General features: G+C 34.5%; 6 protein-coding genes, 1 long non-coding RNA gene and 2 pseudogenes across 7 annotated transcripts; 5 read left to right on the forward strand and 4 right to left on the reverse strand.

Annotated features, from left to right (window-relative positions):
- Positions 1-12,477: 12,477 nt before the first annotated feature.
- Positions 12,478-14,962, forward strand: SIGA (sigma factor A). The gene is made up of 8 exons (XM_048092397.2): positions 12,478-12,635; positions 12,770-13,315; positions 13,401-13,821; positions 13,895-13,948; positions 14,034-14,111; positions 14,182-14,244; positions 14,535-14,647; positions 14,733-14,962. The coding sequence occupies exons 2-8, from the start codon at positions 12,798-12,800 to the stop codon at positions 14,839-14,841; spliced, it is 1,356 nt and encodes a 451-aa protein (XP_047948354.1). The 5' UTR covers positions 12,478-12,635; positions 12,770-12,797; the 3' UTR covers positions 14,842-14,962.
- Positions 14,963-15,068: 106 nt separating this feature from the next.
- POLD4 (polymerase delta 4) lies at positions 15,069-16,765 on the reverse strand. Its single transcript, XM_048092401.2, has 2 exons — positions 16,543-16,765; positions 15,069-15,426 (listed from the first exon to the last, which is right to left on the reverse strand). Exons 1-2 carry the CDS (start codon positions 16,688-16,690, stop codon positions 15,233-15,235), a joined length of 342 nt encoding a protein of 113 aa, XP_047948358.1. The 5' UTR covers positions 16,691-16,765; the 3' UTR covers positions 15,069-15,232.
- A 124-nt stretch (positions 16,766-16,889) lies between these two features.
- LOC125194269 (mediator of RNA polymerase II transcription subunit-like protein) lies at positions 16,890-18,882 on the forward strand. Its single transcript, XM_048092399.2, has 2 exons — positions 16,890-17,388; positions 18,047-18,882. Exons 1-2 carry the CDS (start codon positions 16,973-16,975, stop codon positions 18,681-18,683), a joined length of 1,053 nt encoding a protein of 350 aa, XP_047948356.2. The 5' UTR covers positions 16,890-16,972; the 3' UTR covers positions 18,684-18,882.
- An 873-nt stretch (positions 18,883-19,755) lies between these two features.
- CYSB (cystatin B) lies at positions 19,756-21,542 on the reverse strand. The gene is made up of 4 exons (XM_048092400.2): positions 21,327-21,542; positions 21,026-21,245; positions 20,514-20,659; positions 19,756-20,141 (listed from the first exon to the last, which is right to left on the reverse strand). Exons 1-4 carry the CDS (start codon positions 21,525-21,527, stop codon positions 20,007-20,009), a joined length of 702 nt encoding a protein of 233 aa, XP_047948357.2. The 5' UTR covers positions 21,528-21,542; the 3' UTR covers positions 19,756-20,006.
- Positions 21,543-21,645: 103 nt separating this feature from the next.
- On the reverse strand, positions 21,646-22,382 carry LOC148927476 (uncharacterized; annotated as a pseudogene).
- Positions 22,383-26,589: 4,207 nt separating this feature from the next.
- Positions 26,590-52,846, forward strand: LOC125194272 (uncharacterized). The gene is made up of 2 exons (XR_007171740.2): positions 26,590-26,727; positions 52,616-52,846. It is a non-coding gene; the product is annotated as an uncharacterized LOC125194272 (long non-coding RNA).
- Positions 46,032-46,623, reverse strand: LOC148927477 (uncharacterized). The gene is made up of 2 exons (XM_089070087.1): positions 46,531-46,623; positions 46,032-46,415 (listed from the first exon to the last, which is right to left on the reverse strand). The coding sequence occupies exons 1-2, from the start codon at positions 46,621-46,623 to the stop codon at positions 46,032-46,034; spliced, it is 477 nt and encodes a 158-aa protein (XP_088926213.1).
- Positions 52,847-54,292: 1,446 nt separating the features above from the next.
- On the forward strand, positions 54,293-55,918 carry LOC125194848 (epi-neemfruitin B 7-O-acetyltransferse L7AT-like; annotated as a pseudogene).
- A 10,166-nt stretch (positions 55,919-66,084) lies between these two features.
- On the forward strand, positions 66,085-68,051 carry LOC148927478 (uncharacterized). Its single transcript, XM_089056610.1, has 2 exons — positions 66,085-66,482; positions 66,596-68,051. The coding sequence occupies exons 1-2, from the start codon at positions 66,085-66,087 to the stop codon at positions 68,049-68,051; spliced, it is 1,854 nt and encodes a 617-aa protein (XP_088912736.1).
- Positions 68,052-72,089: the final 4,038 nt, after the last annotated feature.

Raw genomic sequence — 72,089 nt, forward strand, 5'->3', positions numbered from 1 at the left:
ATCTTACGTGAAGAAAAAAGGATATATGGGGTATAATAAATAGAAAGGTTCAAATGTATATTTTTATTATAAAATTTTAAAACTATGTTTATCCATCAGAACTTTTACATCAACTTTGTTAAACTTAGACATCGATCATTTCTATTTGTTGGTCACTTTTTCAATGCAGCAATAGGGCGTGGAAAGACTTATTCAAAGCTTAATTAATAATCTTAAAATTACTACAATTAAATATATAATGTAAACAATTGAAATTGAAAAAAATAGTATTTTTCGTTCCATATTCATAAGCAACTCACATTTTTTTTTTTTAAACTATCCATCACAGATGAGTAGTTTCTTTTAGCAAAATATAATAGAGTACATTTTTTCCTTTTTACTTATTCTTCCACTTATTTTATTTTTCTCTCTATTTAATTATTTAAATATTAATGTTTAAAGATGATGTTCATATACTCCTGAAGAGTGGTCAAAGAGTAAGCGAGATGTTTTTAAAATAAAATCCTCCGATCCAGAGAATCCACTAGACACTAGGTCTAGGAACTCAGAGAATCTTTGGGTAACCTGTCGTTGGGCACACAATCACTTCCTTCGCCCTTCAAAACCCTCAACCCGCTATAACTAAAAAGATTAGTACAGGGAAGCAGGAATCGAATCCACAGAGACGGATGTGTAAGAAAACATGTTCAAAGACATGGGAGCTATTTTTGGCTGCCGCCACGCAATTTTTGGGGTTGAGCTCTAATTCCTAAACTGGGTAAATGAAATAGTTTACTCTAACAGCTAGATCTAGGTAGGGACATGCATAATGACTTAAAGTATCTGAAATGACTACTTGACTGGGTAAACAACTTCCTAAGCTATCCTAGACAGACGAAAAGCGAAACGTGGGGACCATTTCCCAAAACTGCATAGTACCACTGGAAAAGCTGCAAATTAACTAACTAAAGGACTAATTAACAACGACATCATCTTCTCCAACTTTTATCATGAAACAATCAGTGAAAAACAGGGCAAAACAAAGATCAAAACAGGGCAAACCAAAATCAAACCGATAGACCCAATAAACGGACAAAATTAAAGCAGATCTACAACTAATAGACGAGGCAAAAGAGAATGCAGAATTTAAACATCTCAATCATGCAAAGGTAAATAGATCCAGCCACGGGACGCTTAATCCACTCCGGATCCAAGCCATCCACAACAATCAAACATCATTTTTATCTCCGATCTTCACAGATTCGAACAGATTTAACCGATCAACTTCAAAACTCCATACAATTCAAACTCCAAATTTAAATCAACCAACAATATCCAACAAATCAAACCAACAACACTGCAATAAGGTAAACGAAACCAAAGTAGCAACATCCATAGCAAAATACGAAGTATTCAACGAGAATAACAAAACAGAACCGAGCTTCGAACAGCGAAGACTCGGGAAGTACGAAGTGTAAACTGGAAAGCAAATAACAATTGTTTATTCGCCTTTGTAGAGACGGTGTTACGCCACAATCAAACTAGAAACGTGAACCCCCGCGACAATTCCCCGTGATAGTGTGTGTAGAGAAGTGGAAAAACTAAGCTAAAAGCCGAAAAAGTGATGGAACGAGATATCTTCATGTTGATCGCATGCTCTTATTTATAGTGGATAGAGCTTCTAGACTGTTCCTGTGTTTCCTATTTTGCCCTCCAATTTGATGCTCCTCAGTCTAGTAACTCTTCCTTCTTCCGCTTATTTTTCATGCCAGCTTCTTTTTTCAGGCAATCTTCATCTTCTTCCTGAGGCTGACGATTTCTCTACACACCTGGCTTATAAAATCTTATTAGACCCAGAAAATCACAGAATTTTCCACATAACCAATGCATGAATTTAGCCTTATCAACTCCTATCTCACCTAAGATGGGATGGAAAAAATTAAATTATTTATGGCGTCGATGATTTCAAAAAGAACTTGAAAGAAAGATGTGGTTTTGATTTTGGGCCAACTTGCACTTTGGTGGTAGACTTATTAAATGTTCTTGGGCATTTAGAATTTGGAATGGACGGAGAGGAATTAGTTTGGTGAGCCCAAGTTTATTCATATTCTCTGCAGGATTGGTGCATCAGAAAATGTAATCAATTCATCCTATCATAAGCAAGAGCAAGATATTTCTTTTTTGCAATAGTTTTAAAAATTAATAATAAATAATTAAAATAAAGAGAGTAAAACAAGAGAGTATAGAAGAGTATACATAAAAGGTGGTACTAAAAAAACTAAATCTCAAATTATAACTAAAAATTCAATAATATTTATTTGATTTATTAATTAATTGTATTAAAACATGTCTTGTAATATATAAAAAATAGAAGACAGTCCACTAAAATTAAGATGGATATGGTAGATATTAAAATTAACCATTATTACAAAATCAACCATAATCTTAGTATAAAATTATAAACATAAAAACATTATAATATGATAATCATTTATTCAAAATCTTGCAAATTGAACTTGTCAAAGGGCCGGAAATCTTTAAAACAAAACCTTCCAGTCATAAATTAAAAGTTTAAAATTATATTTCAAAAGACTTTATCCGTCCAATAAAAAATAGATTACTTTTGTCAATTTGGTTTATACCATAAGAGCACTCCCAATGGTTAGGCGTTAGGGTCGGCGAAAAATCGCCGAATATCGCCGGATTATAGCCGGGCGTTGGGGTGAATTCGGCGATAATTCGGCGTTAAATCTACCGATTCATCGCCAACTCCCGATTCATCGCCGGATTATCGCCGAATTATCGCCGACCACTGTGGGCGATAATTCGACGATAAAAATATTTTTTGTTTTTTTTTTTAATTTCCCCCCTATAAATACACACCTCTTCATTCTCTCCCCATCCTCATCCCTTTTCTCTCTTGAATTTTTTAACTTTGAATTTTTTTTTTCCATTCCTGTACTATTTTTTTTATTAATTTTCGTCGTTGTAATGTTTACTCGTGTTTAATACAACGAACTTTATTACTATTATTTGTTTTGTCTTAAAAATTAAATTAGCTAGCTTTATTATATACAAAAATAAAACAATTAAATTAGTAATGATGTAAAAATGAAATGTTGAGTTAGGGAGAAATAAGGGAGAAATAAGGGAGAAACCATTGGAGCAGTTGGCTAAAAGTTGGCTAAAAACTGGGGATAAATTATGGTGCTGATGTGACGCTGATGTGGCAGGAGTTAGGGAGAAATAAGAGAGTTTTTAGCCGGACCATTGGGAGTGCCCTAAGAATAAACAGTTACGTTTTTGGTATATTTTCCCCTTCTAATGAGATTGATCTCATTTTCCACTAACAATATTTTGGACACTTTTTTTTATTACCAATTATGAATTAAAACTCGTGTCTTAGTATTTTTATAGCACGAATGGAGTATACCTTTAGTGCGTATTTATTTTAAATAAATAAATTTTAGTAACTAGTTTTTTACAAGTCATACTAATCAGTTATGAAATAAAACACTATGATTCCATAATCAAATGTGTATACTCATGAAATTAATGTGAAAAATACAATTTAAATTAAAAAAGTCACGTAAAATTCAAAGTTTATAAGATACTAGTTACTAATTTAGGAGAGGCAAAGTGGTTAAGTAATTGCTCAAATAAATTTGGTTTCAATTATCATCCCTATATGTCCATTTCTAGACAAACACCAGAGAAATTATTGAGAACGGAAACAATTAGGTGATGGATGATGGGTATCAAGTATCAAGTAATAGTATAATTTTAAGTTGACCAATTCTTTTTCAAACTATTGAGGTATGTTGCGAGTAGAATATCAATCTCTATTTTCAGGAATTGGGTCATATTTAATTAAATGCGTGCTTTGTTCTACCAAAACCAACAAATAATGACAGTTGCTAGTAAACGATTTTAGTAGTTGAAAATAAAATTGGATAAAAGAATGTAAAAGAATCCTTGGTCATAGTTATAGAGGTCGCAAATCAAGTCTTCAACGTTTTGAAAAACAAACGGTTACAAATTGCCGAGAAAGATGACCCGGCTGTCAATGCAAAATATCATCCCTCTTTCCCGACCAATAGAGAATGGTCGCAGAGGATTGAAAGCTCCATACTGGTTAAATTTCACAGGTAGATGAAAGCAAGTTTCGGCTCAAGCAGTCACGTGCGCGATGGAATCTGAACATGCCGACGACACCTGGTGTTCTGCCCCTGGCAACTGCAGACTGGAGTGGGATTCTGGTCTCTCTTCCCTTGGCTAAGCAGACATTTCAGCACCTCTCTCAATCTCGATGTCTCCTCTGGCAGAAGTGTTAGATATTTTAGTGTAATTGGATTAACTTGAATGATCGGTTATTGTTATAATGATACATCATTTAAGTATGGAGGTGCGGAGTGCACGCTTATTTGAATTCGTTATAATATTAGGAGCGAAGCTCCTAGATAGATGAACGGGGTCAGGGGGCAGCGCCCCCGGGTAGCGGGGTCCAAGGGGCAGAGCCCCTGGCTGGGGTCGAAGGACTAAATTGCAATTTGGGAAACCTTTGAAATTCGGTTAATTTTGGTTTCATCTCCCAACAGTTGCAATGTTTCATTGCACTGTTTCATCTTCTTCTTCTACTGATCATTTTTTCTGGTTCATAATCATCGAAAATACAAACATATGATCTTCTAATACTCTGAATTTTATCCGATCAAACATTTTTGGTTGAACCCCAAAATTGATTTGATCTGAAAGTGATAAACACGACTTTCAGATATCCGATTTTTGTTTCTCTGTTTTATATCTCCCTAACAAAGATCAAATCAATATGTCGAACAAAGAAACGATGAAGGAAGGAGCGAAAGGGTTCACAAAGTTAGATAAGTTTGCTGGCCAGGACTTTAGACGCTGGCAAAAGAAGATGCATTTCATGCTGACAAATCTCAAGGTGGTGTACGTTCTGAGTACTCCCATGCCCGAGGCTGTTGATAATGAAACTCTGGAACAGACGAGGAGGCGGATGAAGTGGGAGAACGATGACTACATATGCCGTGGTCACATCTTAAACGGAATGTCTGATTCCCTCTTTGATGTGTATCAAAATGTAGAGTCTGCTAAGGAATTGTGGGATTCTCTCGAAGCCAAGTATATGGCAGAAGATGCCTCTAGCAAGAAATTTCTTGTTGGTAACTTTATCAACTATAAAATGGTTGATTCGAGGCCTGTCATGGAACAATACAATGAATTGTTGAGGATATTGGGACAGTTTTCCCAATATGATATGAAAATGGATGAATCTATTTCTGTTTCTAGTATTATCGATAAATTGCCACCTTCTTGGAAGGATTTTAAAAATAATCTGAAACACAAGAAGGAGGAACTGAACTTGGTCGAACTTGGAAGTGATTTCCAAATTGAACAGTCCATACGTGATATGGAAAAGAGTTCTGGTGGTAATACTAAAAATGTGGTCGGTTCTTCTGTGAACATGGTGGAAGAGGGTGAATCCTCAAAGGCTGGTAAAGAGAAACGTAAGTTTCAAGGGAAACGGAAGTTTCAAGGTTATAACAGTAAGGATGGGAATAAGAAGCCCAAACTGACTTGCTGGAAGTGTGGCAAATCCGGACACTTCAAGAAGGATTGTAAGTCTGGAAAGGGTGGAGGAAAAGGGAAAAACGAGGCTGGTCAAAATGGATCCAAGGATCCGAAAAAGCAATCAGGTTCGTCTTGTACCTAATGATCATTCGGTTGAGAATTATTATGCATCAATAATCTCTGAAGCATTTTATGTGCAGGATGATGATATCTCATGGTGGATTGATTCGGGTGCAACATGTCATGTATGCAAGGATCGTCAATGGTTCAAGGACTTTAAACCAATTGAAGATGGATCTTCCTTGAAGATGGGCAATGTTGCAACTGAACCAATCAAAGGAATAGGATCTGTTAGCCTAGTATTTACCTCTGGAAATTCGTTATTGTTAGAAAATGTTATGTATGTACCTGGAATTCGTAAAAACTTAGTTTCCGGTATTGTATTGAATAGTTGTGGCTATAAACAAGTATTAGAAAGTGATAAATACATTCTGTCAAGGCATGGTAATTTTATTGGCTTTGGTTATCTTTGTGGCATGTTTAGGTTGAATCTAGATGTCTCTTTTGTGAATAATTCTGTTTGCATGACCTCTTCAAGTATTGGTAATCATGTTAGTAAATCAGAATTGTGGCATGCTAGACTTGGACATGTTCATTATAAGAGATTAAAAGATATGTCGAAAATGAGTTTGATACCTGCTTTCGAGTTGAGTAATGAAAGGTGTAAAACTTGCATGTTAACTAAAATAACTAGACAACCTTTCAATAAGAATGTAAATAAAGAAACTAAGGTATTAGAACTTATACATAGTGACTTGTGTGATTTTCATTCGACTCCATCACTTGGTAATAAAAAGTATGTAGTTACTTTTATTGATGATGCTACTAGATTTTGCCATGTCTATCTATGTCATTCAAAAGATGAAGCTCTTGATAAATTTAAAATCTTTAAGGAAAGTGTAGAGCTTTATCATGGTGTGAAGATTAAAACTCTTCGCACTGATAGGGGAGGTGAGTATTATGATCCAGCGTATTTTGAATCGACTGGTATAGTACATCAAACGACTGCTCCATATACACCACAACAAAATGGTGTAGCTTAAAGAAAGAATAGAACGTTGAAAGAAATGATTAATTCAATGTTATGTTATTCTGGCCTAAGTGAATGATTTTGGGGTGAGGCTATGTTAACAGCCTGTTATTTGTTGAATAGAGTTCCTAACAAAAGGAACAAGATTACCCCTTATGAACTTTGGCATAAGAAACCTCCAAAATTGAGTTATCTTAGAGTTTGGGGTTGTCGAGCAGTGGTAAGACTAACTGACCCTAAAATGAAAACCATAGGTCAAAGAGGCATAGATTGTGTGTTTCTGGGGTATTCAGAAAATTCTGTTTGTTATAGGTTCTATGTCTTAGAACCTAATGACTATGTATCTGTGCACTCTATTATTGAGTCAAGGGATGCTGATTTTGGCAATGAGGATAGATTCACGTCTATACCCTAAACCTGGAGGCATGATTGCAAGGTATGTAACTCTGATGATGTTACTGGAAAGGTGATAGATACACCTCCTGAGGCTAGGAGAAGTAGTAGAGCAAGAAAAGCTAAGTCCTTTGGAAATGATTTCCAATTGTACTTACTTGAAGGATCAAGAAATGAAATTAATTTTCAATATCAGTATTGCTTGTGATGATCCAAGGACTTACAAAGAAGCTATGACTTCAAGAGATTCCGCTTTTTGGAAAGAGGCAATCCAAGAGGAGATGGATTCTATAATCTAAAATGGTACTTGGATACTGACTGATTTACCACCTGGTTGTGAAGCTTTAAATAGCAAATGGATCTTCAAAACAAAGATGAAGGTGGATGGAAGCATAGACAAATATAAAGCCAGATTGGTTATCCAAGGCTTTAGGCAAAGGGAAGGAATTGATTATTTTGACACCTATGCTCCTGTTGCTAGGATTTCCACAATTAGATTATTGTTAGCACTTGCTGCTATACATAATCTTGTAATTCACCAAATGGATGTCAAAACTGCCTTCTTGAATGGTGAATTAAATGAAGAGATTTATATCAAACAACCAGAAGGCTTTGTCATGCCTGGTAATGAACATAAGGTTTGTAAATTGGTAAAATCTCTTTATGGACTAAAGCAAGCCCCCAAACAATGGCATCAGAAGTTTGACGACGTAGTATTGTCTAATGGTTTTGTATTAAACCAAGCAGACAAGTGTGTATATAGCAAATTTGATGCTACCGGTAAAGGGGTTATCATTTGCCTATATGTGGATGACATGTTGATCTTCGGCACTGACCAAGATCAAGTTGATAAAACAAAGGCATTTTTGTCATCTAAGTTTGAGATGAAAGACATGGGGAAGGCTGATGTGATTCTTGGAATTAAGATCACACATGGAGAACAAGGAATTTCCATTTCTCAATCACATTATATTGAGAAGATTTTGGAAAAATTTTAACTTCAAAGATTGTTCTCCAGTTAAGACTCCTTTTGATCCTAGTGCAAAGCTCGTACCTAATAAAGGAGTTGCTGTGAATCAACTTGAATATTCAAAGGCTGTTGGATCACTAATGTATGCTATGATTAGTACCAGACCCGATATAGCCTTTGCAGTTGGAAAGTTGAGTCGATATACTCATAATCCAAGTTTAATCCATTGGCAAGCCATGAATCGAGTATTTAAGTACTTAAAAGGAACAATGGATTATAGGTTGTCTTATTCTGGATTTCCTTATGTTCTTGAAGGTTATTCGGATGCAAGTTGGATCACCAATATGGAAGATCATTCTTCCACAAGTGGTTGGGTATTCCGTCTTGGAGGTGGTGCTATATGTTGGGCATCAAAGAAACAAACTTGTATAACAAATTCAACAATGGAATCGGAGTTTGTGGCATTAGCAGCAGCTGGTAAAGAGGCTGAATGGCTAAGAAATTTGATTTATGAGATTCCATTGTGGCCTAAACCGATATCACCTATATCTATCATATGTGATAGTGCTGCTACCTTGGCTAAGGCATATAGTCAAGTGTATAATGGAAAGTCAAGACACTTAGGTGTTAGACATAGCATGATTCGTGAACTTATTTTGGATGGTGTGATATCTGTGGAGTTTGTAAGAACTCATGACAACTTAGCCGATCATTTAACCAAAGGGTTAAGTAGAGATCTTGTGTACAAATCGGCTATAGGGATGGGATTAAAGTCCACTACAAATCTCTGATATTAAGATACCCAATTCCCATTTAGTATGACACTAGATGCAGAATTCAATGTGGAAAACTTAATGTTGGAGATTGGAACACATTTGAAAATCGTCCCAAGGTATGTGTTCGGACCTACAAGTTAAGGAGGTTGAATATATAGATTCTTAATAGTTCTTTTGAAAAATTGCAAATGTAGGTGCAAGAATAAAGGAGCTACCTATATAAGCATGAAGTTTAGCCGCTTCAAGAAGCTGGGACTTGGTTTCGATATGTTTATGATGGATAAGGACATAGGCTAGTAAAATATAGTGTCAAGATAGAACTATTCATATGTAAACTTTTGTGTACATTATCTTCGTGTATTCAATGTGAGTTCCCAGGGTTCAATCCTTAGAGACACCCGGGGTATTCGAATATTTGGAATGTGTAATGTACTAATATGGAATTCAATCGTTACGATATTTCATTTATGCAAAAGTTTGAATGTTTGAGATGACTTGTTTTAGTTAATCAAGGATTGCACTAAAATAGGGAGGATTGTTAGATATTTTAGTGTAATTGGATTAACTTGAATGATCGGTTATTGTTATAATGATACATCATTTAAGTATGGAGGTGCGGAGTGCACGCTTATTTGAATTCGTTATAATATTAGGAGCGAAGCTCCTACATAGATGAACGGGGGTTCGGGGGCAGCGCCCCCGGGTAGCGGGGTCCAAGGGGCGGCAGCCCCTGGCGGGGTCCAAGGGGCAGAGCCCCTGGCTGGGGTCGAAGGACTAATTTGCAATTTAGGAAACCTTTGAAATTCGGTTAATTTCGGTTTCATCTCCCAACAGTTGCAATGTTTCATTGCACTGTTTCATCTTCTTCTTCTACTGATTATTTTTTCTGGTTCATAATCATCGAAAATACAAACATATGATCTTCTAATACTCTGAATTTTATCCGATCAAACATTTTTGGTTGAACCCCGAAATTGATTTGATCTGAAAGTGATAAACACGACTTTCAGATATCCGATTTTTATTTCTCTGTTTTATATCTCCCTAACAAGAAGCAATGCGAAGAGGGCTCAAGCCATCTTGATTGAGCTCAGGGGCGAGAAGCAGCAACTCCCTCACGAAGTCAAGATGGCCGCCGATGCAAGATGTATCCGTCTCTTAACCCTGTGGAAAAGAGCAGGAAGGGATCGTCTTTCATGAGGTTATGCAGCTCATCGACGTCTCCCTTCACGGCCGCATCAGTTAACTTCTTCTCCATTTGATCAAGATGGAATTGATTCATAATTGCAGGGAATTAATAATCTATTGGTGTTGTTTTTTTTATACAATGTCAAATGTATAGTTTCAGTTTAAACAAGAGCATTTCAAGCATTTAAATATTTAGATGACTTTTACCAGTTCCCATTTTTATATCATGCGATCATATTTTGGTGTACATTCTTGATGGAATTAGAAACTATCATATGAAGCATGAGATTTAAGCTGTAGTATTATAGTAATAGGAAAGAAAGTGATAAGAATTACCCAACTTCAGTTTCTGTTATTTATTGTAAATATACATAACATTACTAACGATCTACTCTCAATTTGCGAACAAGTTAATTTGTTTGTTCTGCCATGGAATGGACTATCCATTTGAAGTTATTTAATGTAGTATGTATTGTTCTTCCATTTACGAAAATACTCCACACTTTGACGTGAAACGGATTTTAACATAGATTGGATGATATGTTTTGTAAGTGGAGAAAGAACTCTTAACAGGCTATGCAATAGAGCAAGTCAAGCACACGACCTAGCCTATTTTAAATCTGTAACATCTGCACAGACCGTGTAATACCGTCCTTGTCGTATGCACCAGAAGCAATGATGGGTGCGCCCAAATGCTCTGTTCTTAGTCTATTCTTTGTTAACTTGCCTAAGCATAATCATCAAACACCCTCAAGCTAAGTTCTTTGTTATCTTACTTTTATGAAATAACAACATTCTTGACAGAGCCTCCTGCTCAATTATATATCCAATTATCCATGATATTGTAAGTTTAATAGGAAAAACAAGGTGGGATAATATTTAAACAATTGTGATTAGTCGGATCATTTATAAATGATGTTTAGATTTATTTTTACCCTACTAAATACTCCCTCCATCCCACAATAATTGTCACTTTTTTTTCCATTTTGATCCATCCAACAATAATTATCACACTTTATTTTTACCACAAATAGTAAGTAGGTCCCACATTCCACTAATTCACTTCACTCATATTTTATTATAAAATCAATATAAAAACGTGGGTCCCATATTTCACTAAATTTTCTAATCAACTTTTCTTTACATTTCTAAAAACTCGTGCCCACAACTCGGGCGTTATTCACATATTCGGGGAGAGGTATCTTCGAAAGACTACCAGGCTCTGATGCAGATGCACGGGAATGTGCACGGGTTTCCCAGAGTGTTGGGCAGCATAGATTGTATGCATTGGGAATGAAAGAACTGCCCTACCGCCTGGAAAGGGATGTGCACGGCCGGTTTCAAAGCCAAGAATCCCACGATCATCCTCGAAGCCGTAGCTGATTACCGGTTATGGATTTAGCATGCATATTTTGGGGTAGTCGGGTTGGACAACGACATCAACGTCCTCCAGTCGTCGCCTCTTTTCAACGAGCAGTGCATGTGCGTTGGTCCGGCCATCAGTTTCGTCGCCAACGGCAACCAGCACGATATGAGCTGCTATTTGGCGGATGGGATATACCCTAGGTGGCCCGTCTTTGTGAAAACGATCCAATGCCCAACAGATCCAAAGAAGATCTACTTTGCGCAACGACAGGAGGCGGCGAGCAGTGGAACAGGTATTTGGTATGCTCCAGACTCGATGGGCGGCGGTGAAAGGTCCAACACGTTTGTGGTATGAGAACTGCATTGCTGATGTTATGTATGCATATATTATCATGCACAATATGATTGTCGAAAACGAAGGCCCAGAACTGACTGATTAGGCTAATGAAGATATTGTCGGTCCAAGCCACGGGCGTGGCCACCGCCAAGTACGAATGGGGATACCTCATGGGGACGCTGAATGGGTCCGTGCATTTGCCGATCTTCGACAACAAGAAGTCCATATTCGCCTCCAGCAAGATATAATTGAAGAGTTATGGGCGTGGAGGAGTGCACATCGATATTTATAATGTAATTTGTTTAAATCGTTGAACTTTGTTTTGTTGAATTGTACTATTTTAATATTTTTAGTTAATGAAATTATTATTGCACTTTCTCCGTCCATATTCGTGTCGAATTTTTAATACTGCATTTGTGAATTTGTGAATGTTTTTTGATTATTATTGTGCTAGGCAATTGGGATATCCTAGTGCTAGACTTATTATTATGCAGTGAGATGACTTAGTGATATAGCAATGTAGTGGAATGTCATAGTGACATAACAGGAGGTGATTTTAGGATGTCCTAGTGTTTAGCTATTGGGATGGGTACTCTTAGGCGATAGAGCATAATATGAAATGGTTATTTATCTATTTGTTGAATACAATGGCAATATAGTAAATATCAAATCCATGGGAATAGATACGAATTTGTGTTTGCACAGGCACCACTCGATTCACCTCCAAAAATCTAAACCAGCCAATAGCTGTTGGCCTCTCCCTTTTTCCATATATTATCCCCGCCACATTTATTTTAAATAAGCAATAATAATACTCTATTTCCTTTGCTTTTGTAACAAATCAAAAACAAATAATTTCAATAACAAGAAGAGGAAGAAGAAACAACAGTCACACAATTACGCACCTGAGCCTCCTGAGCTTCCCCCAATTCCCCCAAACAGGTAACCTAATTAACTGTATTTCTTTCTCCATTGGTTTTCATTTTTTTTATTTGCGAATTCATCGATCTTATCGAAATAGCAATAGCATGCATATATATTTGTTTCTTAGCTGAAAACCAAAAAAATTTGATTAGTTTGTAGCGAGTAAATTATGGTGTGGTGATGATCATGGCCACTGCCGTCGTCGGACTGCACACCGCCACCGGAAAAAGCCTCCTCCGCCTCGGCGCTACCTCCTACTACTCCGATCTCTCCGCCGAAAGGCTCAATTGCTCCGCAGATCCCTCCACCACCACCTCCTCCTCCTCCTCGATCAATTTCATCTCCGCCTCCGGCGATAAATCACGGTCACGACGCCGCCCGCACTCCATCAAAGCCCTAAGAGATCCTCACCCCTGCCTCTCCGATCCAGATCATCTCGTCGATGCGGTGCTTCTGCTGCAGAAATCTATGCTCGAGAAGCAATGGAATCTCGCCCCTAAATCTGAGGTCACTTGTTCCGGAACATCCGCCCGCCGCCGCAGGCTGGAATCCAGGAAGAGAGTTGAAAAGCCGATTATGAATCCCGAGCTTCTTCGCAGAGGCTATGTCAAGAGCGACCAGCTCCTCACTCATTCCCAAGTCGTTCAGCTTTCGCACAAAATTAAAGCAGGCCTTGCCTTGGAAGAGCGAAGGGCAAGGTTTAAAAAATAGTGATTTAAATAGTATATTGTGTTTTTCCATTATTGTGTTGTTGTTTGTTGATGTGAACAATCAATCCATCAGGCTGAAGCAAAGATTAGGGTGCGAGCCCTCGGATGAGCAGCTTGCGGCCTCCCTGAGGATGAGCCGTGCTAATCTGCAGTCGAAGATGATTGAGTGCTCGCTGGCCAGAGAGAAGCTGGCGATGAGCAATATCCGGCTCGTCATGTCTATTGCTCAACGATACGACAACATGGGTGCTGAAATGCCTGATCTTATTCAGGCCGGTCTAATTGGATTGCTACGGGGGATTGAGAAGTTTGATTCTTCAAAGGGATTCAAGATCTCTACCTATGTGTATTGGTGGATAAGACAGGGTGTTTCAAGAGCTTTAGTCGAGAGCTCTAGAACCCTAAGGCTGCCAACGCATTTACACGAAAGGCTAACTTTGATCAGAAATGCAAAGGCTAGGCTTGAAGAAAGAGGAGTAACTCCATCTATTGATGTGAGTAAGCCTAGATATTGGTTTCCATGTTTTAACATCTGAGATCTAACATGTCATTTGATGCCTGTTGCAGAGAATTGCTGAGAGTCTCAACATGACTGAGAGGAAAGTGAGGAATGCTACTGAGGTACTAATGTTTTTTGTATTTATGGATCATTATTCAATTTCAAATGGATTCTGCATTTCCATCCTAATAAGACTCATCTTTACAGGCAGTCAGCAAGGTTTTCTCTCTTGACAGAGAAGCATACCCCTCTTTAAATGGTCTTCCCGGAGAAACTCTTCATAGTGTAAGTACACGACTCATATCTTCTTCATATTATGGTTTTCTCATTGATTCTAATTTAAGTGATTATGCAGTACATTGCAGATACTCACATCGAGAATAACCCATGGACTGGAGTTGATGAATGGGCGCTTAAGGTACTACAACCCCAGAAAAGCTCTTTTTGAATATGATATTACATTAGAGATCCCTCTTTGTCCCTCCTAATTTTAGAGAGAAGCATAATTAAGTGTCAAAATATTCATCTTAAGTTAGGATCACATGCACCGTTATGAGTACGCTTTCTCTAAGCTTATGTATTTACAACATTCAAGTTTCATTCTTTTATCCTGCTCCTTTCCTTTCGGTTGCGAATATGTTCTTATGTTAAATGAGACCAAAATGAACCAAAACATAGGGGAAGTAAACATGGTTTGTGTGTTTGCAGGATGAAGTAGATAAACTTATTAGTGTGACGTTGCGAGAAAGGGAACAGGATATTATCCGTCTATACTATGGCCTAGATAATGAATGCCTCACTTGGGAAGACATTAGCAGACGGTATGGACTCTACCTAAGTTGTGTTCCTTGGCTTGGATTAAATTGATGATGAATTCACTGAACCATTTTGTTGGTAAATTTTCAGGATAGGGTTGTCGAGAGAGAGAGTAAGGCAGGTGGGGCTCGTGGCGCTAGAGAAATTAAAACATGCTGCCAGGAAAAGCGGATTGGAGGCAATGTTGGTGCAACACTGATAGCTATAAATACTGTGAGCTTAATGTATATATAGAGCAGAAAAGGACGTTATACATGAGGATCATATGCCATTTTTACACAATATTCATAAGGATGTACTTACAATTTTTAGACATGTTAGATCTCTGTCTGATGTCTATGATTTCATACAACTACTAACCATATTCACTTCACATTGCCAACACAAAATGGCTAACAATTGTTAGGAGAAGCTAATGCTGCCATATGCGAAATAATTGAAGGCTGGACATACGTAGAAATAGTTGAGTTATGATAGTAGATGTTGATACATCAAACTACTAGACAGTTTTAGCTAGGAAAAAGCCAAATTCCTAGCTCCCAACACATAAAACAAAACAAGCACTAGGCACACAAACATCATGTGGAGGGCTAAGCACGACCATCCCACAAGCATAGGCCGTTAGCTTTTTCCATCCTCAGCAGCTTTTCAACTTGTGCTGGCGGGTTTAGACCAAATTTATTAGCTCGCTCCCAGCGATCCAGACGATTCATACCTATGCAGGGCCCATAAGCCATGTTCATGTCAAATTGCCTCAGAACCTCCTCTTTCTCATCATACTCTTCTGCATTATATCAAAATGCATTGCATCAGAAATTATCTTTAACCAACCTCTCTTTCAGAGTAAGCATTGGCACTGCCTTGTGTCATCTTTTGAATATAGAAAGCTTTGTTCATTTCACAAGTATTGTTCCCATGAAACACCCTATCTGCCATCTTAGTTTCTAAGTAAGTAGAAAAAAGAGAAAAGAAGGTAACAGTGCGATCTGGTTTTGAAACATACTACTGTAACAGAAATACTGCAAAAACACTATAAGAAACAATTGCAAACTCCATGAGCATCTTTACAATATGATTCTTCAAAAAGTTGAAAACATAGTTTCAATGCTAGGTTATAACTACTCAAAAATCACACTTAGATGGAGGCACTAACTTAATTTAGAATTTAACCTTATTAAATTAGTTTGGTTGTTGACCTAATTTAATTAGTGAATCCACTTATGAATTAGCTCAATTTAATCAGCCATATTTATGTAAATATAAATGTATTTGTATTTAAATTAATTAATTTAATTAGTTGATACAAAAATGGTTTAGTTAATTAAATGGATTCTGTCATGTAATGAAGTTGCCTTGTTTGCTTAATGTACTAAGCAAATTCTGTCATTTAATGAAGTCCTGTTGGTCATTTAATGAAGTAGGAGTACTTATAGGTTAATGGATAATATAGATTACATATATGTGTGTACAATTGAAAATTATAAAAGGTAAGTGAACAAAAATATTATTTTGAATTTGATTTGATGTAAATGATCGGAACAAAAATCACCTTTAGACCAGACATTTACATTCAAATGAGTTTGGTAAAAATAATTGAAAAACCTTATGATTTTCCTGAAACTTCAGTAGATAGTTGAATCTCCAATGAAATTGCCACAAGAATGTTGTACTTACAAAATTGAAATCTCAAAAAACATGGAGGAAATATTATATAAATTCAGAAATGAAAAAAGCAAAATAAAGTTCGAAACACAAAGAAAGCAATTGAACGATCATTAGCTCTTTGTCATAAGGGTGAAAAACTTAAGAAGGTAAAAAATTAGGGTTCACGCAATCGTTTGGTTGCAAACAAATGAACAATAGGATTGAGTAAAGGAGGCATAGTAGGAGAGGAGGTTACCTTGAAGATCGAGAGTAGCATGGGAGATTAGAGCCGGGGGCTGGACAACGTCGGAGCCGAAGGAGGCGGATTTGTTGCTCTTCTTCGCCGCTCCAGGCTTTCCTTTCTTTTTCTCTCGGAAAAATCCTTTGACCCCCGTCGACGCCATTGATTTGATACTGATCTCAACCGTGAAATTTGAAATTTGAATTGGGGGATTAGGGATTCGGATTTTGTTTAGAGAGGGGAAATTGCAGAAAAACCCTCGGATTTTAAATAAACTACAAGAAATCCCTTTAATACTGGCCCATATGAGTTAAGGCCTAAGCCCATTTATAAATGCTCCATGGTCCAATCCAATCCAATCCATTATTCCTGGGAAAGCTACGCAAAGGCAATTTAATTGCTTTCTTCTCCGGCGCCATGAATGAATGAGGCATAGCTCATTACAATGGAAGAAAACAAGGCGCAGCAACAGCAGCAGCAATTGTTGCAGCAACAGCTGCTGATGCAACAGATCCAAAGGCAGAAAGATGCCATGTCACGGTTCCCCTCCAACATCGACGCCCATCTCCGCCCTCAGGGCCAGGCTCAGGCTCAGCACCTCTCTCTTCTCCAATCCCGCCCTCTCACTAACCCTAACCCTAACCCTAATCCTAATTCTGCTCCCCAACAACCGAATCAGCTCCACCCCAATCCCAATTCCATCCCAAACCCTAACCCTAATTCCTCTTCTGCATCGACTACTGTAATTAACCAGCAGCAGCCGCACAAGGCTTCTCTCCAGCTTGCTTATCAAGACGCTTGGCGCGTCTGTCATCCCGACTTCAAGCGCCCTTTCTCTTCCCTCGAGGATGCCTGCGAGAGGTTTTTCTTGCAACTTAAATCTCTTTTCATTTCTCGCAAACTGTCTTCTTGCTCAGTCATTGCTGTTTTCACTCTTAAATACTTTTGTGGATTCATTTCTTCTTCTTCTTCTTCTTCTTCGTGGTTTTGCATTGTGAATCGTGGTCTGTATTACCCTGGGCATAAAATTGGGGAGTTGGATGATGTTTAATTTTAAATCAATCAAGGACAAGATACTTAAAGGCCTTACCTTTTTATTAGGTGTTCTGTTGTATCCTCATCTGCAATATTAGACCCATAAGATGCAGTGCATAAAAAGCTAATGTATTTATGGTTGTTCAGTGCCATGCTCTTTATTTGGCTGATAAATAAATCATTGAGCTTTAGATCGGGCATCCACGACAAAAGAAACGTTAGAGTTAAACAAAATTAAACCAAACTCACTTTCTTTTGAATTGGAATGTTATTTTGCCTGTCTTACATTTTACCCACCTTTTACTTCAACTATAAGGAAATGAAAACGAAATAAAGGGGACAGTGTAGTGGGTACTCTTCTTTAGCTTCTCTGATGGTATAGGAACCTGAATACGGGCAACCCACTGCTGTTGCTTTTGTAATTCTTACTGGGGGCATAACCATTACAAATTTTAACTGTTTTTCTCTCTTGAACTGTGCATAGGCTATTACCATATCATGTCGTGGCAGACTATGAAGCAGAGGAAGATGACAAGATCCTTGATACAGCCACCACAGGCCAAATTCTTTCTCGCTCTCAGCAGTGGGACAATAACATTGCTGCCAAAGTAGCAGAATTCACAGCTACATTCGAGAAGCAAGTCCTGGCATTCAACATTATTTCCCGCAAACGGGGTCTTGGGGAGTTTCGGACTGAAGAAAAGTTGATGATGGAGCAATTCCTCTTACAAGAGGAGAAGCGGTCACTGCTGGAATTAAGGGCGGAAATGGATTCGAGGCAAAAGGCCAGTCGAGAAAGTCATGAAGCAAATATGCGGATGGCAGCCATGGCACATGATCAAGCTCGTGCAGAATCACAAGCACATGCAGAAATGATGGCTCGGGCTCCGATAAGAGGAAGTGCACTTGGTTCTCGTGGTAATAGCACGATTTCTGACATGGGTGAGCAAGAGCAGGAATTCCATCAGGATGAAATTATGAATGGGTGGGGGAGCAATGCACAGAAAGATGATAGGGAGCCATCTGAAGACTTTTTGAATGATGATGAAACAGAAAATGGAGATAATGCTTTGCAAAGCGAGTGGCCTGAAGGAGGTGAGTTAGATCTGAATGCAAGATAATTTGTTCATCTTCAGAATAACACAGCTCAGGGTTAATAGTTTGAGGCTTTAATATGGCACCACACCGTTCATTTCAATCAGCATTGTGTTATTGAAATAGGCTCGAGTTCAATCATCTTTGTAGTTTTCTTTGATATTATGATTGTGGTTGTTTGTGAGTAACAAAAGAGATCATGAAAGGATGTATGTTGTTGGTCTATCCATCTTGTATATCTTTCCTTTTTTGTATCACCTGATAATGCCTCTATTTCCTCCCTTGCTCTCTCTCTCTCTAAGGTGATGTTTGTCTACTTGAACATACAATGATCCATCTGATTGTTTGAAGGTGACTAGGTGAGGTTTGAAATTGGCACTTGGCACTTGGCACTTGGCACTTACCATGTCTCTTTTGAATGGAGCCCCCCTTTTTTACATAGGGCAAGCAAGCATCACTATATCTCAAGGTTTGGCGATTTTTGTTACACTGGTTTCTGATTAGTTAAATACTGACTTACAATTTTAAAAGTGGTATTGGTCGAAAATACAATCAACTTTGGATTAAATTTGGTATTTTTTACGACCATGAGTTGTTGATAAAATCATAAATTTTAGTCTGGTTTAAATTCATGCAACATATTCAAACCTTCGTCACATTTTGCGTGTGACATGGACGCCGATCGGCAGATCAGCGCCTAGATGGCACTCGGCGCGCTCCGCCGTGACGGGCTGTGCCAGACGCTGATCGGCACACAGTTTGGTGCATGCCGATCGTGCACGGATCAATATTTTTTTCTTTATTTCACCTATAAAATACACTCCTCACATTTCATTTTTTTCACCCAATTCTGACTTCTCTCTGAAAATCCCAATTTTCTCACTTCTCTCTAAAAAATGGCTTCCAATGGTGAAGACCAATAGATGAGCTCGTTTCGCAAGCCTTGTGGGAAGGGACAACGCACCAACTGGAACGACTCAGGCAGACAGACTTTTGAGAAAAAACAACCGAACAAGAGCTGAAAATAATAGACATCATCGCTGACCAAACTTTTGAGAAAAAAACAACTGATCAAGAGATATTAATAGACATAACATCTAGTCTGGAGTAAAGTAGCAGCCGAACAAGCCTTATAAGTGATAAGTTCCTACTCAAATTACATAATCCAGACACAACAAAACATGAGTAGTTGACAGAGACATACACGAGTTGATTATTACAAAACCTAAAAACAAACCAAACTAAACTAAACCAGACCAAACCAACATGAGGACAAGTTAGAAAAGCCTACACAAGTAGCGCTAGTCAAGTTTGGAGTTTATAAAAGAACATTTATGCTAATAAAACAGTTAGTGATCAGCATCCATCTTGTTCAATTGGAAACCACCTTCATCGTTCTTATGCACCTCAACCTTAAACTTCTCCTCTTTACCACCTCTCTTCACTTTCAGATGCATGTCAAATTTGGCAGATGATTCAACAACCTATCCAGGGGAATTAAGTTATACACACATTAGTTAAATAAAAGTTGGCAAAATGAAAAAATTTACATATGGATTCAAAGAATGAGTTGAACTTGTCAGCATATATACTATCAAGTAACATATCCAGTAGCAAACAACATCATCGGTAAGGATACTTTCTGAGTAAGCACCGAAACAACGATGCCACCACCTTGAACTCCCATGTGCCAAAGAAACTCATAATCTTATCTAAAAAGACTATCAATTAAAAACCCCACGGAGACCTACATCTATGAATTAAAAGATTGTGTGCTAAATGGAATTTTGGAGTGCCACAATCAACTTTTGAAAATTGCTACTTAATACTATACCAATCAATCAAAGAAAACTCACCTCTGCCTTAGCGTGCACAATCTCACTAAGTTCATAAGGAAGTAAAGAGTTGGATCTCTCCTGGATGGTCTTGACAGCATGGTGAGCAGCATCTTGAACAACAGGATCGTGCACCGGCACTGATTTCCAGCCAGCCACATCTTCTTCTGTAGAAGTAAAACCCAAGTCTTGGAATTTCAGGACTCAATTTTACACATAAATCTAACCAACATGATTTGAACTACATAAAGAAATTATCAAATTTGAATCAAATAATCAACCCCTCAGTGTTCCAATAGCAATGGGTAGTGCTCAAAAACACATGAATAGTGTCAATGCTTAACTTCTTAATGTTTAAAGCAGTAACGAACAGAGTAGGTTGTGGATGCCCTTAGCATGTTCCTATTGGATTGAATCTAGTAGCACTACAATTTTACTAAAATTACAACAGTAGCAAAGGAATTGATAATCTGAAATAGAGAAAGATACAGAAAAATTGAAAAAGGGGAAATGGATTAGGTCGGTTAAGGTACCCTTCTTAGCACCGAGATCGGATGAGGTAAAGGAAGGAACGTCCCCAACATGTTTAAACTCTTGAAGCTGCATAAAATCCTCCCATGGTTTAACCCAAATTTTGGCCTCATAAAGTTTCTTCTTCCCGGCGTCGGTAACTTCGAGGGTAAGGTGATGGATCGTGCCAGCGACCACTTGCTCTTGCGCCTTGACGACCCTGACTAGCTCAAGCAGCATATTCTGCCACACACAATACAATATATGTGTCAAATTGAAGAGAGAGAGAGAGAGAGAGAGAAGTGGGGGGAGTGATACTGATACCTCTTTATTGTTGTGGTGATCAACGGCAAATTTGGCGAGAGAGTGGACATCGGCGTTGGAATCGCGTGGAGCGCCGAGAGTAGCCATGTTATCGGAGGGTTGATCGGAGCAAAACCCTAAATCGGAATGGGAATGGGAAAGAGAGGAAGAGAGGGAATGGGCACCGAGTAAGAAGAGCAAGAAGAAAGAGGGGTGTGTCATTGTCAATTGGATTTGAAGATAGCCTAATGCAAACGCGTGTTTTTATTACTCTTCACTTTTCCCAATTTCTTTTGTTTTCTTTTATTTAAATCACACACTTCAAGGAAAAACGTACAATTATTCATTTACACCAAAATTAGTCTTGAACAAATGACTATTTTATATTTTTGGATCTTCAACATATAAAAATTTGATCATTTTAGTCCCCCGTCAATATTTTCAGTTAAAACTAACAATCAACGGATTTAATTCCACTTTTGACCAAATTAAACTTTTAATTCTGATTTATTTTGTCCCTAATTATTTTTTTTACTCACAAATTCAGACTCCAAAGACTCCTTAAACGCGAACTGAATATACCCATGACGTCCGACAACACTTTCCTAGCCAAACCTTTATGCGTCCTCGCCGGCGGCGCTGCCACCGCCGCATCCACACGGTCGTCGAGGAAATTGGGGGTTTGTTGTGGCGGGCCAATTTGTCCCTGCGCTTGGTCTTGGGGGAGTTGTTGAGAGACTCGACGGAGTTTAGTGGTCCTCGAAGGCTTCGATGGCTTGGTGGATGAGCTCGCGGTTAGGGGAGGAGTCCCAGTGGAACCAGAAGCTGGTGTAGTAGTGGAAGCAGTCGAAGAGGGGCGGGGAATTGTGGCGGCACTGCTTCTTGTGTGGGGGAGAGGAAGGAGGGATTGGTTGATTGGAGGGATCTGGTGAGCATGTAGGCCAGGACCTCTCGCTCTTCCAGAGAGAGAAAGGATACTAGAATGAGAATGGCGGCGGGGAGGAGTTTGAGGAGAGGGAAGTTGTCTACTGTGTTGGTGGGAGAGGAAGGGGAAGGAGATGAAGTGAAGGGCAGTTTCAAAATAAATTATTTTGAATAATTAGAAAATTAATTATTTTTATAAATAATTAGGGAATTAATTAGGGAGTAAAATTTCATAATTATAAGTTTAATTTGGTCAAAATTGAGATTAAACTCGTTGACGGTTAGTTTTTAACGAAAATATTGATGGAGGACCAAAATGATCAAATTTCTATATATTTAGGACCAAAAAATCCAAAAAATAATATTTATAACCAAAAACATAAAATGACTATATGTTCAGGACCAATTTTAGCCTTTACTCTTTATTTATTAGTGTCGTGAGAATCTTATTTTTTTAATACCCTCTCTCACTCAAATTTTATCACGTTTTTCTATTTTATAATAATTCATTTTTTACTATGTTTTATAGAGGATTTAATATTCAACTGACTCATATTTTATTTATAAAATTAATATATAAAAGTAAGATTCCCTCTATATTAACTTTTTCAACTTACTTTCTATTACATATAAAATTTATGACGGTGAAAGTGTGACAAAATTTAAAGGACGGAAGAAGTATATGTCACACTTTGATGGCACAAGATTTTTAAAAATGTTACTCCCTCCACTTTGTGAATGACACGGGTTCTAATATAAAATTAGTAAAATAAGAGAAAAGAGGAAAATGTAAGAGAGAAGTAGTGTTAGTGGAATATAAGGTCCATATTATTAGTAAGAGAGAAGGGAAAAAAGTAAAAGATAAGTTGTTGAAAACTTTTCTTTTTTGAATGTGCCATATTTTTCGAGGATAACAAAAAATGGCAAATGTGCCCTATTTTTCGTGGACGGAGGGAGTATTATTTTACAGTACTCCTTCCATTTCATAGTAGTGGAGTCATTTTCTATTTCAGGACGTTCCATTATTATACAGTCGTTTCCGTATATAGCAAAAAGTAATATTTTTTCTTTCACTTACTTAATTATCTCTATTTTTTTTTTTACTTTATTATCTCTTCACTAAATATATTAATATCTTTTTCTTAATTTTCGTGCTAAATAAAGTAACCCTACTACTATGAATGAATGAGGTATATTAAATAAAAGAAAAAAAATAATACATTTATATTAATATAAAAAAGTGTGAAATTTATTATAAAACGTGCAAAATTAGATAAAAGATTACTTCCTTCGTAATACCTATGGAGTGACTAGTGAGGATCACAAAAATAACAATAAATAAAAATAATTTTAAATGAAATAAACCCAACATCCCTCTACCTCCCGTATCACCCTTGCCGCTCCCAAGCATAGGTGGGGGCAAGTACACATAGGGCTGGGGAAAAATATCGAAAAAATAATATATCGCTCGTATCGTATTGAAAAATATCGAAAAATTATCGAATTTTTGGTATATCGTAATTTTCGATACGATACAGTATCGTATCGTAAGTTTCCGATACGATAACGATATGAATTTCCTTATATCGCGATATATCGTTTTATATCGAATATATCGAAACATATTGAAATTCAATACATATTGAAGTTTAAAATTATAAATATATATAAATCCATTTAATTCATTCATATATTTAGAAAATATAAATATGAAACCCTAATAAGAATACTGTTTATTTTATTGTGTAGAAGTTTTATTAATTTTTGTGTTATTTTTCAGTTTTGAAATTATATTTTTCGATATATAGGTATTTGATACGATAACGATATTTCGATATTTCGTATCGATCTTACGATATATCGAAATATCGATACAATAACGATATTGATATTATCCATATCGAAAGTTCGATATATCGAAATTCGATATATCGAAACTTTCGATACGATAACGATATGAAATTCTTTCATATCGATATTTTCGATACGAAACACGATACAACATTTTCGATACGATATATCGTATCGACCCACCCCTAAGTACACATAGCTTTTAGCCTTTTACCTATTGGTAGAATATTGAAACATTTTTTTAATATTTTGTTATAGTATTAGTTTAAATTATTAATTTTATTTTATTAATTGATTTATGTCATAAAGTATATACATGTTTTGGTATTGTAATCTACATCGCGTATTGACATTTTCAATCTCGAATATTTTTGCACTAAATTATTTTGTATTTCTTTTATTACTTTTAATTATTAATTTATTTATTCAATTATTATTACAGTTATCTCCTTTCAAATATTATACTATAAATTATTCTTTCAAAAAAATTACGTGAACTATAATTAAATGCATGTGTAATAATTTTTATCATAAATTTAAAATATAAAATAATTTATATAATTTTTATACGAGTTTTTTAATATATTTGAAGAAATTATACATTAAAATATATAAAAACGAGAAAATATTTAATAGAGTTAGAATTGGGGTCATTCATGGAAATAAAAGTTTAGTAAGCTGTTGAGGGTTGTATATTAATGTGTACGAGAGAAAATGAATATTTTATCAAAAAGTTGATTGGGGTTGGGTTGAGTTAGGGTCACTGATGAGGATAGTCTAACACAACATATACTCCTTCTGTCCATGGAAAATAGACCACATTGTAAATGACAAGGGTTTTAAAAGTGTCCACAATAGTTTGGCCAAGCTACAAATTCTTGTCCACAACCACAAAAAAATTTGTCCAGCCCAATAGTGGACAAGCCACAACCACAAATCACATTATTTTATCAATTATTGGTATATTTTAATTCAATTAGAATAAAAATTAGCAGGCTATAATAATTAGAGAAAAAAATGCATAATTTAATAAAAAAAAATTTAAAACCAAATCTTTGTTACTATATTACAAGAAGGGGAAAATTATATAATGAAAATTATCGACATCACACAAACAACACCGCGAACGCATATCACGATGTGCCCCCTCCCGAAAGATAAAATATAAAAAAAAATCCATTTCCGGTGCCGTGCAGTAGTGTGCCGCGGCTCCCCTCCATGCGCCGAGTAGTCAGCCCGCCCATGTCCACTCCCCCCCCCCCCCCCAGTTGCGCCCATCCGTTTCCACCCATATGCCGCGCCCTATTGTGGACACTCTAATGTGAAATTAGTAAAGTAAGAGAGATGTAGTGTTAGTGGAATGTGGATGCCATATTATTATTATAGTGTTTAATTATGTTAGTTAGCAAATGTGGGGTCTTTTTTCAAACTTGGTCTATTTTTTATGGACAACAAAAAATGTCAAATATGGTCTATTTTTGGTGGACGGATGGAATAGTATTCTATTTCATATACCCTATTTAATTTAAATTATATTATTTTTTAGTAAAATATATATATATATATATATTAATAATTATTTTATTTTATTTTTTATCTATTTATTATATTTTCACCTCTGTACTTTATTTTATCATTGCTTAAATTTCTAAATATAACTTTATTTGTATGTTACACTTTCCCTTTTATTTTGTCTCATAAAAGATGTCACATTTTCTTTTTTCGAAAAAAATTCTCTCACACCCATATACACCCATGAACAAAATGTCTCATATTTGACCGGCTCAGGTTTTAAGAAATTGTTTAACTTTGTAAAGAAAGATGGATAGGAAAAGTAAATTAAATGTGAGTCGTACTTTTATATATTGATTTTATAATAAAATGTGAGCGAAATGAGTTAGTAGAATGGAGGGTTCACTTACTGTAACACCCGTCTTTTTAGTACCTTTTCACGTTGAGTTTTGTTTTGAGAAAGAGCGAGTGATAGACCTTGATTAAAATACTGTCTTTGTTTTGACTAGTTGTGAATGGAAATAGTGGATGCTTGTTTTGGTCATTGATTAATTATGTGGTGAAAATACGATGAGTTTGACGTGAGAGTCATCGGTGGAAAATTGTGCGTCCGTCTATGTACTTGGAATAACACCAAAGTACAAAATTAATGAAACACCACAATTTAATTAATATACTAAAATTATATACTCCCTCCGTCCCACTTAAAATGCAACATTTGAGAATTGACACAGGATTTTATGTAGTGTTGTTTTGTGAGTTAATGAAGAGAGAGTAAAGTAAGAGAGGTGAAAAAGTAGAGATAGAGTTGTTTCTATTTAAGGAAACGTTTCATTTTTAATGGGACAACCGAAAAAGGAAAACGTTGCATTTTTAATGGGACAGAGGGAGTATATTTTTGGGCCTATCACTTTTGTCTATTTCTCCTACGCCATTTATCCTAATTCAATTGGGATACTTTAATATAGTCATTTATTCATAATTTCTATTTACCATACAGTTTCTTCCATATCCCCATCTCCCAAAAAAATCTCCAACCAAAATCCATTCCCTTTCATATATATATTCTTTCCCAACGCAACTTCAACATCTTTTTTTATGAAGCTGACGTTATCTTATTCCTCCCAGCAAAGAGGTATCTTCTTTTCTCCTCAAGTTCATGTATACGAAAATCTCCCTATTTGTTGAGAATTTGAAAAAAAAATGGCGAGAGAGAGAAACTGCTTCAGAAAAGGAATAAATAAATAAAAATAATAGAGTCGATTTTGGGAAAGTAGACGTATTGGGGATGAGTGAAATTTAACAAATTTTCTTCTGTGTTGATCTTTGAAAGGAAATGGGAGCTACTGTATTATTGGAGTTAGACAGAGAGAGAAGCTGTTTCAGTGAGTTTCAGAGAGAGAAAGAACGTTACTGCTTTAAAATATATATATATATATATATATATATATATATATATATAGAGTGGGATGTGTTAAGATGACAACCCTCTTTATTGTAACACCGTACCATCATTTTAGGCCATTGGATTTGAAAATCGTGTGCTTGTCATGCTGCCACGTGTAAAAACACAGAGGGGTAAAATAGGAAATTTCTAATTTTACGTTACCAGATTGCAGTGCTGTTCATTGAACATTGCAGTCTTACCACAACAATATTGCAGTTTACCACGACTGCAATATCTAATACGGTAGACTGCAATATCTAACACAGTAGACTGCAAACCCGTGTTTTTTCACGAAACTTAATCCTAGCCGTCCATAAATGAGATCTAACGGACTATATTGGTGGTATGGTGTTATCCTAACTATGGTGGCACCCTAGTGCACCCCTATATAGAGTTCCATTATCCACAAATCCACTCTTAAAGACCGAACCACCGAACCCTACCAAATTAGGGCTTTTAGATCTAGTTTTTTATGGATAAGATACATAAATTTATAAATTATTTTCGCCTTCATCACGAGCCTATTTTAATTCATCCGAAGGTAAATAAGTCATACTAACATGTTACGAAGATTTAACTTCGTTCCAGAATATATTACTTCATTCTATTAGGTTTTTACTTCATTCTAGTAGGTTTTTACTTCATTCCAGTAGATTTTTACTTCATTCCAGTACGTAAATGTGGTTTCGCCGTCGCGTGCCGTTCTTTCTCTCTACAATATCTATCACCACCGCCATGGCGCTAATATTGGTTTAATAAACACATGAAATAATGTAATAAATTATTGGAATGAAGTATGTGTAGAAGCATTTGAAGTGCTACTGGAATGAAGTAAAAATCTTATCCAATAAAGTAATAACGTTCCTGAATGAAGTAATAAACTCACTTGAATAAATTGCATTTTTAAATGTTAATCAAGCAAAAACCCACGCCAATGAATTTGAATGAAACATATGTTGAATCATTTCAAAACCTACTGGAAGCAAGTAAAAACATGTTGTAGTTTCAAGGTATTAGGTACAGAATGAAGTAATAAACCTATACAATGAAGTAAAATGGGTTAGTAATGAAGCAGAAAAAATTTTCACAGCAGCACATCTCATCAAAAAAAACTAGATCTAATGGCCCAGATTTGGTCTCTAGTTCGGTCTTTAAAATTGGTTCGACATTGATCACAACTCTATATATATATATATATATATATATATATATATATATATTATATAGGGTTTTGATCTATGAAGACCAAATTTAAATACAGAAACGCAGAACAAAGTCATACGTAGGGCATTTTTAGGTCATAGTTAGTTTATTTTTAGGTCATGCTTACTTAATTATGACCTTCCGTGTTTTGGGTTAATTATTGACCATTAGATCATCCAATCCTAGGGCCAAGATTTGGGCTGCATTTCTGGATTTAAATGCATTCTTATTTTGACAATTCAATACTATCACTGATTGAATCTATTTTAACGATTTATGATTCAATTGATTCACAAAATTAGACTCAGACGATTTCAACGATTTCAACGATATCTGATTTGCACTTCAATTTTTGAAAAACAGACGAACAGTTCGACGGATTTTCGACGGATTTCTCTGTTGATTTTGATATTTTTCGGTCGATTATACCCACTTTTATTCTGTTTTTATCCTTTATTTGTTGATGCCCAGTTAAATTTGTTCCTAATTAGTTTTTTTTTGTATTTTCTCATCTTCAGGTTCGATTTCAGTTCATAATCAACAGCTAAGTGTTATTTGATGGATTCTTCATCTTATTCCGAGTCTACGTCGACGAATGGTGGAGGTAGTTTGGTTTGATTTTCATTAACATGAATTTTTTGTGTTATGTTGGTGATTTATGCTCTGTTGACATGATTTGAAAATCTGTTGACATGATTTATGTTACTTGGTAAATATTCTGTGTTGTTGTTATGCTCTTTGTGGACATTCTGTTTCATTAACATTATTTTGTTGTGTTATGTTGGTGATTTATGCTCTGTTGACATGATTTATGTGTACTTGTTAAATATTCTGTTGGCATAGTGTGTTTGAATTGGTGTATTCTAATTAAATTGGACATTTTGATCCTGGTATTTTGAAGCATGTTCTGATATTTTGGTTTACATAACTTATATCAATTGTCTAAGAATTTTACAAGAGTGCAGCCACGTCTTTAGATATAACTGTAGGGGTAATTTTCTGATTTATCTGAAGCTACTTTAGAAATCAGCTCAATAATTCTTGACTGAGGAAATAATTGGTGTAGACTGTTTAACCCTTTTTTCTTAATCAGTTGTGAGCTTTCAAGGGAAAAGTATGGGTTATGAGCTCTTTGTTGACATTCTGTTTCATTAACATTATTTTTTTGTGTTATGTTGTTTATTTATGCTTTGTTGACATGATTTGAAAATCTGTTGACATGATTTATGTTCCTTGATAAATATTCTGTGTTGTTACCATGCTCTTTGTTCACTTTCTGTTTCATTAACATTATTTATGTGTATTTGTTAATTATTCTGTTGACATCATGTGTTTCAATAAGTGTATTCTAATTAAACTGGATATTTTGATCCTTGTAATTTGAAGCTTGTTATGATATTTTGGCTTACATAACTTATAACAATTGTCTAAGAATTTTATAAGAGTGCAGCCACCTCTTTAGAGATAACTATAGGAGTAATTTTTCTAAGTCTTTTGATTTGCATTGATGTGACTAGAAAATCTGATGACATGATTTATGAATGGTGGAGGTAGTTTGGTTTGATTTTCATTAAGATGATTTTTTTGTGTTATGTTGCTGATTTATGCTCTGTTGACATGATTTATGTTCCTTGGTAAATATTCTGTGTTGTTGTCATTTATGTTTCATTAACATTATTTTGTTGTGTTATGTTGGTGATTTATGCTCTGTTGACATGATTTATGTGTACATGTTAATTATTCTGTTGACATCATATGTTTTAATCGGTGTATTCTAATTAAACTGGACATTTTGATCCTTGTAATTTGAAGCTTATTCTGATATTTTGGCTTACATAACTTATAACAATTGTCTAAGAATTTTACAAGAGTGCAACCACCTTTTTAGAGATAACTAAAGCTGTTATGTTGTTGATTCATTCTCTGTTGACATGACGTGAAAAACTGTTGACATGATTTATGTTCCTTGGTAAATATTCTATGTTATAGGGTCTGTTATTCCAATTTGCAAGCCTGAGTTGAGGCCTTATGAAGGTCAAAAATTTTATTCTCTTGAGGAAGGAATTTCATTTTATGAAAACTATGCTCAGGAGTGTTGTTTTGATTGTCGAAGATTTGGGAATAGGTCTAGTGGTGGTGTTATTATTTTTCAGTATATTGTTTGCAATAGACAAGGATTTCATACAGTAGATTCATTGGATGTTGATGTTAATGTATCTGAGGATGGTAATGTGTCTGATGATGATGAAGTATCTTCAAAGAAGAGACGTAGACGTGGCACGAAAAGGTGTGGATGTGGAGCGAGAATTAGTTTTAAGTTTTTTTTCTGATTTTGGTGATAAGTATTACCTTGTGCATCAGTTTGTTGAGGAACACAATCATACTATGGTTGACAAAGATCATAAGAGATTTATGAAAGGTAATCGGAGTTTGAATGATGTTCATCACAAGTTTGTTGAAGATTGCACCAAAGCTAACATCGGTCCTACCTCTACTTTTAACTTATTAAAAGAGTTTTTCGGTGGTTATGATGTTGTTGGGTGTACATTGACTGATGTTAGGAATTGTTCAAGTGATATTAAAGAGAAATTAAAAGAAGTGGATGTGCAAATGATCCTAAATCAGATGCAAGAGAAGAAGAGAATTTGTGAAGGCTTTTTCTACAAATATCAATTATCACCTGAAGATAATAAGTTAGTGAGCTTATTCTGGTCTGATGCTGAGTCTCGGAAGCATTACCACATGTTTGGAGATGTTGTAGCATTTGATACAACATATTCAACAAACAGGTAGTTTATTTATTATACTTATTAATTGACGTAGATAATAGTTGATATGGTAGTTGACATATGATACATTTGTACTTTGCATCATTTCTGATTTAATAGTTGACATAGCATATACCTATAATTGACATTATTGATGTTTTGTGTTGATGTATTTGTTCAATAGGTATCGTATGGTGTTTGGTCCATTTACCGGGAAAGACAATCATGGGTGTCCTATTGCGTTTGGAGCTGGTTTCGTATCCGGTGAGAATTGTGATGCATTTTCATGGCTTTTCACTGTATTTGTTGAATGCATGGGTGTTGCTCCAAGAATCATAATCACTGACCAAGATTGGGGAATAAGGCTTGCCATTGAGAAGGTATTACCTGGTACAAGGCATCGTTTGTGTATGTGGCATATTATGAGCAAGTTATTTGAGAAGATACCTAAATCAATTTCTGATAGAGAAAAGTTTAGTAAGGAGTTTAAGTCTTGTGTTTGGTCAGAGTTGTTAGATCCGGATGAGTTTGATATATTATGGACTAGTATTGTTGAAAAATATAGTGTAGAAGATCATAAGTGGTTTAAGGATATGTTTTTGATCAGACAGATGTGGATCCCAGCCTTCTTTAGAGATGTTCCTATGGGTTCTTTAATGAGAACAACATCTTTTTCAGAATCTGAAAACAGTTTTTTTAAGAGGTATTCGAAACCGTTGTTCAATTTTGCTGACTTCACTCTTCAGTATAACAATGCCATTGATGCTCAAAGGAATCAAACTGAAAGGCTTGACTATTATGATTCTGTAATCACTCCAAAATATGTCACTGATTTAGCATTTGAGAAGCAATTGGGATTTGTTTACATAGATAGGATGTTTAGAGTGGTACAAGATTTGATTGTTGAGGCTGATAAGAGTTGTCGGATGATTAGCATGTCCACATTGGAGAACATCGAGGTCTTCAAAGTTTCTGATGCTAGAAAGAAGATCTTTACAGTTAGACATGAGATAGAGACTGAGTCATATGAATGTGAGTGTAAACTATTTTTAAGGTGTGGTTATCTATGCAGCCACCTTTTTTTCATCCTCAGAAACAAAGATGTCAACAATATTCCAGAGAAATATGTTGGTAACCGTTGGCTTAAAAGTGAATTACTAAAGGCAGTTCATGGTCTCACAATTGATGAAAGTGCGTCTGACAGAGGTATGCAAACTGTTTTCTATACATATTTCAGTTTAAGTTTTAGCATGTGTTGTTTAAGCTGTTGACATATCTTATATAGACAGTTGACATCTTATATATGTTGTTGACATTTTATATGTGCGCAGGTTCTAACAAAGATTACAAACTAAAGATTGCTAACAGATGTCATGGTCGTTACTTTGGTCTATATCAGCGTGCTTTTAGAAATAAAGATCATTTGATTGCTTTGGATAATTTGCTTGCGGGTATTGGTCCTCAAATCTTTAAAGATGACTGTGCTGGATCGTCTTCTCTTGATAAAAATGATTCAATCATGAACATATATGGTATTGCTGTTCCTGAAGAAATAACTGCCCATGCTCCAGATGTGGTTAGTACAAAAGGAGGTGCAAGTGACAAGAAAAGCAGGATTAAGTCAAGTATAGAGAAAGCAATTGAAAAAGCAAATAAACCTCATAGGCGTTGTGGAAAGTGTCACAAAATTACTGATCATAATGCTAGAAGTTGTGGCAGAAAGGAGACATGATTGTTTTTTTTTTTTAATAGTCAGGGTTTTTTTTTATTTGTTGACATAGACTACAAATTATTGACATTTTCTCATCTGTTGTTTATATCTGATTTTAATCTCTATTGACATCTATTTATGATTCTGTTTTTTTTAATTATAAGATTTGTTTTCTGAGTTGTACACCTTTATACAAAGTGTTGACATTTGGTTATAAGTTGTTGACATTTCAATACAAGTTTGACATGCCTTGCTTTGATGCTCCTTCATGTTTTTAATGTGCACATGTCAACCACTTAAAAATTAAGTCAACTATATATACTGGCCATGTCAACAAGTAATATAATTATGTCAACTATGATGCACATCGTGTCAACGGCACATACCAGTCATGTCAACAAGGCTACATATCGTGTCAGCTACAAGTACAAGTTATGTCAATTATTTTTCCAACCATGTTAACTATACGTACTAGCCATGTCAACAACTAATATAATTATGTCAACTATGTTGAACTTCGTGTCAACGGCATATACTAGTCATGTCAATTATGTTTTAAGCCATGTCAACTACACGTACAATCCATGTCAACTATATTAGTTTTACAATTATATCAACTTTTGTGCATATCATTTCAACGGTACATAAAATTCATGTCAACTACACGTTAGAGCCGTGTCAACTACATATATAAGCATGTATACTATATTACATAGTATTTTAACTACAAATTGAATCATGTCAGTCATGTCAACTACGTATAGACCCATTTCAATTACGTTACATACTATGTCAATTACGCACAGAATTATTTTAACAACAATTATAAGTCATGTCAACTATGCACAGAACTGTGTCAACAATAAGTATAAGCCATGTCAACACCAATTATAAGTCATGTTAATAACAATTATATCAACTATGGTGCATATAGTGTCAGCGATACATAAATGTCATGTCAATTACACGTTAAAGCTGTGTCAACTATATTATTTACTATTTTAAGTATCTATAGAATTATGTCAACAACAATTATGAGTCATGTCAATAAAAATTATAAGCCATATCAACAATAATAATAAATCATGTGAATCATAACAAAATTAACAGAAAATATACATTTTCATAAGTTCAAAAGTTGAAACCACAGTAGTAGCTGTTTTGAAAACCATCCCAAAACAAGAAAGCTAACAACATTAAACGTTAAATACATCCCAAATTTTGTTTCACTACTTTCTATTAACAAACCACTTTTTGTATTTGTTGTTTAAACTATTCAATCTGTGCTTGTTTTCTTCCATCCATGCATCAGCTACTTCTAAAATGGGCACTCTCTGGTTGTTGTAACTTGATGCAATCAAGTTGTAGCAATATCTTCCACGCAGTACCTGGAGTATCTTTATGTTGTGTGCAGAGAAGCCAACATTCCATTCACTGTCTTTTTTTCCAACATAAGTTTCCATGTGTCTCATTAAATAGATACCACAGTCCTTTATGTTACTGCTTCTGGCCCACTTCAAGGAAAGAATATCGATGTAAGACTTGTTAATATTTTCGAATATGTCTAACAAGTTCTTCTTTTTGTAGTATGCCTCCAACATATCTTTCTGCAAATATATTAATAAATAAATAAAACTACAAATAAAAAATATTTTAACATTGTGCATAAATTATATCAACAGAATGTAGAGACTGTTTCAATAATATAAAAAAAATCATACCAGTAAACCAATTTCATGGCCATACTCCTCTAATGCTTCCATGCCATTAACTTTTTTGTTGTCTATGATCTCAATCTTACTTTGTTTCAGCCAAAATACTACCAGGTAGTAACGTCGGTGTTCCCAGATTGGAAAGAAGACCTTTATGACATTGAAGATAAAATTACATTCAAAGAACACATCCTAATATTTTCTCAAAAATTTAATTGTTAGATCTAATTACCAAATCAATGTTTCTCCAATCAAATTCTAGTCTTTTTTGAATCTCATTCTTTATTTCATCAATGAATTTGTTTGTAGCCATCATAGTATTCCAACTTTTTGGCCGATTTGTAACATTGAAATTCTGCAATTAACATATTTGGTTAAGGAGATCTGTAATTCAAATATTTTATATAAATTTTTAGATTACTTACAGTTGGAGATGTTGTCATGAAAAAGCGTGCAAGTGAAGTTGTTGGCTTTTCTTTTTCAATGTTGTTCAAATGTGAAGCCCATAAGTCAATAACACCAGATTTGATTTCTTCATGGGGCTTCAGTGAGTTGAACAATTCTTTGGATGCCCAAGTAAAATCATCATCATACACACATGTATTCCTGAAATGAAGTTATAAAAATAATATATGAACAACAATCATAAATCTTGTCAACTATTTAAAAAACTAAATTATACATACTCATCTATTCTTCCAGTTTCTACTATGTAGTAGTAGAGATCTCTTTCATGAAGTTTGAGGTATGGCAGTATATCAACATCATTTACTTCTGCTTTGTTGAGTTCTGATTTGTTTTTAGCTTCTGGAAGTGCAATCTCAGATAATGAAGCAATATTCTGTTTTCAGTGGACATAAAATTCATGTCAACTACAAATTCTTGCCATGTCAACTACGGTACATAATATGTCAACTTCTCATAGAGGCCATGTTAACTACATTTATAAGTTATGTCAACTACTCATAGAGGCCATGTCAACTACACGTAGAAGCCATGTCAATAATTATTATAACTCATATCAACTACACTATCAAGTCATGTGAACAACACTTCACTCATTTTATAAAAATAATATACTGTTTAATTTTAGTTTTAGTTACCTCAACAATATTATCTTCTTTATCCATATCTTCTGGAAGTGCAATCTCAGATAATGAAGCAATATTCTGTTTTCAGTGGACATAAAATTCATGTCAACTACAAATTCTTGCCATGCCAACTATGGTTCATATATTGTCATAAAAGTAATGTCAACTACGGTACATAATATGTCAACTTCTCATAGAGGCCATGTTAACTACACTTATAAGTTATGTCAACTACGGTACATAATATGTCAACTATTCATAGAGGCCATGTCAACTACACTTATAAGTTATGTCAACTACACGTAGAAGCCATATCAATAATTATTATAACTCATATCAACTACACTATCAAGTCATGTCAACAACACTTCACTCATTTTATATAAATAATATACTGTTTAATTTTAGTTTTAGTTACCTCAACAATATTATCTTCTTTATCCAGTGGGTTTTCTCTCTCTGTTTCAACGTTTGTGTCATCTTGATTTTCCTTATCTTCCTGTTGTTTCAATTGAAACATATTATGTTATGTCAATTATATTTTTACCTACAATATGCAGAATATCTTTATAGTTTAATATATTTATTGTAAATTGTACCTGTTTAAGATCTTTCTGATTTCCTGTCTCACTCCCTTTGTTATCAGATTCTATTACAGGTGGTGATATATGAGACGCTGATTTATTGTTGACACCACATGTGCTGTACTCTTTTGATCATTGTCGTTCTTCATTTTCTTGTTCTTCACTTGGTTGTTCTTCATGTACTTCTTCTTCAGTAGTCTATTGAAATAGTAATTATAATTAATATTAAATTAATTTCAACTTAGAGAAAATGTATGTAAACAAAATGATGTACTTACTTTGTTATAGCAATCTCTCCATTTGAAAGTTGGAAATTCTGTCAAATCTTCAAGTGCTTCCTTTTTCTTTTCGACAGTAACTAGTGATTCACATATTGTTTTACAGTTGTCGAATGCCTCATCTTTATCTTGAACAAATGACTTTGCCAATTTTACACACTTGTCTTCCACAGATTGAACAGAAGTTGTTGGGCTTCCAATTGCAGATCTAGCAATATCACACACTAATCCAAATAGATGATTAGTTTTGACATGTGTAGGAACTTCTTCAAGGGTTTTTACTAGATTGGTCTTCCCATAGTTCATCATTTGAATGTATTTCATTACATTCTGCATGATATCTTTTGGAACAACACTTTGGGAAGACCCAACCTCACTGTCAAATACATGGGGAATCTGTTGTTGAGGCTCCTGCTCCGGCTCCTGCTCCTGTTCATGGATATATCTTCTGAACATAACTCCATTACCAAATATTCCCACATCTATCTCCCGATCTTCCCTAGCCTGGAGATGTGTGCTTGTCCAGCCTTTCATTAATGGGAATGTGCGAGGAACTGAACGTTTGGCTTGTAAAACTCTATCCATGTAGCAGAGCTGCATATAAAATACATACAATTATAAGCTATATCAACTACATATACAACATTATGTGCTTACTTTGTAAACTGTATGAGTAATCCAGTGTCAATTAAGAGAAACATATATCAACAAATGCTAAATCAGTGACATATGTTGATATATGTTTACATTATATTCACTATTAATAATCTTTAATGTGAAACATAAAACATACCATGAGCAAAGGAAGTGGTCTGCAAAAGCTTTCATCTTTTTCTTTGACCAATTTTCCTTTGCAAACTTCAGAACAGACAATGTATATGAACACCAGTTGACATTTCGAATATTGTCCAGATCGTCAACTATTTCCCCAATCTTAGACTTTATTGTTCCACATGTTGATAGCTCAATCAATCCTGATTCTAATAGTAACAAGAACAATCTTTTGAACCATGGTCCTCCTTCACTATCTTTTAACATAAGCTATTCCACAGCTTTATGGCTAACATTTCCTCCTTCTTTTATTTCACAATGTTTGGCTGTATCTCTCATGAAAGATGCATTACTTTTACAGTTATCTCTGGAGTAATTTATCCTACCTCTCGGAAATCCGTATACCAGCTCCACATCGTCCTTTGTTATACTAACACTCCTTTTATTATTTAGCTTTATCTTGCACTCTTTTTCATCAAAACATTTCACCAATTCAAATGCCAAATAGGTAGGAATGTAATCGATGTTGAAATGAAAAACATTCCCAAAACCCATATCCTTGACAGCATTAATCTGGGCCTCATTCAATTTTCTCAGTGTTTCAATAAAATACCACGTCTTCCTTTTGACTAGAAGTCTTTTAGAAAAGAAATTACTTTTCTTTTTCTGTTCCTTAGCCTCTCTATACTTGTCATTCTGATTTTTGCTTCTAATCTCAGAAGCAATTAATGATCTCTTGTCATTTCTTCTTTTACTTCTATTCTCAGATGTAATCAACTCATCCCTATCAATTGATGTACTTCTTTTTCTTTTTGTTGTGTTCTTTTTTTCTGGTTTAAAATCAAGTACAATAAAAATGTCAACAATACAGTAATATAATGTCAACCATATAACTATCTTGACAACCATTCAAACAAGCTCACATTATGTCAATAATTATTGTATAAAATGTCAATATCACTATTTCAACAAAATGTCAACAATACAGTATTATCATTTCAAAAATTTATAGCAACTACAATCATACATATGACAATTGCCATCATATCCTGTAGACATACTTTGTAATCCTTTGACACTTCACATATGAATTCATTTTTGTGTGTACAGAACATATCTATTTTATAGGAACCATATGACTATGTCAAAAACAATTCAAACAAGCATACATTATGTTAAAAATTATTTTATAAAATGTCAATACCACTATGTCAACAGACATCTTCTAATGTCAATAATCATAAAAATTTAAATACATACTACTTAACCTCAAAATTATTCTTCTGGTGTTTTAAAAAAGCAAAAGTCGAACTCATCAGATTATTAAATAATGAAACCTTAAAATAAAATCTTTTAGATAATAAAACTTTGTTTTAAAAAACTGAAATTGAAGTCATACAATTAATAAACGAAAGAAATCTTTAACCTGAATGAGTCGTTTCAGTACTATTTGTTGATTTGGTGTTGACCTCCGTTTCTGATGTCGTTTTTACAGGAAAGCCCGATGATCCAGTTGAATCACTTGTGTTTTTTTGTCCAGTTGACATTCCTAATACTCTTAATCGATTTAGAAATCTAGAGAAGAGATGAAGTCGAGTAGATGTAGGGTTTGTATATGAGATAGTAGTCGAAATTTTTTGAGCGGTAATGTATTTGTGAGAGAGAAGAAGATAGAATAGAGTGTAGGTTATCTCTCTCTTGTTGGCATTTATTACTATGACTTAAATTTTTTTCCGGCATTTTATTAGAAAAAAAGACAATGACATCTTTAACTTTTGAATAAAAAAAGGCAGTTGACATGATTTATATTTTCTTTTTTGTTTTTGACATTTAATTTGCTATATATTGACATGTGTTGTATGACCATAATTTATAAATTTGTTCCAAATATTGAGTTTTCTGAATATTTTATATGAAGCCTATTGATAAAATGTTCAAATTTTTCCTATAAGTTATTGACATTTGATAATTAAGGTATGGACAAAATGTTGAATTTTTATATGGAAACTATTAACATGTTTTTTATGATAATCTTACCAGTACATATTTAAAATTTAAAAATTAAGAAAAATAGGTGTACATATTTTTTAGTTACAAGAATTGTTTTTGAGCTGTTGACATTCAATTCAAGTTGTTGACATTTCTATTTAAGTTGTTGTACTGATTTCATAGTTGACATATTATTAAAGATTGCATAGGTTTTTTTTCAATGTTGTTCAAATGTTGAAGTTGTTGGCTTTTCTTTTTCAATGGACATAAAATTCATGTCAACTACAAATTCTTGCCATGTCAACTACGGTTCATATGTTGTCCTAAAACTAATGTCAACTACGGTACATAATATATCAACTACTCATAGAGGCCATGTCAACTACACTTCTAAGTTATGTCAACTACTCATAGAGGCCATGTCAACTACACTTATAAATTATGTCAACTACACGTAGAAGCCATATCAATAATTATTATAACTCATATCAACTACACTATCAAGTCATGTCAACAACACTTTACTCATTTTATAAAAATAATATATTGTGATAATTATTTTACGTATCCATGTGAATAATACATAGAAAACATGTTGATAACAATTTTAAGTCATGTCAACTACAAATACTAGCCATGTCAACAAAAGTCAGAATACATAATAATCATTTTAAAACCAATCCACAAAATAAGTTAACATCATACATTAAAATCTGTTTTTGTTCACTTCCTCTTTCTACAACTAAACAACTTCTTGTATTTGTTGTCTAGCTTATGCAATTTTTCCATGTTTGCTTCCATCCAATCACGAGCTAGTTGTAACATTGTTGATCTCTGGTTATTGTAAATTGATGCAATCATCGTGCAGCAATATCTTCCCCTGAGTATTTGGATAATCTTCAGACTACGCGCAGAGAAGCCGATATCCCAATCACTGCCCTTTTTCCCAACATAGGTCTCCATGTGCCTCATCAAATAGACACCGCAGTCCTTTATGTTTGTGGTTGTTGCCCATTCTAAATTCACAAAGTTGAATAAAGACTTGTTTATATTTTCTGAAAGATCTAGCAATTTCTTCTCTATGAAGTATCCTTCGAACATATCTTTCTGCAAAATATATAAATATTAAATTAAACTACATGTATAAAGCATTTCAACACAATGTAGAGAATATGTCTATAACATAGATAAAAGCATACCAGTAAGTCAATATCAATATCATAATTCTTCAACGGATCTGTATCTTTAAGTGGCTTTATATTATCTATGATGTCAATGATGTTTTTCTTCATCCAATATACTACAAGGTAGTAATGGTTATCTGCACAAACTGGGAAGAAGACATGTATGACATGAAATATATAATTATATACATAGAATACTTGTTCATATTCTAACATAGATATCATTTTTAGATCTTATTACCAAATCAATTTTTCTCCATTTGAAATTTGGTCTTCTTTCAACCTCATTATCTATCTGAGAAATAAAATTTCTCTTTGCTGTCAAAGCATCCCAATTTTCCTGCCGATTTGTTACATTGAAGTTCTGCAATTAACATATTTGGTTAGGAAGACATGTGACTCAAACAGTTTACATATAATTTAAGATTATTTACACATGGAGATGTACTCATAAAAAAGCGTGAAAGTGATGTTGTTGGCCTTTCATTTTCTCTGTTGTTCAGGTGTGAAGCCCACGCGTTTATTACACCCACATTAATTTCAACATGGGGCTTCAGTGATAAAAACAATTCCTTGGTCGCCCAAGTAAAATCATCTTCATAAACGCATGCATTTCTGAAATGAAGTTATACAAATGACATATGAAAAATATTTATAAATTATCTTTACTACATAGAAAACTAAAAATACTTTTTAGATCAATGAAATAATTAAATAATGCATACTCATCTGTTCCTTCTGTTTCTAGTATGTAGTAGTAGACAGTTCTTTCATAAGATTCCAGGTATGTTTTTGTATCTACAGCTCTTATGTCAACTGGAGAGCCTAGGAATGGGTCGGAATGCATTTTATCATCAGACTCTTTCACACTAGCTTCTGTCAGTGGAATCTCAGAGCATGGAACAACAGTCTTCTGTCAGTGCAAATAAAATTCATGTTAGTTTCAATTAAAAATCATGTCAACAACTAGTATAATTATGTCAAGTATGGTGCATATCATGTCAACCGCACATACGAGTTATATAAATTACAGTACATACTATGTCTGCTACACACAGATACATGTTAACAGCAAATAAAATTCACATCAACAACAATTATAAGACATGTCAACTACACATACAAATCATGTCAATAACAATAATAACCAATTGTCAACCACACTTTCAAGCCATTTCATAAAAACAATACAATATCTAATTTTAGTTTCAGTTACTTTACTTTAACAATATTCTCTTCTTTCTCTTTTCCTTTCTCCTGTTACTTTGCTTTGTTCATTTCACGTCATCCATTGAACTTGCATCTGGTGGTGAAATAGTAGAGGCTGATTCACTATTGTTATCACCCACTGTGTCTTCTTTTGTTCCTTCTTCTTCTTTTTCTTCAACAGCCTATTAAATTAGTAATTTATAATTAATTCTAAATAACAAAAGATGAGATTTGGCTCATCCCTTTAGGATCAGAAACTGGCAATGTAGGGATATGGATTCTGTTTCTTTCTCTTGTCAACTACAGTACATAATATGTTAACTACTCATAGAGGCTATGTCAACAACACTTATAAGTTATGTCAACTACACGTAAAAGCCATGTCAATAATTATTATAAATCATATCAACTACACTATCAAGTCATGTCAACAACATTTCTTTCATTTTATAAAAATAATATAATGGATTTTAGTTATACTTACCTCAACAATATTATCTTCTTTATCCATTTGATTTTCTCTGTCCGTTTCAACATGTGTGTCATCTTCATTCTCCTTATCTTCAAGTTGTTTCAACTGAAATATATTACGTTATGTCAATTATATTTTTATCTATAATATGCAGAATATCTTTAGAGTTTAAGATAATTATTGTAAATTGTACCTGTACAAGATCTTTCTGATTTTCTATCTCACTCCTCTTATTACCAGATTCTAGTACAAGTGTTGACATAGGAGACACTGATTCATTATTGACGCCACATGTTGTTTCCTCTTTTGATGTTTCTCCTTCTTCTTGTTCTTCATTATCTTGTTCTTCATGTACTTCTTCATTAGCAGTCTATAGAAATAGTAATTTATAATTAATATTAAATTAATTTCAGCTTTGAGAAATGTATGTAAATAAAATGGTCCATGTCAACTACACGTAGAAGTCATGTCAATAATTATTATAACTTATATCAACTACACTATCAAGTCATGTCAACAACACTTCACTTATTTTATAAAAATAATATACAGTTTAATCTTAGTTTTAGTTACCTCAACAATATTATCTTCTTTATCCAGTGGATTTTCTCTGTCCGGTTCACCATGTGTGTCATCTTGGTTCTCCTTATCTTCCTGTTATTTCAATTGAAACACATTATGTTATGTTAATTATATTTTTTTCTATAAAATGCAGAATATGTTTATAGTTTAAGATAGTAATTGTAAATTGTACCTGTTCAAGGTCTTTCTGGTTTTCTGTCTCACTCTCCTTGTTATCAGACTCTAGTACAGGAGGTGATATAGGAGACGCTGTTTCATTATTGATGCCACATGTGTTGTCCTCTTTTGATCCTTCTTGTTCTTCTTGTCCTTTACTTTGTTGTTTTTCACGTACTTCTTCTTCAGCAGTCTATTGAAAAGGTTATTTATAATTAATATTAAATTAATTTCAACTTAGAGAAAAGGTATGTAAACAAAATGATGTACTTACTTTGTTATAGCAATCTCTCCATTTGAAAGTTGGAAATTTAGTCAAATCTTCAAGTTCTTCCTTTTTCTTTTCAACAGTAACTAGTGCTTCACAGATTGTTTTACAGTTGTCAAATGCCTCATTTTTGTCTTGAAGAAATGACTCTGCCAATTTTACACACTTGTCTTCCACAGATTGAACAGAAGTTGTTGGGCTTCCAATTGCAGATCTAGCAATATCACATACTAATCCAAATGGATGATTAGTTTGGACGTGTGTAGGAACTTCTTCAAGGGTTTTTACTAGATTTGTCTTCCCATAATTTATGAGTAGAATGTATTTCATTACATTCTGCATGATATCTTTTGGGACAATGTTTTGGGAAGACCCAACCCCACTGTCAACCACGTGTGGAATCTGTTGTTGAGGCTCCTGCTCCTGCTCCTGCTCCAGATTACGGACATATCTTCTGAAGATAAGTCCATTACCAAATATTCCCACATCTATCTCCTTATCTTCCCTAGCCTGGAGATGTGTGCTTGTCCAGCCTTTCATTAATGGGAATGTGCGAGGAGCTGAACGTTTGGCTTGTAAAACTCTATCCATATAGCAGAGCTGCATATAAAATACATATCAATAACAATTATAAGCTATATCAACTACATATACAACATTATGTCAGCATTATGTTCACTATTAATAATCTTTAATGTGAAACGTAAAACATACCATGAGCAAAGGAAGTGGTCCTGCAAAAGCATTCATCTTTTTCTTTGACCAATTTTCCTTTGCAAACTTCAGAACAGACAATGTATACGAATACCAGTTGACATTTCGAATATTGTCCAGATCGTCAACTATTTCCGCAATCTTAGACTTTATTGTTCCACATGTTGATGGCTCAATCAATCTTGATTCTAATAGTAACAAGAACAATCTTTTGAACCATGGTCCTCCTTCACTATCTTTTAACATAAGCTCTTCCACAGCTTTATGGTTAACATTTCCTCCTTCTTTTATTTCACAATGTTTGGCTATATCTCTCATGAAAGACGCATTACTTTTACAGTTATCTCTGGAGTAATTTATCCTACCTCTCGGAAATCCATATACCAGCTCCACATCGTCCTCTGTTATACTAACACTCCTCCTATTATTTAGCTTTATCTTGCACTCTTTTTCATCAAAACATTTCACCAATTCAAATGCCAAATAGGTAGGAATGTAATCGATTTTGAAATGAAAAACATTCCCAAAACCCATGTCCTTGACAGCATTAATCTGGGCCTCATTCAATTTTCTCAGTGTTTCAATAAAATACCACGTCTTCCTTTTGACTAGAAGCCTTTTAGAAAAGAAATTACTTTTCTTTTTCTGTTCCTTAGCCTCTGTATACATTTCATTCTGTTTTTTACTTCTAATCTCAGAAGCAATTAATGGTCTCTTGTCATTTTTTCTTTTACTTCTAATCTCAGATATAGTCAACTCATCCCCATCAATTGATGTACTTCTTTTTGTTTTTGTTGTGTTCTTTTTTTCTGGTTTAAAAGCAAGTATAATAAAAATGTTAAAAATACAGTAATATAATGTTATCCATATAACTATCTTGACAACCATTCAAACAAGCTCACATTATGTCAATAATTATTGTATAAAATGTCAATATCACTATTTCAACAAAATGTCAACAATACAGTATTATCATTTCAAAATTTATAGCAACTACAATCATACATATGACAATTGCCATCATAACCTATTGATATACTTTGTAATCCTCTGACACTTCGCATATGAATTCAAGTTTGTTTTTACAGAACATATCTATTTTATAGGAGCCATATGACTATGTCAACAGCAATTCAAACAAGCATACATTATGTTAACATTTATTTTATAAAATGTCAATACTACTATGTCAACAGATACCTTTTAATGTCAATAATCATAAAAATTTAAATACATACTACTTAACCTCAGAAATATTCTGCTGCTTTTTTAAAAAAGCAAAACTCGAACTCATTAGATAATTAAATAATGAAACCTAAAAATAAAATCTTTTGAATAATCAAACTGTGTTTTTCAAAAGTGAAATTGAAGTCATACAATTAATAAACCAAAGAAATCTTTAACCTGAATGAGTCGTTTCAGTACTATCTGTTGATTTACTGTTGACCTCCATTTCTGACATCGTTTTACCAGGAACGGTCGACGACACTGAATCACTTGTGTTTCTTTTCTTCTGTTGACATTCCTAATACACTAAATCGATTTAGAAACCTAGAAAATAGATGAAATTGGTTAGACGAAGGGTTTGAATATTAGAGAGAAGCAGAAATTTCTTTGAGCGGTAATCTATGTGTGAGAGAGTAGGTGTTAGAGAAATATTTATTATTCAGCTTTTTTATGACTTAGCGGTAATCTATGTGTGAGAGAGTAGGTGTTAGAGTAGATGGTTTTGAATTATATTTTTTTTCATCCGTTTTATTAGAAAAAAAGGTAGTTGACATTGTTAATATTTGAAAAAAAGGCATTTGACATGACAATTATTTAGTTATTGCCATTACATAGAGTTTATTTATATTTTCTTTTTTGTTTTTCACGTTTAATTTGCTTTATACTGAAATGTATTGTATGACCATAATTCATCAATATCTTCAAAATATTGAGTTATCTGAAATTTTATATGAAGCCTATTGACAAGCTGTTCACATTTGTTGAGTTTTTATATAGAAACTATTAACATGTTTTTTATGATAATGATGCCAGTACATATTTAAAATTAAAAAATGAAGAAAAATAGTTGTACATTTTTTTTAGTTAAAACAATTGTTTTTGAGCTGTTGACATAAAATTCAAGTTGTTGACATTACTATTGAAGTTGCTTTACTCATTTCATAGTTGATATATTATTACAGGCTGCGTAGTTCAAATCGATATATAATAATTGTTTCACACATCCATCTAAAAAACATTATAATATCAAATATTCAAACGAGTCTTTGTTCAAATCAAAATAAAACAACTGTTTACTTATTGGTTCTACGGCTAAACCATTCCTTGTACTTGTTCTGTAACGCAGATAATCTTTGCCTGTTTGCATTCATCCAGATGTTAGCATGACATATCATATCCATACACTTCTTGTTGCTCTCTGATGTAAGCATTGCTTCGCAATATCTTCCTCTGAGTACCTGTAGAATCTTCAAGCCGCGTGGAGTAAAGCCAATATCCCAATCCCTTCCCTTCCTGCCAAAGTATGTCTCCATATGTCTCATCGTATAAACACCGTTGTCTTCTTTATTGGTGCTTGTGGCCCAATCTAAAGGAATAACCTTGTAAGAAGACTTCTTTATATTCTGTGATAGATCTGTCATGTTATTCTCTACAAAGTATGCCTCAAACATATCTTTCTGCAAATATATAAACAACTAAATTAAAATTTGCATACAAAGCATTTTAGCAAGATACATAAATTATGTCAACAAAAATCTAAACATAATGTTAGCTATATTTAAAAAAGCATACCAGTATTGCAACATCAAAGCTATACTTTTCCAAGGGATTCTTGTCTCTAGGTGGTTTGGCACTATCAATTATCTCAATTTTGTTCATTCTCATCCAGAATACCACAAGATAATAATAGCCACTTTTAAAAACAGGGAAGAATACCTGTATTATATGTTAGATAAAATTAGAGAATAGAATTTGACAACTCCTGCAGAAAACTATGTAGGTGAAACTGTGAGATCTTAACACAAAAATAAATTTGTTACCAAATCAATCTTTCTCCAGTCGAAATCTTCTATTGTTCTAATCTCCTGTTGAATTCGCGACATAAAGTTGTTCTGGGATTGTAATGGATCCCAATGAGGCTGCCGATTTGTTATATTCAAATACTGCATTTAACATTTTTTTGTTAGTGAAATTTGTCATCCAAATAGTTGACACAGAAATTTAGATTACTCACGCATGGGGATGTTGTCAGAAACAGGCGCGGAGGTGACGATTTTGCCCTTTCTCTTTCCTTGTAGTTCAGGTGTGCTGCCCATACATCAATTACACCTGTACTGATTTCTGAATGGGGTTTCAGAGATGAAAACACTCCTTTGCTTGCCCAAACAAAGTCATTAGTGTAGACACATAAATCACTGACATGAAAGCATGCAGACAACATTTAAATATCATTCATAAATTATGTCAACTGTATGTAAATATAAAAGGATTGTAGAGATTATTCAAAGAATTAAATTATGCATACTCTTTTGTTCCTTCTGTTTCTACTATGTAGTAGTATATATCTCTTTCGTCTGGGTTCAGGGTTGCTTTCATATGCACATCTCGTATTTCAAATGATGAGCGTAGCACTGGGCTAGGACGTATTTCAGCACGAGTCCGTTTCTCTCTAGCTTCAACCAGTGGAATCTCAGAGATCGGAACAGGATTTAGATGTTGTTGTCAGTGAATTTAATGTTAGTTGCAATTACAAATCTTGTCAAATATATTACACTAACTGTTTCAATAACTAATATGATTATGTCAACTACAGTACATATCATGTCAACTGCACTACATATCGTGTCAATAACTGTGTCAATTACATTTTAACAACTATTACAAGCAATGTAAACAATAATTCATTCATTTTTTTACCTTGTAAACAATCATTCTTCTTTCCGTGTTTTCAGCAGTTTTTTCTTTTTCCTCATGCATCTTCTCTTTCCCTTTATGTTCTTGTATTTGTATGTTGGATTCAGGAGGAGTGTCATCCAGTGTTTCAATACCCTCTCTCATCATATACTCAACAATTGAGCATGCAGCTACATCCTCCCTGTCTTCCTGAAACTCCATGCTATACCATGTCAATTATATTTTAATCTATGTCAACTATGATATCCACAATGTCAATAACTAATATAAAATCATATAAAAATATTCAAGAGTTTAATATAATCATTATAAACTGTACCTGTTCATTTATGATATCAACAATAACATTTGTTGCCTTAATTGCTTCTTCATTGTTGCTGATTTCAAAGTCAGTACATGCTTTTGATAATAGATACAAGGCATTTTTGTGTTCTTAAGTCTGTATCAGCTTCATCTTCTGCTTGAATTTCAAACTCAATTTTCCTGTTCTCAAATCCTATAATTGATGCTTCAATATTGACATGTGCAGGAGGATCATTTATTGGTGATGTCCTATCAGCTTCATCTTCTGCTTGAATTTCCAACTCACTACTCCTGTTTTCAAATTCTATAAGTGATGATTGATTATTGACTTGTCCAGGAGATTCAGTTGTTGGTGATGCCCTATCAGCTTCAACTTCTTCTTGCATTTCCAACTTAGTTCCACTGTTCTCAGATTCCATAATTGATTCTTGAGTATTGACATGTCCAACATATTCATTAGTTGGTGATGCCCTATCAGCTTGAACTTGTACTTGAATTTCCATCTCACTTCCTCTTTTCTCAGATCCTAAAACTGATGCTTGCTTGTTGACATGCTCTGAAGCATTGGCTTCTTGTTGTTGGAGAGATGGGGATGCTGTGTGTGGAGATCCTAATACGGCTGTCAAGATAGGAGAGTTTGATTCATTATCACCATCACACATCATGTTCTCCTTGCTTTGTTAATCTCCTTCAACAGTTTGTCTAACCTCTTCAGGATTATCAACTGGTGATGTAGGTAAATTTTCTCAATTTCTTTCTTCTACAGCCTGTTCAAAAATTAGTTCAACAATGTATCAACAAAATGATGTATTAATTTAAATATAGGTTGTTTATGTGCTTACTTTATTGAAGAAATCTCCCAATCTGAAAGTTGGAAATTCATTCAAATCTTCAAGTGTTTCGTTTTCTTTTTCAGCAGAGTCAAATACCGCTTTCCAGTTATCAACACCAACATTGTCGTCTATATGAAATGACTGGGACAAATGCAGGAAAGTGTCACTCACAGATACGACCGGAGATTTTTGGTTTCCAATTGCACTTCTAGCAATGTCACAAACAAATCCAAATAAATCATTATTCTTGATCTGTGAAGAAGCTTCTTTGAGGACTCTAACAAGATTGGTCATTCCATCATTTATCTGATTGATGTATTTTAAAACATTTTTCACCATATCTGATGGTAGTATGTTCTGAGAAGAAGACCCCACCCCACTGTCATCTACATCAACTCTTTGTTCTTCATTTTCTTGCTGCTGCTCTTCATTTCGAATGTATCTCTTCTTTACATTTCCTAAACCAAAAACTCCTGCACTGATCTCTCTATCTTCTCTAGCCTGAAGATGCTCACTTTTTCATCCTTTCATTAATGGAAATGTCCGAGGAACAGGACGCTTGTCTTGTATAACTATGTCTAAGTAGCAGAGCTGCATATGTTAAAAAATGCATGTCAATTACTATTGTGTCGTGTCAACTAAATACAAAAGCCACTTAAAATAACTAATACAGTTTATGTTAATTATAGTACGAGCTATATCAACTACACACATAACCTAATGTAATTATGTTAATAATCAACAATGCAAAATGTTAAACATACCATAAGGAAGGGAAGTGGTCCAGCAAATGCATTCTTCTCTGTGATTGACCAATTTTGTTTTGCAAATTTGAGAACAGATATTACATACGAACACCAATTTACATTTCTCACGTTATCCAGATCATCAATTATCTCTACAATCTTAGATTTTACCATTCCACATGTTGATTGCTCAATCAATGTTGATTCTAGCAATAACAAAAACATTGTCTTAAACTGCCTTCCTCCTTGAAGATCATTGAACATAACCTTTAAAACATCGTTATGGTTCACACTTTCATTTTTCGTACCACATTTCTTTGCTATCTTCCTCATGAAAGCTGCATTACTTTTACACTTATCTCTAGAATAAGTAATGTCACCTCTTGGGAATCCATATACAAGCTCCACATCCTCTTCAGTGATATGAATTTGTTTACCATTGTTAAGCTTTATCTTGCACTTATTCTCTTCAAAAAATTTTAATAATACTAATGCTAATCTGCTAGGAATGTAATCAATCTTGAAATGTAGGATACTCTCGAAACTCAACTCCTTCACAGAATTAATCTGTTCCTCATTCAGTCTGCTTATTGCATCAACAAAATACATTGGCTTCCTTTTCACTAGAAGCCTTTGAGATAGATTTTCAGCAATAACAATCTGTTTTCCATCTTCTACACTTTTCTTTTGCTTTTTCTTAACAATAATTAACTCTTTCTGAGATACTGAGGTACTACTTTTTCGCTTGGATGTTCTTCTGTTTTCTGGTTTAAAATCAAACATAATAAATCTATATCAATTATACAAAGTATCATGACAATAACAAGTGTACTATGTTGACATCAAGTGTGTGTATATTACTAAAATTATTTCATTAGATATACCAATCACAATTAATAGAATTTCAGGCATTAAGTATGCTCTATCATTAAAAGGTATTTTCCATATATAGTTAGAACAATTATATTATTACTATTATGTCAACAGTTAAAGTTGACATAACCTGTTGATTATCTTATAAAGTTTATGGCAAGTATACTCTGTTTATATAAATATGACTATGTCAACTATTATTTAAACAAGCTTAGAATATGTCAATAGCTATTGACATAGTACTATAACCATACATATGTTTTCTACAGCCATCCTAACAGCCATTGAAACAAGCATACCCTATGTCAATAGTTGTTGACATACAACTACAGCCATACATTTGTAAGTTTTCTACAGCCACTCTAACAAGCATACAATATGTCAATATTATTATGTCAATACCTATTCAAACAAGCATACACTACTGTCATTACTGTCAACAGTATATTATTATAGCTATGTCAATAGCTAGTATATAAAATGTCAATAATCTTAAAAATTTAAACAAATCCTTAACTGTAAGATGAAGATTTTTCTCTTCCTTTTATTACAGCAGCATTTTTCGTTGGCATCTTTTCCGATTCTACAATCGCAAATCAACAAAAAAATTCAGCAAGTATCGAATTCATAAAAAACGAAATCGAGATGTTTATTAAAACACCAAAATCAAAGCAATATACTTAAAATATGAATCAATTTCTTAACCTGAAGAAGTAGCTTCATGCGTCGCCGATTTTGACTGCTGTTCCTCAGCTTCAATCGATTTTTCAACCGATTCTTTCTGATTTTCCTCTTCGTTCGTCATTTAGATCAGCGAGATTTTCAATGTTTTTGGTTTGAATTTTGAAAATCACCGAGTTGTTGCAGATTTTGAAGGATTCGAAGTGTATGAAGATCAGCGAGAGAGATTTTTTACGAGAGATTTTAGAGTTTGAAATCAGTTTGATGTTTCACGCTTTTTCTATTTATGAAATTACAATTTTACCCCCTTGTTGACATAATGTTGTATTTGTTGACATTTTATTTAGCTTGTGGATTAGTGGCCCATATTGCATCTCATTTTTCAATTTAGCTAAATAATCTCAACCTAACAACACCCTTTTATATATATATATATATATATATATATGAGAGAGACGTTGATGTTTGGGATTATATATATGTTGCTAACTCCTTTTCATTTTCTATTTTTAAGTTTAATCGTTGAGCACCACTAATCATTTATTAGATGGACCAATTAATTTTAGTGTAAAATAGTTTTAAAATGGGAAATTCTTATTAATCTGTGTACATGTTTTGTGATAGGGAGTGTTGACATGGGACGTTGGGAGTATATAGATAAGTATAAAAATATAAAATTATATTTTTTTTCTTAGTTGTATGTTTCTGTCCTTTCAAATGTTGAATGCCGGACTGACAGAGGGAGCATTGTAGACTTATAGCAAATTTGTGTCGTTATGTATTTTTCTTTTATTTTGGGTTAGTTTAATACAGATTTGGTGGGAATTTAATTTGTTGTTTTCGGTCAGTTTATTTGGCGATGATTTAAATCCGGAAGATATAAAGAATTTATATTTATGTTCTTTCTTTAAAAGATGAGGACAAATTTGAGAACACACTTAGGATGGATGCATTGTTAAATTAATTTATTTTGCGAAGTCTGATTTTTGCTTATCATATTATTTCGAAAAGGGTGATCTTGTGCACGTTGTTTGCGGTGGGACAGAAAGTGATTAAGGAGTAAGCTTTGAGGTGGGCTTTCGTTTTAAATAAAGACTATGTCCTAAATACTATTTTTATGTGAAAGGAGGTGAAAATTGTTTGTATTGCCATATTTTGTGTTTGAATGAACCTATCTAAAGTGGCTATGCCATGTATGTTTAATCGAATTCGGGTCCCAGTAGGGCCGCAAACCCTGCTCGGACTAGTGTACACCCAGTAGATCGTGTGCTATCTCTTTGGAGTTGGCCGGTCTAGTGACTTGGTTCGTGGCCACGTTCCTTGTCATGTATGTTCAGATATGGTGATGGTGATGTGGATGGAAAATGGTTGCAACCGAAATTTATGTAAAAATGCTTTTAGTGACTTGGGTTCTTTTCTTTTAAAACCCCCAAGATCACTCGGTATGGCTTGACAAACTGATTTGACATGTGTCCACTGAGTGCATCAAGTACTCAGCCCTGCATATTTGTTTTTCTTAATGTGCAGATTGAGCGACGACGGGCGTGGAGGATGTTGAGCAGAATTCATGGATTATTTATGTTTGGCTTAATATTGTTGGATATGTCGTGTCTTCATACTCGGCATTTTCCGTGTCTTGAACGCTTCCGCTAGGTGTCTTTTCTTTAAAATTGTTTTAGTATTGAGAACCTAACTCCTTTCAAAATTGTCTACTTTCTAGTCTTTATTTCTTAGAATTGGTACTTTGTTGAAATGATACTATATTGTTTTCTAAGTTATTTCAATTATTTAAATATTTTGGTCAAAGATGTGTGTTTCCCCCTTTCTTCCCCGCTTCTTTAATCATCCCCTAATCGCGATCAACCGTGTTTTCTATCCTTAGAAAATACGGGTGTGACACTTACCAAATATATTAAAAGTGAAATGAGACATTTATTGGAGGACGGTCGAAAAAAGAAAAATGGAACATTTAATGGCGGAAGGATGGAGTATAAAAATACATCTTCACTCTACGTTTACCATACAAAACAATATCTCCTAAAATTGTGTATCATCCGCCTCAATTACCGCAAGTTCGCTTTGGTTGCTTTCCACTTCATTCATCTTATTTGAATCCCATCTCTTCCATCTCTTCTTCTAATTCACCGTCTTCATTTGCTGAAGTGGCATCCTGACAAGCACAAGGGTGATGCTGCTGCTTGTATTTTAAGAAATTAATGAAGACCGTTAGTATTTATTTCTCAAATTTTCAATTAAAATTCAATTATTTAAATAGTGAAAAGTTGGGGCTAATTGCATTACAACTTATGGGGCTATTATTTGAAATGCTGACGTGACGATTAAAAAAGAGTTCGTGGTTGAATGTGAATAATTTTGGAAAGTCAAAATTATCATTAATGTTTGACACCACGTACCAAAAACTATCCTTCCAATTCGAAAGAATGGACACCACTATTACTATATTAGTCATGTATAAATTATAAGAAGTTGAAATCTCTGAATATCTTCAATTCAAAGTTAGGTTTAGACTTTACTGCATATCAAACACTATGATTACCTATTAGACAGAATAGACATCCCCATGACTATATTAGTTATGTAATGTAAATGATAAGAAGTTGAAATCTCAAAATACCTTCAATTTGAACTCGTGCATATATATTCTCTAGTAGTAATAAATAATATGACTGAACATATTGATGTATTATTTGCGCTTTATTCTAATTTCTAATCCTACTTTTATTTATATTATTGAATTTAAGATTTGCATGCATTACATCAATTATCCGGTTGTGCTGTTCAAAATCAGAAATCACGCAATAAACATGTCAAAAATTAAACCTTATTATTATAATCACCAATCTATTTTATTATTTTATCACAAACTGTATACATTTCAAAGCATGTAAACACCCTTAACTTATCTTTAATAGCTCATACAAATATGCAATAATGATATGCCAATCACCATATTCCTTTACGTAAATATTTGTATGCAAATGCAATAATGAAGAGCGTATACGGGTCCAATCAAGTACTTAGGTAGGCCTAACTTATCTTCAATAACTTACCAAAAATTAACTTAGTCAAATGATGATATCCCAAAAAATTAATTTTCCTATTTTAGAGCTTAGAAAACTTACTCTATAAAAGGGGAATTAGAAATGAAGTTGATCAGTAACAAAAAAAAAAGTGGAAAAAAAATCGGAATGGAAATTAGCAATATTATTTCAGTCGAGAAAATAAAACCCTCTTCACCAACACCTCCTCACCTTAGAGTTTACAACATTTCTTTGATAGATCAGACTATGGCTTATGGGTACAACTACTTAGTTTTATACTACTTGGGCAATTACAGCAGTGATAGAATTCAACATCTGAAGGAGTCACTTTCTCGAACTCTGGTCACATTCTATCCCTTTGCCGGGATTATCAGAGATGCCCTCTCTGCAAATTGTAATGACCAAGGCCTTCCATTCTCCGTCGCCAAAGTGGAGGCCCGAATGAGCAATTTTCTGCAAAACCCTAATGTTGAATTGATGAACAAGTTCTATCCTAGAGCGGAGAAACTGCTAGGTACAGGTGATAGCATAATGGTGATTCAGTTGAACTATTTCGACTGTGACAACATAGCCATGAGTATCAAGTATCATCATCTAATTGTAGACATGGTTTCATTCTCCACATTTCTCCAACATTGGGCTGCCAATGCACAGGGATTAGGGTTAAGATTTCCTTCCTTGAATCGTATAGCCCAATCCTCATTTCCACAAAATCCCTCATTGCCAAACAACTTATTACCTTCCAGCTATTTATCCAAATACTTAAGCTCCGGAAAGTTTGTGTTGAGAAGGTACGTTTTCGATGCCCCTGCCCTATCTATTCTTAAGGCTCAAACAAGTAGTTTTAGTGTCTCGTGAGTGAATGTGGTGACCGCTGTGATATGTCAATGCTTCATGGAGGCTGTGACGAAAGAGTCCGCCGGAAAGGACATGAAACCTATATTGATGACTCAAGCGGTCAACCTACGGAGAAAGGCGATGCCCCCGTTTCCAGATGATAGTTTTGGTAATTTAGCATGGTTTACCAAGAGCTTGTGGAGCTACCCCAAAGAAAAGGAGTTGACGGAGTTGTTGAGGGAGGTGAAAAAAGAGATAACAAAGATAGATGGTGAGTTTGTGAGAAGATTGGGCAGCGATGGTGTGTATGATTTTCTGAAGGAATTGAGGAATGAGATGCCTCAAGAAGCTACTTTTCTTGCTATTAACGGTTGGGCAAATATTGGTCTTTCCAAGATTGATTTTGGTGGGGGAAAACCTGTGTGGATGTCAAGCTACATTCCGCAATCCTCTGAAGTTGAGAAAGGAGGTAATTTTGCGATCTTATTGGATTCAAAATCTGGAGGAATAGAAGCATGGACGACTCTTGATGAAAAATATGTCGCATGGTTTGAGAAAAATGATTATATTCGAAAATATGCTCGTCTTGACCCTAGTGTCATTTGAAACGCTTATACCATGACTAATTTATGTTGTGAGTCTGTACGTCCAATAGGGAAAAATAATATTATAACTCTAATGTCATGTTTGTTTGATAGGAATGTAAAATTAGCATGGAAAATAATTTTTGGGAAAATGAATCCAGAAAATACGATTTCTAACAACTTTACTTTCCCATGTTTGAAAAATTATCAATATTTTAAAATTCATATGTAATTTAAACACTAAATTAAAAATATACTCCATCCGTCCCACTTTAAGAATCCCGGATTACTATTTTTGGGTGTCCTACTTTAGGAGTCTCAGTTGAAATATTCTATAAATGACAATTGGCTCCACATTCCACAAACATTTTTCCACTCGCATTTTATTATAAAACTATATAATATACAAAAGTAAAACTCACATTCCACTATCTTTTCACCAACTTTCCATTACATTTCTTAAATCTCGTGCCGAAATCAAATGAGACTCTTAAATTGGAACGAAGAGAGTAATAAGTAAATTTTTCGTTATTAATAATTATTAATGACAATGATTGTATATTTCAATAATTTTTAAATTATATAAGATTTTCAAATTATTCATAAAAAAATATTATTAAATAAATTAATAATTATTACTCCATCCGTCCCATTAAGATGACCACATTTCATCTTTTGTTTGTCCCAATCAAGATGATCACTTTCCAATTTTGGAAATAACATCTTCTCTCATCTCTCTTCATCAAAATATTCAACTACTTTTTTTCTCTCTATTTTATTCCATCTAACAACACTTCCTAACCTGTGCCACTCAAGAACAGTGGTCCTTCCACACCACCATGACACTATTTGGTGGTGTGTCCAACCAATTATTTATTGACAAATAGAAATATAAAAGGGCACATATCCAACTAGACATGCAATTATTTAGGAAACATTCATTATACAACCTTTATGGAAAATTGCCTAATATGAATATGAAAATTACCAATATATTTTCAGCTTCTATATATATTGCACATTTATATTTACACTTACTATAATAATAATAGCTAATGTGTATCGTAATAAAAAAAAAATGGCAGTATTTTGTTAGTACTCCATTATTTTATGTGTATGATTTTCTTTTTCTTATTTTAATACATAAATAAATATATGTATGCATATAATTGAAAATTCTACATAAATCAAAATAAGTATGCCCATAATGTAATTTTTCTCTCTTTTTTTAGAGCATATAAATGATACTATATATTTACTCAATAGGTTAATATTGCAAATAAAATTAAATTATGGGCATGCTTTATATGTATAATAATAAATTTATTCATATACATAATAAATAAATAAAAAAATAATCGTATTCATACTTATAAAAGAATATACTCGCAAGTGTTAGTATGATTTCATTTTTTTTCTTATATATATGCAATATACCATATAGTAGTAGTAGTAATTTCCATATTCACATTATGCAATTTTCCATAAAAGTTGTATAATGAAAGTTTTCTAAATAATTGCATGTCTAGTTGGATGTGTGCCCTTTTGTATTACTATTTGTCAATTATTTATAAATAATTGGTTGGACACACCACCTCATAGTGTCATGGTGGTGTGGAAAGACCACTGAATATTTTCTCGGGACGGAGGGAGTAAAATACAATAATTAATTATATCAATTATTATAATCTAATTAAAATAATAAGTTTAAGATTTTCTTGGTAAGTTATTAGTTCATACTCCCTCTACCCTAACATTTCCTTTTTGGCACGAGATTTTATATAGTTTTATTTTGTGAATTAAGTATAGAGAAGATAAAGTACAAGTGAGAAAAAGTAGAGAGTGCAATGCTTCTATTTTAATAAATTTGTCGATTAGGGTGAAATAAAGGGAATAATACTTATAATCATAAATAATACAATGAAAACATAATTATTGTTAAAATTGTAGTTATTTATTAGTATTATAATTGAATGGTTCATAATTTTAAATTTACATTAAGATTGTCAAGATAACTCATCGTAATATATAATAATAATAATAATAATAACTAAAATAATAATAATAATTATTATTATTATTATAATAATTATTATTATTATAATTATTATTATTATTTAATACTATATGATTCATAACTAAAATATTATATTATTAAAAAATAATAATATTAATTATTATTTAATACTATATGATTCATAATTGAAATATTAATAATAATAATAATAATAATAATAATTAAATAAAATTATAGATGTAATTATATTTAAATATTGTTCATAAGAGTAGTCATGTTATGTTTGATTTTACTAAGATGTCAAGTTAAGGACCCTTTGTCTGGACATATCTAATGGTTGGTCTGCATTTAGGTTAAGGGCCCTATGAAAGGCATCAGGCCCAGGCAGAGAGTCATGCAAGGGCCCTATGAGGCCCCGTTTATTTTCTTGCATCAAAACTCGGTCCCAGTTAAGCAGGTCAATTTACCCATTCACTCTCCATTTCAATTAAATTAATTCACTTCTAGGAACATACATTACACCTCATTAGCTCTGTACTATTATGGGCGCATTATGGTCTTTATACGAGATTCTTCTACTGCAAAGTTGTAAAACCACACAACAGATTATTTTTCTCGAGTTGGTAGGAAGACGGTCCAAACACCCACTCATGAAACAAATACTGTGTCAAACCACGTCCCTTTTTCTAACAAACAAAATAACTTCGAATATCATGATGAGCAAACATATAAGGCTTCGCATGCTTTTGCGGGGAGATAATGGCGCAAACTTTGAGTTAAAAGTGTGTAGGTTGCTACTGGATCAAGTAGATTGTTCAAACTAACCGAGCAGATGCAGATCGAGCAGAAATGAAGTAGAAAAGTCAAAAAGCCATCTAATTGAACAATAAGAATTATCAGAAAAAGCAGACAGTGCAAGGAGTAGGACAAATGAGAGAGAATTCAAAGATAACCATTATTTTAAGTGTACAAATGTCAAATCATGGAAGGTATACCCTAGGAATTTGAGCATCAAGCCGTCCTATATAAAGGGAAGCTACATGAAGGAAGAAGGCAGCTTCACACAGCTAACCATTATACACACAGTCACATACTAGTCTTTAGAGATAGTTCTTAGCTGCACCTTAATTAAGGAAGTTATATTAAAATGCTAAAATATAATTCTCATTCATGTCTTCTATAAGATGTATCTAAAATAAATTGAATTATTTATATCTTGGACAGACATGAAAAATTAAATTTAAATTAATTCCTTATTCAAGATTAGGAAGAGAATAATTATATTATATAATGTACTACATATCTATCCTTATTATGATACTAGATATATAATATTTAGGAAACTATTAAATTATTCTAGCCCATATCATCTAGGCATAAATAAAATATATTTATTTTCATAGATATAGTCAATAATTAAAATATTCATAAAATCTAGTGAAATCTTTCCAAATATATATTTTTAGCATTAAATAATAATATTTTAATGATCTCTTTCAATCACATGAATTAAATAATCATAAAAAAAATCCCTTCATTGATATCTCTGTTAGGATTGGTATACTGAAAAGCATATTTCGAGCATGTTGCACGGATAGAATTGCTTGTATACAATAAATTCTACAATCCACTTTTAACCCAAGGTGAGAAGTAATTTTATCGCATTGATGTTTGCTTGTGCATTTATAAGATGTTTCTCAAACATTTAAATGTATAAGAAGCAAACAAGTCTAATTTTTCTACATAGTAGACTGGTCGTGAACGATGTTCATAGAAGGTGACGCAATCGGTCCTTTGTAGAAGAGAAATAGAATTTCACAACCTAGATAGGCTTTGGCTACCTATCGTGAAAGGTTGCAGTGTCAGTCCGCATGTTTCCTTACCTTAGGAAATAAACGACACTGGTGTGGTATAGCACTGAAGGATCTAACTGTTGAGATAAGTCTTTCTTGCTATTTACAGAAAGACGAAGTCTCGGTGATTGTTATTTCTTAATCATTGTTGATATAACATTGAGCATACGATATTGATTACGCACTACTTTGATTTATCAAATGGTGCGGATTTTTCGCAATCCAAGAATCCTGATATCTTGGGTAGTGGTGATCAATGTCTAGAGGTGCTAGTATTGTTATTGCAATGAATCGTGTGCTGGGTGAGTCCAGTTTGATAATATCCTCAAGAGGTGTTCGAAAAAGGTTTTATTATTCAGAAACCCGGCCGGTTGGAATTTATTCCAGAATAATAAATAAAGATTTTGAACTAGACAACTCTTGGAAAAAGATATTAATTAATTAAAGTCAAATAGCAGACTTCAATTAATTAATGGGTATTTATATCTTAAACACGGGAGATAATAAATTAAAGAGGAAAGCCCGGATTACTCGTAATTTGGGATTGGACGGGCAGTCAATATTATTATACTATAGTGGATGATAATAATATTCTGTTTGGACTTATATTAAATTGGGGCTCAATTTAATTAGTAAAAGACCAACAGGTTTGACCCAAATCCAACCTCCATGGATCCCTAATCTGGCCCATCATAACTCAATATAAAAGGAGATTAGAAAGGAGATTTAATAAGATTTAACACATTAATTTTCGTGCTCCCCTCTGGGAGTGGACGAAAAATCGGTTTTTGACAAAACTGATATTCTGTCTTCTTTCTAATCAAGCCCTTTTCGTTTTTGACAAGCTTTGCCCACCCAAAGGTCATAATCTGAGTTCGGGATACAGATTAGAAGATTTATGGTTAAGTACGAAGATCATCTCGTGGAGAAGGCGCAAGCAATCGACGATTCTTTGGAGAATCAGATCGGTAATTCTAAACCGTAGGAAATCATGAATTAGGGTTCTTATTCCTTAAACATGATTTATTTGTGTTCTTGAATGCAATTTGATTTGTTTAACATGTAGATAATTAATCCCATAATCGGTCAAATAGATCTGTAGATCTGATTTATTTGTGTATGCATGTCTTCCGCTGTGCAAGGGGCACCAATCCCCAGCAATTGGTATCAGAGCCATTTTTTGGCTCTGATTATGTGGATTAATTTCATGTTATGTAATTGCTTGAACGTATTTTCTTCGATGTTTGTTTGTTTTTCTTTCGAACACGAAGAGCATGAACATGAGGATGCGTGAGAATTCTTTCTCGGTGTTTTTGTTGTTAACAATTATCATTGTTTGGGTGAATTATTTTATTCTATCATATTGGACATAATGATTGCATATCATAATTTCAAATAATGATTAATTGGCATGATTACATGAGTCGGCGTCGTGGACTTAATGTTTACAACAAATTGTTCGCCTATTGATTTTGTTGTGTTTGTGCGATCTAAATATCACCGCAAAATTCGTTGGTTGGTTGCTATAATATCGCGTGAATATGAAATCAATTCCCGACGTGGAGAACTGCACCGCGATGTTTGCGGAGGCGGCAGAGACGATGTCGCTCAAGTGCAGCAGCTGCTGCGAAGTCGACGTCGCAGCAGCGGCGACGAGGCAGCAACGTCGGTTCGATGGGCAGCTTGACGCGCCGGAGTGTGTGCCGCAGAGATGCAGCAACAACGGCGTTGTCTGAGATGCAGTTTCAGTGGGGTTCCGGGCAGCAGGAGGTGTGGATTTCAGTGGGAGAACGATGGCGCAAGATTAGGGTTTTCCTATGCGCGACGTGACATCACCTCGTCCCGTGAACTCGGTTTCTAAAATGATTAGGGTTTCCAAATCCTTGGATTCATTTTTGGAAATAATTCAAGATATAATTTAGAATAAGTTTTGAATATATCAATTTAATTGTATTATCTAAAATTTAATTTTTAATTAAATTATGGATTAATTAAATTTTTATCCTTATTTTTATGGATTTAGATAGATTAAATTCTATCTAGATAAATCCTAGATAAATTAGGATAATAGTAATTAATTTTATTTTGTCTTATGGATTTATATAGATTTAATTCTATGTGAATAAATCCTAGATAGACTAGATAAAATAATTAACTATATTTGGATTTTATCCTTATTTTATGGATTTAGATATATTTAGTTATATCTAGATAAATCCTAGATAAATTTGGATAATAATTAATTTTATGGTCTTATGGATTTATATAGATTTAATTCTATGTGAATAAATCCTAGATAGACTAAGATAAATTTTAATTATGTTTATCCATATCTTGTAGATATTGATAGATTTATATCTATCTAGAATATATCTAAGTAGATTTGGATAGTTAAAATCCATGTTTATCTTTTTCTTATGGATATATATAATTAATCCAATATTGTAATTATCTTTTGGGTTTAAGATAGATTTAGTTCTATCCAGTTAAATCCTAGTTGAATTAATTAATATTAATTCTAGTTTATCCTAATTTTATGGATATAAATAGATTTATTCTATTTAGAAAATATCCTAGATAAATTTGGATAAAGATAATACAAGATAATCCTTATCTAATAGGATTTTGATAAAATTAGTTTATCTAGTATAAATCCAAATAGAGTTGATATATTCTAGTTTCTTATTCTAAATAATCTAGTACCGGATTGTCAAACACGGGGAATAATATCACCGACTGGCTACCTTCTAATAAACTTCTTTTACTATTTGGAGAAACAAAGATTTTTCAAAAACTTTTGGAAACAAGAAACAGAAAGCAGTAAACAGCTAATTGCAACTAAGACTAGAGGTAAAATATATGAGATAAGAGAATTCCAAGGATGCGCGTTCACAATTATGGTTATACAAATTCCAACTACAACACCCTAGCACAGTTTATACTTCGATAGAACGAGTCACACTAGTTATGCCCATGCGGTACAAGCGTAGATTACTAACACTAGGGTTGTCAATCCTAGATTCGTAACTCCTAAAAGCTCCTAAGACCCTTGAAAAGTCCTCACTCTCAATTAACAGTGTCGTTTTAAGGGAAGCTAATTGTAGTGTCTATTAAGTGGATCTAACTCGCCAACCTCCTCTCACGATTATGTAGCAAGTTATATTTAATCTACATCGGATGTGTCACTCAAACATGCAGTGTTACGGAACAACTTAAGGAAGAAACGAAGTAAAAAAAAACGGATATTAAATAGAAAAAGGAATTGTATGACCAAAGTCGTTACTAACACATCCCTAGAATCCTATGAATTTAGTTACACATGACAGAATAATCTAAAAACATAGTTTGAAGGGAAAACAAAGTAATTATAAGAACTGAAGCGATAAAACCCAAAGGTAGAATCCTGTAGCCTTGATCTTCACTTGAATCCGTCTTCAACCTCTTGCACAACGAAGAACTCTCAAATATTATGCTCTAGAATTGTGAGGCAAAAAAATTTAAAGTAAAGTATGAGTGTGTCTGTAATGAAGAGGTTTGAGGGGGTATATATAGGGGATAATTCGAGTCCTATTGATATAAGGAAAAGGTTGGCTAATTTTGGTAAAATCTGGAGAAAATCTAGGTCAAATCGTGCGCCGCGTTTTCGCAGCGGACCGCTGCACCTTAGCCAGCGGTCGTTGTGCGTTGTCCGTAGCTTCTGCCCATTTATGTAGCGGGCGCTGCATGTGATGTAGCGGTCGCTGCAAATTAGTCTAGTGGCTTCGAGACCTTCTCGAGCGGTCGTTGGGCGTCTTCAGATTTTTAGCACAACTTTCTCCGGAGCGGGCCGCTATAGGCGTAGCTGTCCCTGGGGCCCAGCGGTGATACACGCAGCGGGCCGCTGGACATTTCAAACGCTCCAGACTTCCATCTTCGACTTTTTCCTATATTTTTTGCTCAAATATGCACAATTCTCACAAAAAATGTCAAAATACCAAAATAGATAAAAACATGTAAAATACAGAGATGAATTGCGACTTAGACATTGAAAACAGACCAAATAAGGGCCTTAAAACAGTGCAAAATCCGAGCGTATCACTCACACGGCTCTCGGCCATCGGCACAAGTAGGAATAATACCTTGATGATTCTCCAAAGAATCGAAGAGCTGAAGGAGAAAAAATCGTCCCACTCTATGAGGGAGTGGACGAAAATTTTGAGTAAAAAAAAATGTGTGTGTATTTTCTGTCTTATTTATTCTCCTATTTATATTAAGTTCCTTTTGGGCCCAGACAGGGTCTATGGAAGAATTTGGATATGACCTCCCCCAATTAGCTTTTTACTAATTAAATTGAACCCACAAGTTAATATAAGCTTATATTGGAATATTACGAAGAGCCACTAAAGAAGTAATAACTTCCCCATCCAAGTCCAAAATTACAAGTAATTCGGGTTTCCGTTTTGTCTTTTATTTCCCGCGCTTAAGATATAAATGTCCATTAATTAATTGAAGTCTGCTATGGAATTAATTAATTGACATCTGATTCACTTGGATTTTACATGATTTTAGAGGGTAGTTTTACTTAGTTTTGATCATATATTGTGTACTTTGAGACATAGTTATAGCTACTTCTCTATGATAATGATATTTTGACCATTTTGTGAAGAATGTGTAGAAAAATATACAAAATATGTGGATGTGCAGCAGCTTTGGTTCGAGACAGTTTTTTTGGAGATTTTGAAGTCCGATTCGCCCACAATGCTCTTCATCTTCGAAAGATCTTTGCGTGGATATCTTGAACGTCTAAATCAGAGTTCGGTAGAAGAAGTTATGGCTGTTTTACCAAGACTGCGTGGATCAGTGACATAACTGGCGACCCGCCGGGTACGCATGCAAACAAACCTGGCGACCCGCCAGCAAAACACGAGAAAAACGCCGTAGGCAGCTAGCGACTTGCCAGCTTCGACGCTCACCCAACCTGGCGACCCGCCAGCTTCGTCGGACATCTTATTTCGCGCCCAAAGTCAACCCTAGGTATATATATTCCTAGGAAATGCCTCCCAACACAACTTACACGCCTCATACCCCAAAAATATCAGTTTTTCACCTAGGAAGAAGAGAAGAACGAGCAGAGGACGAGAATTCATCGCAAGATTGAAGACGAGGCCTCCAATCCGCCCAATCCGATTCTAGGAGTTTCTACCTTTAGTTTTATTTTTGTTCAAACAATATTTTTTATTATTTCTTTGAATATTTCTTTGACTTTTGTGTTGAACATGAGTAGCTAAACCCTCCGGAGGAGATACAATGATTCTTATGTTTAATTGATTTTTGTTTTCTATGCCTTGGCTGATGTGGTTATTTTGATTTCTCTTGGCTTATACATTTATTTGACTTATCAACTTATAAATGCATGTGGATTTTACTACAATACTCGGGAGATGAGTAGTTTAATTAGAAAGAAGAGAAGTTGATGTCTTTGCCAATATAATCAACAGATTTGAGACCTTAGTTCTAGGAAGGACACTTCGGTTCTAGGTAGCAATCTACAAATTGTATGCTTCGGGAGAAGATATAGTTTTACCTTAGTGATAGCTTAATAACCTTTGAGACCCTTGTTGGCATGTTATCGATCCCGCATGATTCTACCTTCCTCATCCTTCATCTACATCTGTTCTCTTTTATTCGATTTTAGTTCTCTAGTTGTTTTTAATTGTTTTTACTTTGCTTTAAGTAGATTTAAAAAAATTAAAACTTTCTGATTCATCTAGATAGTAGTTGAGGTTGGTTCGTGGTAATTAGGTTAACACTCATTGTCTCTGTGGATACGATACTCTTTGCTTATAATTTGCTACATTAGCCTCGTACACTTGTGGGTATACTTGTGTTAAAAATAAGTTGAGTCAAGTTTTTGGGGTCGTTGCCGGGGACAATTTTGTGTTACTATAGCCTAATATCGTGATAAAAATTAAGATTACTAATCTAGATTTTACTTGCTTTATTTTTTTCTTTCCTTTTTGAGTTATTCTCACTTGTGTTTTTCTTTTCAGGTTGTATGCGCACTCGCTTTAAGGGGCAACCATTAGAGTTATTTGATCCTGAGATCGAAGCATCCAACCGAAGGAGGAACGCTCAGAGAAGGCTCAACCAAAGGATCCGAGCTCCATCTCCGATCCTAAGACTAACACTATTAGAGTTATTTGTTAGCCTCATTTTTACCTAATACTAACCTTATTATATAATACCCTTAATAACCAAGTTTAAGCCTATTGCCTTTTCTTTTGTCAAGCTAATCAAGTGGGTTGAGAATCCTAGACTAGAATTGTTGAGCTATGAAATGAAGAGTTTGGAGAGTTTAGTTGTTGAAAGAATTTGGTCGTGTTTAAGCCTATTGCCTTTTCTTTTGTCAAGCTAATCAAGTGGGTTGGGAATCCTAGACGAGAATTATTGAGCTATGAAAAGAAAAGTTTTGAGAGTTTAGTTGTTGAAAGAATTTGGTCGTGTTTAGCTTATCAAGTTGGAAATTGGTTGTATGTAAAAACAAAAAGAAAAAAGAAAAAAAGGAAAAAGAAAGAGAAAGAAAAAAAAGTATATAGAGGGCCCACGAGTTGGCAACGATTAGATCAATGCCAATCATTTTAAGCTCAAGCCAGGATTGATTAATATGGCTGAGGCTAATGCTTTGGGGGGGAAGGCCAATGAAGATCCCAACAAGCATCTCACCAAGTTTATTCAGATCAGCAACGCGGTGAAGCTTAATGGGGTGACAGATGAACAGATCAGACTAAGGCTATTCTCATCTTCGTTGAGAGATGATGCAAGAGACTGGTACAACAGTATGGGACCAGGATCTATTAGAATGTGGAATGCCATGGTAGACTTATTTTTGGGGAAGTACTTCCCATCCAGCGAAATTCTAAAGAGGCAAGAAGAGATAATTCAATTCCAGATGAAGCCTCATGAGACAATTCGAGAAGCATGGGCCAGATTCAAGACACTGTTGAAGAGATGCCCCAAGCATGGTCTAAGTCCGGGACATCAAGTCATAGCTTTTTACAGGGGGTCATTCCAGATGCATTGCGTGAACTGAATTGGAGTGCAGGAGGAGCACTCCTTCAATTAGGAGAGAATGATGCCATGCAAGTGATTGAGTGAGTAGCTTCCTCTGATGAAAGATGGAATGATGACCGAAATAAGTCATACAGGGTGGCCTCTGTTACAGAAGATGATGGAATAGACAAACTGCCAAAGCCAAAAGATCTTTTGACCACTCACCTGGGGATCATGGAGATTAGACAGCCTGGACCAGAACTGCAAGGAGGAGTTGAAGATGTGAACTATGTGCACCAAGGAGGGAATAACATGAACTTCTACAACTATTGCCCCAACCAAGGTGGTGGTAACTATAACCACTATGGTAACAAGGTGCATCCCAATCTCTTCTATGGGAATCCTAACAATGCTTTGCAACCGCCACCGGGATTTAAAGTAGCTAATGGAATGGTCGATGAGCAGAAGAAGCCTACTACAGAAGATATCTTGGCAGCATTCATGATTCAGACTACCAATTACATGGAGAAAACTGACAAGTACATGGAGATTACTAATCAAAGGCTGGGAAAAGTTGAGAATGACGTGCAAAGCTTGAACGTGCACATGAAGAGCATTGACAATCAGATAAGTCAGATCTCTCAAGTTGTGGGAGTCCAACATCAACTGGGCAAATTCCCAGCACAGACCATAAACAATCACAAGGACTGCAAGGCCATACACTTGAGAGGTAGTAAAAGCTATGAAGGACCTTCCATTCCTGTAGAGGAAAAGAAGAGTACTCCAGTGGAAGATGTCAGAGCAGAAGAGAATTCCAAGGGAAAGAATAAGGTGGACATTCAGACTGAGAAAGACGCAGTGCCAGAAAATCTGTCCCCTCCCTCCATTCCTACGACAGTTAGGGTGCCCTTCCTATTCGCAGTGAAGAAGAAGAAGTTAGATGAGCAATTCTCAAAATTTCTCGATGTTTTTAGGAAAGTGCACATTAATATACCATTGGTGGAAGCTCTGCAAGAAATGCCTACATATGCAAAGTTCCTAAAAGATGTGCTCTCCAAGAAGAAGAAGTGGATTGACTATGAGACGGTGAGCATATCTGAAAACTGTAGTGCGATAATTCAAAAGAAGCTACCTGTCAAGCTTAAAGATCCTGGGAGTTTCAATATCTCATGCGTCATTGGAAATGACAGACAGACAAAGGCACTGTGTGATCTAGGGGAGAGCATAAATTTAATGCCATTATCGTTTTTCAGAAAGATGAAGATCGGCACTCTCAAGCCGACTACAATCACATTGCAGATGGCAGATAGATCAGTCACCTATCCTAAAGGAATTGTTGAAGATGTTCTGGTGAAGGTACACGACTTCATATTTCCCATTGATTTTGTAGTTGTTGATATGGAGGAAGACATGAATGTGCCGCTTATCTTGGGGCGTCCATTCCTAGCAATGGGAAAAGCAATTATAGATATAGCAAAAGGAGAGCTCACTCTTCATATGGGCAACAAACGACACATTTTGTCTATCTACAATGCTATGAAGAGTCGTGAAAACGATGAAATTGTTATGAAGATGGAGTGAAAGTTGTGCATGTTGTGAAGCTCCAAAAGACACAAGTAATTGAGTCAACATTGGAGGATTTTTCATTACCACAGTGGATGTTTGGTTCATGTGGTGGATCAATTTCTTAAGAAGAGACTGCATCAAGTCCTAAAGTGAAGGAGAAGAAAACAAAAGTTAAAAATTCACCCAAAGCGGAAATCAAAATTTGTGATGGAGCTATGAAAAATACTTGGTGGAAGAAGATATTGGCTAGATCATATGTTTCCAAGATTGACAGAAAATCCAACACTACCATTTATGGCGTGACATGATGTAACTCATGGAGGACGTCGAGTCAACGACAATAACCAAAGGCACTGTAGGGGAGGTAACCCTTAGTAGGTAACTTTTAATTTTTTTCGTTTCAGTTTGTTTTTTGTGTGTTTTGTGTTGCTTGCATACCATGTATGTCTCCCTTCTCCACCAACTTTTCAAACTCATTCTTTGCGTAGCTTTGAATAAGTTTGGGGGGATGATATGGTGGATAGGGACACTTACGAGGTATGTATCTTATTGCTTTATTTTTGCTTTAGATTTATTAGTTATATTTTGTTGCTTTTATTTTGTTTTAGGACAAATTTGTTTTCTTTGAAAAAACTCTATGAATTTCTGTTTTGGTTGGTTGGGATTGATTGAAAAATGTAAAATTGAATTGAAAAATTTGGTAGTAATTGGGGTGAAGACTAGTCGTCTATGATAAAAGAACCATCCATTTTGAGCTATCACTTGATCATTGACTTGAGATTTTGAGTAATAGGATTGAAGCTGCTACTACTGCTTTTTGTTTAGACTGCGTGCACAGAAAGGAATAACAAGCCTCCTAGGTCCAGCGAATCCACTAGATCACAGGGTCTAGGAACTCACAGATCGTTGGAAGATCTCGGTCGTCGGACACACAGAATATCGCTTCAAAACCCTCAACCACGTATACTAAAATTAGCACAGGGAAGTAGGGATCGATCCAACAGAGATGAATGCGCAATTAAACATGCTCAAGGATACAGGACTATTTTTGGGTTGGCTGCTGCCACGCATTTTGGGTTGAGGAAATTAAACTAAACTTGGAGTTGAAATTTGTTACGCTAACAACTAGATCTAGGCAGAACAGAAATCATGCATATAAACTGGAAAACGAGACAATCACTAGATCTAAGAAACTATTTTCTAAATTACCTAGACCTGGGAAATGAACTGACGGTGGGGACCATTTGCTGAAAAGGTAAAGTACGAATGAAAAGCTGGAAAACAACTAACTAAAGTACTAACTAACAACGACATCATCTTCTCCAACAATTTGTATAAAAATTTCAGTAGAAACAGAGATGGAACGTAAATCGAAACGAAGCAGACTGAATTTAAAAGCAATTAAACGAAGAACAATTAAAACTAAGCAGATCTGCGACTACTAGACGAAGAAAAAAATGAAAAGAGAGCAAAAAGTTCGAAATCCATGCACAACTTGATTCCCTTGTTCAGATCCAACCTCAGATGCTAAATCCACTCCGGATCCAAGCATCCGAAACAAACTCCGACCAAAAGTATATCCATAGCTACAGATTCGCCAAACAACCACCGATCAACAACAACAATACAGATCCACAACCTATTTCCCAGATCAAGCACAGAATTATCCAGAATAGAGAATAACATTCAACTTCCGATATTAAATCTCAAAAACACAGAATCAACGTAAATCAACACAAGATAAACACCATCATGACATAAACTAAATGCATAGATAATCGATAAGTAGCCAGCAACCATATCGACTTCCAAAACGTTGAAGTTCGACGGAATAAAAGTGCAAAAAACTGAATGTAAACTGATTGTTTCTTCGCCTTCCGTGAGGACGGTGTTACCACTAACTTTCGCCGAAGATGAACCCCTAGAAACCCTTAACTACCCCAGAATTCCCATTTTTCCCAAGTGTGTGTGTGAGTGTGTGAGCTGAGAGCAAAATCATCCATATGGCGTGTGCTGCATGCTCCTCAATATATAGGCGTAGAAGTGGGTCCAGCGAGGTATGAATAGTCTTTGTTGCCCTCAGCTATTGACTCCCTTCGTCCAGCCATTTTTTTTCTCTTCAACTCTGCTCACTTTCCTTCGTTTTCCTTCGCTAGTCCATTGCCTCCAGCTCTTCCTGGATCTAGCGATTCCTTCATACACCTGGCTTAAAAACTGCGTTAGACCCAGTAAAATAAAGTGATTTTCACCACATAACCGATGCATGAAATTAGCCTTATCAAGGATGCATAAGTAACGAATTGTTTGTTTGCCTTGATTCATGCTATATGTCCAGTGAGATTTGAGCTTTCAATTTTTTCACGTGTGTTTTATCACCAATTGGGCATGTGTTTCTAGAACTTGATCCTTGTCTTCTTGAGTCTACATAGTGACCTTAGAGATAGGGGAAGATGTTAGGCCATTGTTGTTAGCCTCATTTTTACCTAACACTAACCTTATTATATAATACCCTTGATAGCCAAGTTTGAGCCTATTGCCTTTTCTTTTGTCAAGCTAATCAAGTGGGTTGAGAATCCTAGACTCTAGACTTTTTGAGCTATGAAAACAAGAGTTTGGAGAGTTTAGTTGTTGAAAGAATTTGGTCGTGTTTAGCTTATCAAGTTGAAAATTGGTTATATGTAAAAAAAAAAAAGAAAAAAGAAAAGAAAAGAAAAAAGGAAAAAGAAAGAGAAAGAAAAAGAAAGTATATAGAGAATAATTTAAGCTCTTTGGAAGTTGGAAAGAAATTAGACAAAGTCTAGTTATTGTTGAAAAATGTTTTGGTGAATGGTTTAAGTTGAATGTGGATTGTGTAATGTCTTGGGATTTCACATCTTTTTGGGATTTTAGTCACTGTAGCAAATATTACCCTACCTTATCAAAGAGCCTATATTATAAACTAAATAAAAGACCTTTCGGACTCTAGATTTATTGTCACACGAAGTAGATGAGAGGTTAAAAGTTGATCAAGTCTATGGTAAACCATGCATTTTTGATTGATTTGAGTGCTACTTGATATCTTATACACTTTTGAGTGAGGTGAATATACACACATATATACATCCCAAGTGAAGCATGAATCCAAGGTGATATACGAGTTAGTAGTAAAAGTGCATTCGACGGCTTAACTTGATGGAATTTGTATTGTGATATGCTCATTTATTCCATATTCTTTGAGACGATGATGATGTCTAAACTCTTTTGAATCAAACTTTCTTCTAATTCTTTTTCTTCATTGATCGAGGACTAGAAATTGTTTAAGTTTGGGGGAGTGACATCTTATTAATTCCAAGAGTGGACTTAGCATGAAACGCTTATTTATTATTCATAGAGTAATTAAACTCCAACTAGCTAGGTTCTGAATAATAAAACCTTGTTTCGAGCTCCTCTTGAGGACATTAATCAAACGAGACTCACCTCGCGTACGTTTCAGTATAATAGCAATCCTAGCACCGCTAGATATTAATCACCACTACCCATTATATCAGGATTATTGGGTTGCGAAAAACTCGCACCAATTGATAAGTCAAAGTAGTGCATAATCAATACGGTATGCTCAATGCTAACATATATTGATTAAGAAATAAATATTTATCAAAACCTCGTCTTTCAATAGATAGCATAAAGACATGTCTCGCTGTTAGAGCCGTTCAGTGCTGCTACTTTTATTTATTAATTTTATAATAAAATGTGAGCGAAATGAGTTAGTAGAATGGAGGGTTCACTTACCAAATATAGTAAAAGTGAAATGAGACATTTATTGGAGGACGGTCGAAAAAGGAAAAATGAGACATTTAATGGCGGACGGATGGAGTATAAAAATACATCTTCACTCTCTGTTTACCATACAAAATAACATCTGCTAAAATCGCGTGTCATCACTCATGTGTGACATCTATTATGGAACAGAGGGAACATTATTTTTTTAAAACCCATGGATACAATACGCGTCGCGTTTAAAATGAGACGGAGAGAGTATTTCCTTTACACTCCTATAATAATATGAATGGCCTC

Source organism: Salvia hispanica, chromosome 4 (assembly GCF_029641045.1).
Source record: "Salvia hispanica isolate PSC_SH4W2 chromosome 4, Shi_PSC_v1, whole genome shotgun sequence".
In the NCBI taxonomy this organism is placed as follows: Eukaryota; Viridiplantae; Streptophyta; class Magnoliopsida; order Lamiales; family Lamiaceae; genus Salvia; species Salvia hispanica.

Bases quoted from the DNA above. Each gene is read 5' to 3' on its own strand.
- SIGA (XM_048092397.2), top strand. From the start codon at position 12,798: ATGATCATGGCCACTGCCGTCGTCGGACTGCACACCGCCACCGGAAAA. The intron at 13,316-13,400 runs GTTTAAAAAATA...TCAATCCATCAG, and splicing joins TTGGAAGAGCGAAGGGCAAG to GCTGAAGCAAAGATTAGGGT. The intron at 13,949-14,033 runs GTACTAATGTTT...TCATCTTTACAG, and splicing joins AAGTGAGGAATGCTACTGAG to GCAGTCAGCAAGGTTTTCTC.
- POLD4 (XM_048092401.2), bottom strand. From the start codon at position 16,690: ATGGCGTCGACGGGGGTCAAAGGATTTTTCCGAGAGAAAAAGAAAGGA. The intron at 15,427-16,542 runs GTAACCTCCTCT...GATATAATGCAG, and splicing joins TGCTACTCTCGATCTTCAAG to AAGAGTATGATGAGAAAGAG.
- LOC125194269 (XM_048092399.2), top strand. From the start codon at position 16,973: ATGGAAGAAAACAAGGCGCAGCAACAGCAGCAGCAATTGTTGCAGCAA. The intron at 17,389-18,046 runs GTTTTTCTTGCA...AACTGTGCATAG, and splicing joins CTCGAGGATGCCTGCGAGAG to GCTATTACCATATCATGTCG.
- CYSB (XM_048092400.2), bottom strand. From the start codon at position 21,527: ATGACACACCCCTCTTTCTTCTTGCTCTTCTTACTCGGTGCCCATTCC. The intron at 21,246-21,326 runs GTATCAGTATCA...TGTGTGTGGCAG, and splicing joins ATCACCACAACAATAAAGAG to AATATGCTGCTTGAGCTAGT. The intron at 20,142-20,513 runs GTGAGTTTTCTT...TCCCCTGGATAG, and splicing joins TTGTGCACGCTAAGGCAGAG to GTTGTTGAATCATCTGCCAA.
- LOC148927477 (XM_089070087.1), bottom strand. From the start codon at position 46,623: ATGAGAATGAACAAAATTGAGATAATTGATAGTGCCAAACCACCTAGA. The intron at 46,416-46,530 runs GTATGCTTTTTT...ATATATTTGCAG, and splicing joins GCTTTGATGTTGCAATACTG to AAAGATATGTTTGAGGCATA.
- LOC148927478 (XM_089056610.1), top strand. From the start codon at position 66,085: ATGGCTGAGGCTAATGCTTTGGGGGGGAAGGCCAATGAAGATCCCAAC. The intron at 66,483-66,595 runs GTCATTCCAGAT...CTCTGATGAAAG, and splicing joins GTCATAGCTTTTTACAGGGG to ATGGAATGATGACCGAAATA.